At 47.8% G+C, this 72,089-nt stretch overlaps 1 protein-coding gene across 1 annotated transcript; it reads left to right on the forward strand.

The window, feature by feature from the left end:
- The first annotated feature begins 12,119 nt into the window (after window positions 1–12,119).
- On the forward strand, window positions 12,120–40,474 carry GARS1 (glycyl-tRNA synthetase 1). Its single transcript, XM_040431307.1, has 17 exons — window positions 12,120–12,354; window positions 18,463–18,564; window positions 22,710–22,812; window positions 24,140–24,281; window positions 26,171–26,259; window positions 26,625–26,701; window positions 26,833–26,978; window positions 29,479–29,628; window positions 31,637–31,799; window positions 31,959–32,123; window positions 32,599–32,706; window positions 34,593–34,738; window positions 34,922–35,007; window positions 36,321–36,430; window positions 37,854–37,947; window positions 39,002–39,192; window positions 40,195–40,474. The coding sequence occupies exons 1-17, from the start codon at window positions 12,157–12,159 to the stop codon at window positions 40,318–40,320; spliced, it is 2,196 nt and encodes a 731-aa protein (XP_040287241.1). The 5' UTR covers window positions 12,120–12,156; the 3' UTR covers window positions 40,321–40,474.
- Window positions 40,475–72,089: the final 31,615 nt, after the last annotated feature.

Raw genomic sequence — 72,089 nt, forward strand, 5'->3', positions numbered from 1 at the left:
CATCCCAGGTCGCCAAGAAACGCGGTCTCGGTGCCCGGGAAAGACGAGAACCTCGGAGCAGTCTACAGACTAGAGGGTGCTGCCCCGCCGGGCATCCATCGAAACCACTATGTTGAGACGAGATTGCGGACCTGTAAAGGTTGATAGTACGGTACGCTTTACCTTCTTCAAACAAAAACGACAGAAAAAGCAACACAGCATTTACAGGTGCCTCAACGGGATCCAGATCCCGAGTGAAGCACCAACGAGCCCAGGAATCCCAGGCCGCCCGATAGGCCCGTCTAGTTCCAGGAGCCCATGCACTCTCCAGTAAGAATCTAGCCGTGTCCGAAACGCCCGTGACGTCCCAGGGACCCCCGACACCCTGCATGCGAGGAGTTGAAGAACCCCTACTTGAAGCAATGGGTGCAGCTGACCGGCTGGTCCTTTGAGTAAATGAGGGTGAGCGGGCAAGAGGAGCGGCTCATCGACGAGCAATTCTAACAGGTGGGGGAACCACGATTGGGTTCTCCAAAAAGGCAGAATCAAGACCAGTTCGGCAGATTGGCGCCGAATCTGGAGCAGAACTCTCGGAATGAGCGCGAACGGCGGTAACGCGTACATGAGGGACCCTGACCACTGTTGGAGGAAAGCGTCCACCGCCTCCGCTGCCGGATCTGGCCGCCAGCTGAAAAACCTAGGAAGTTGTGCGTTCAAACGTGATGCAAAGAGGTCGATGGAGAAAGGGCCCCATCGAGATGAAACGGCAGAGAAGACTGTCACGTCTAATTTCCAGTCGCTGGAGTCGGTCATGAAACTCGAACTCCAGTCTGCCTGAGTATTGTGGAGGCCCGGAAGGTACTCCGCGACCACCATGATGTTCCTGGACAAGCAATACTCCCATAAATCTCTCGCTAAGTGTGTCAGTACGGAGGAACTCGTGCCGCCCATGCAATTCACGTATCGGACCGCCGACACATTGTCCATACGGAGCCCGATACAGGCTCTGACTGTCGTTGGCGAAACTCCGGATTGCTAAAGAGTCCGCCAGGAGCTCCAGAGCGTTGATGTGGAGTCGAGACTCGTCCAGAGACCAGAGCCCACGGGTGGAGACGCCGTTGCAATGGGCCCCCCAGCCATGAAGACTGGCATCCGACTCTATAATGAGGTCCGGCTGGGGCCCGATGATCGCCCTGCCATTCCACACTGAGAGATTGTGGATCCACCACATCAATTCCTGTGTGGTTTCCTCGTCTAGAGCGAGGGTGTCGGCATAAGACGCCCCCGCTCGTAGATGCGCAATCTTGAGGCGTTGTAACGCCCTGTAATAAAGAGGAGCCGGAAAAATTGTCTGGATGGACGATGCCAAAAGACCTATTATCCGTGCCAGGTGTCTCAGGGATATTATCCGTGCCAGTGTCTTAACTCCTTGCGAATAGCACCTTCGCCTGGGGGAGACTGAGTGTCAAAGCAATGGAGTCTATGGTGAACCCCAGAAACTCCATGGACGTGGAGGGAATTAGACACGATTTTTTCAGATTGATAATGAAACCCAGGTTGGCGATGAGCGCCACACCTGGTCGTTCCAGAGAAAACGTAGAAGATCTATGGAGCAGGGAGCCACGGGGACCGTAAGGTAAGCATCTTTGAGGTCCAGTTTGGCCATCCAATCTCCAGGGAGCAGCATATCCCTTAGAAGGTGGATTCCCTCCATCTTGAAATGACGGTACTAAACAAACTCGTTTAGAGATCTGAGGTTGATCACCGGCCGCATGGCCTCCCTTCTTCTGCACTAAGAAGATGTTGCTGACAACTCCCATGTGTCCCGTGGGGGCTAGTTCTATCGCCCCTTTGTGAAATAACTCTGTCAGCTCCCTGTGAACGAGTGACTGTGCTGGGCCGGACAACACCATGGGGTGTGGAGGAGACAGGCCTACCGGGTTGGCTACGAGATCTATCTTAAAACCTCTGACCATGGACAGTATTCATGGGTCGGAGATGACACCTGCCCAAGCATGCAAAAAGAAACGGAGTCTGCCCCCGATGCAAGCGACAGAAAAAAGTAGAGGGTTGGGACTTACCATATGGACGTCTGGCACTTGGATTTCCACGGAACCCTCTGGATCGACTTGGTCCGACCCGGGATAGAAGGCGGGCAGGTGGCGTTGATCCTGGAGAGATGCCCGGTATGCGTAGGAGCCTCTACCCGAACCTCGGGTGTGAACAGAGGACCGGCCGGACAGGCGGCCCCGGGAACTGCCGGCCCTGGCGGAGAAACGATTGGGAAACACCCTGCGCATAAATGTCTGCGCTTTGTCGAGAGCCGTAAAGGCACCAACGTATTTGCCCAGCTCCTTAATGAAAGAATCCCCAAATAGGAGACCGTGGGCATCCTTGCCAGCCTCTGATAATTCCAGATTGGCCAACTTAGGCTCAATCTTCATCAAAATCGCTTTCCGCCTCTCTATGGCGAGCGACGTGTTCACGTTTCCGGCTATACAGATAGCCCTCTGTATCTATCCCCTGAGTTCTTCAGGGTCTACTTGCTTGCCGCCAGCCTTAGCGGCCTCGGCCATGTCAAAAATCTTTGCAAGGGGTACAGTTATGTCCAGGAGCTTGTCCTGACATGCCCTCAGAGCGGAATCTAAACCCTTGCGCGCGTTCTGCCTGGCGCGGACAGGCTCTTTTACGCGAACCAAGTGAGTTTTCCATTGATGGAGCAGAGCCATCAGTCATGTGATTTCTGGAGGCAGATGGAGGTGACAACTGAGGCAATTGTAACCGCTGGTGTGCAGCAAGAGGCTGGGCTACCAGGACCTGGGAAATGGAGTGTGTGAGGACGGAGGACATAGAGCCCATCGCCGTCATAATAGCATTAGAAATTGACTGTTGTAAGGCCAATGCCTGAGTCTCTGTAGCAGAAGGCTCTAGCACTCCCCTGGGGGATGGGGGAACCTGGCCTCTGGGAGCAGAGACTGGAAAGGGCAGCGTAGTGGGGGGGATGGGGGAACCTGGCCTCTGGGAGCAGGGACCGGTAAGGGCAGCGTAGTGGGGGGGATGGGGGAACCTGGCTTCTGGTAGCAGGGACTGGTAAGGGCAGCGTAGTGGGGGGGATGGGGGAACCTGGCTTCTGGGAGCAGGGACTGGTAAGGGCAGCGTTGGGGGGGGGGGGTGGGGAACCTGGCCTCTGGGAGCAGGGACTGGTAAGGGCATCGTAGTGGGGGGGATGGGGGAACCTGGCTTCTGGGAGCAGGGACTGGTAAGGGCAGCGTTGGGGGGGGGGGATGGGGAACCTGGCCTCTGGGAGCAGGGACTGGTAAGGGCATCGTAGTGGGAGGGATGGGGGAACCTGGCTTCTGGTAGCAGGGACTGGTAAGGGCAGCGTAGTGGGGGGGATGGGGGAACCTGGCTTCTGGGAGCAGGGACTGGTAAGGGCAGCGTTGGGGGGGGGATGGGGAACCTGGCCTCTGGGAGCAGGGACTGGTAAGGGCAGCGTAGTGGGGGAGATGGGGGAACCTGGCCTCTGGGAGCAGGGACTGATAAGGGCAGCGTTGGGGGGGGGGGGATGGGGGAACCTGGCCTCTGGAAGCAGGGACTGGTAAGGGCATCGTAGTGGGAGGGATGGGGGAACCTGGCCTCTGGGAGCAGGGACTGGTAAGGGCAGCGTAGTGGGGGGGATGGGGGAACCTGGCCTCTGGGAGCAGGGACTGGTAAGGGCATCGTAGTGGGAGGGATGGGGGAACCTGGCTTCTGGGAGCAGGGACTGGTAAGGGCATCGTAGTGGGGGGGATGGGGGAACCTGGCTTCTGGTAGCAGGGACTGGTAAGGGCAGCGTAGTGGGGGGGATGGGGGAACCTGGCTTCTGGGAGCAGGGACTGGTAAGGGCAGCGTTGGGGGGGGGGATGGGGAACCTGGCCTCTGGGAGCAGGGACTGGTAAGGGCATCGTAGTGGGGGGGATGGGGGAACCTGGCTTCTGGTAGCAGGGACTGGTAAGGGCAGCGTAGTGGGGGGGATGGGGGAACCTGGCTTCTGGGAGCAGGGACTGGTAAGGGCAGCGTTGGGGGGGGGGATGGGGAACCTGGCCTCTGGGAGCAGGGACTGGTAAGGGCATCGTAGTGGGGGGGATGGGGGAACCTGGCTTCTGGTAGCAGGGACTGGTAAGGGCAGCGTAGTGGGGGGGATGGGGGAACCTGGCTTCTGGGAGCAGGGACTGGTAAGGGCAGCGTAGTGGGGGGGATGGGGGAACCTGGCTTCTGGTAGCAGGGACTGGTAAGGGCAGCGTAGTGGGGGGGATGGGGGAACCTGGCTTCTGGGAGCAGGGACTGGTAAGGGCAGCGTAGTGGGGGGGATGGGGGAACCTGGCCTCTGGGAGCAGGGACTGGTAAGGGCATCGTAGTGGGAGGGATGGGGGAACCTGGCTTCTGGGAGCAGGGACTGGTAAGGGCATCGTAGTGGGGGGATGGGGGAACCTGGCCTCTGGGAGCAGGGACTGGTAAGGGCAGCGTAGTGGGGGAGATGGGGGAACCTGGCCTCTGGGAGCAGGGACTGGTAAGGGCAGCGTTGGGGGGGGGGATGGGGGAACCTGGCCTCTGGGAGCAGGGACTGGTAAGGGCATCGTAGTGGGAGGGATGGGGGAACCTGGCCTCTGGGAGCAGGGACTGGTAAGGGCAGCGTAGTGGGGGGGATGGGGGAACCTGGCCTCTGGGAGCAGGGACTGGTAAGGGCATCGTAGTGGGAGGGATGGGGGAACCTGGCTTCTGGGAGCAGGGACTGGTAAGGGCATCGTAGTGGGGGGGATGGGGGAACCTGGCCTCTGGGAGCAGGGACTGGTAAGGGCAGCGTAGTGGGGGAGATGTGGGAACCTGGCCTCTGGGAGCAGGGACTGGTAAGGGCAGCGTAGTGGGGGGGATGGGGGAACCTGGCTTCTAGGAGCAGGGACTGGTAAGGGCAGCATAGTGGGGGGGGATGGGGGAACCTGGCTTCTGGGAGCAGGGACTGGTAAGGGCATCGTAGTGGGGGGGATGGGGGAACCTGGCTTCTGGGAGCAGGGGCTGGTAAGGGCATCGTAGTGGGGGGGATGGCTGAGACATGATGGCAACAAGAAGCTGGAGGTAAGTCACCTCTCAGACAAAAGGACACTGATACAGAGGAGAAAAAAGAAGACCGGAGCCAACCTGGGCAACAGAGCAGGAGCAATATGGAAGAGGTTGTGGGTGGTAGACGAGGCTAGACGCGGGAAGACCGGGGGCGCGTACACAATGCGACAGATGCAGGAGAGAAGCCGGCAAATTGAACGAAACCTTCCCCCGCGAGATCTCGGGCGCAAGAGGACAGCGGTGAGGAAAGAAGCCGGGGACCAAGATGGCGCCTGAGGAAAGAACCCTGAGGTAAGATGGCGCCCCAGACCGAGCGGCCAGTGAGCTATAAGTCCGGCGGTAAGCGCAGGGGGCTATAAGTCCGGCGCAAAGGGGAGACAGAAACAAATGAGTGCCACTAAAGATGGCGCTGATAAACTCGCCAAGCCGGCAGAAGGAAAAGGGGGGAAAAAACAACTTAATACCGATAAATGTATAAAAGAATCTAAACCTACAACCTGAGTACATACGATGCCCCAGCCAGCTTCAGCTTCCCCCAAAAAAGGGGGGGGGGGGGGGCGCTGAAGGGCAACAATATCACCACAGAAACAAGCTGAAAAGGGAAAAGCATAGAACATGAACTTTCTCTGTACTTATCTGGTAGCAGCAAAGAAAGCGGAGGATCCCAGTGGGAACAGACCTTATATACACTGGGACTGAGGGGCGGGGCTGTTACCATGGTTTCTGTACCCTCCATGTTGTTTTTCTTTGCTGCTATGGTAGAAGTAAGGAGAGAGTTCATGCAACATGAGCCTCCGTGTCCTGATATAAAATCAGGCTCTCCTGTTATACAACTCTTAAAGGGATTGTTGAATTTCTTTCACACCTTTTAATTAAAGGGACTTTTTGCGCTGCTATACTAATGTTATAAACGTTTGGTCACTGGTACCCCCACAATCAGCACTCCACACAGCAGGGCTGTCAGCCAAGTGGCTACATGAGGCATTACAGGGACTGCAGTACCAGACACAGTCCAATGTGCAGGGATGGCGCTGTGACAGTTACTCCAGCACAGGGGAGCAGTCTGCAGAGCTGGGCCCATTGTGTTCTGCTGATCACTGTGTGGGTGAGACCCCTGCCCACCACACAGCGCAACCTCTGATAAGTAACTGGTATGAGCTTCCGCTGCAGTCTGAGGACGCAAGTATAAAGAAGAAGGCACCGCTGTGCAGTGGGTGCTTCCAGATCTCAGGTCAGGGGCACCCTCTAGTGTCATATTCTTAAATTGCACTTAAAGGGATTTTTCCACCATATTATCAAAAGTTTAAGACCACTTGAAAAATGGCAGAAAATCCTATTTAGCATGGCTGGATCTTAACAAGGTTCCAAGTAGAGCTTCAACATGCAACAAGAAGAAATGGGAGGGAGACAAAAAAAATTTGAACATTCAATTAATTGAAAATAACGATTAAACTGAAACAGGCTGTTTTTCAGCTGATCCAAATTTTAGGACCACATGCCTTTAAAAGGCCAAATCTGTGCAAAGATGTGGATTCATTGTCATCTTCTGTCAGGTCGTCACACGTTGTGATGGCAAAGGCAAAAAAACTCTCCCTTTTTGAAGGTGGTCGGGTTGTTGAACTGCATAAGCAGGGTCTCTCACAGCGCGCCATCGCTGCTGAGGTGGGACGCAGTAAGAATTTCTTAAATGATCCTGAGGGTTATGGAACAAAAAAGTCAAGTGGAAGACCCAAAAAAATGTCCTCAGCACTGAGCCGGAGGATCCAATTGGCTGTCCGTCAAGACACTGGACGATCCTCGACCCAAATTAAGGCCCTTACTGGTGCTGACTGCAGCCCCATAACCATCAGGCGGCATCTGAGACTGAAGGGCTTCAAAAACAAAAAACGTCTTCAAAGACCTCGTCTCCTTGAACGCCACAGAACTGCTCGTTTGGACTTTGCAAGAGAGCACCAGACATGGGACATTCAAAGGTGGAAGAAAAATGTAACCTTGATGGTCCTGATGGTTTCCAACGTTACTGGCATGACAAGCAGATCCCACCTGAGATGTTTTCTACGCGCCACAGTGGAGGGGGCGCCATAATGGTCTGGGGGGCTTCTTCCTTCAGTGGAACAATGGAGCTTCAGGAAGTGCAGGGGCGTCAAACAGCCGCTGGCTATGTCCAGATGTTGCAGAGAGCATTCCTCATGACTGAGGGCCCTCGTCTGTGTGGTAACGACTGGGTTTATCAACAGGACAACGCTACAGTACACAATGCCCGCAGGACAAGGGACTTCTTCCAGGAGAATAACATCACTCTTTTGGCCCATCCTGCGTGTTCCCCTGATCTAAATCCAATTGAGAACCTTTGGGGATGGATGGCAAGGGAAGTTTACAAAAATGGACAACAGTTCCAGACAGTAGATGGCCTTCGTGCTGCCGTCTTCACCACTTGGAGAAATGTTCCCACTCACCTCATGGAAACGCTTGCATCAAGCATGCCGAAACAATAACGGTGGAGCTACTCATTACTGAGTTCATGTTTGGAAGTTGGATTTCTGTGTTGGGGGGGTTTAGTTTTTTTTGGAGGTGTGGTCCTAAACTTTTGATCAGCTGAAAAACAGCCTGTTTTAGTTTATTCGTTGTTTTTATTAAATTGAATGCTCAAAAAATGTTTTGTCTCACTCCCATTTCTTCTTGTTGCATGTTGAAGCTCCACTTGGAACCTTGTTAAGATCCAGCCATGCTACATAGGATTGTTTGCCATTTTTCAAGTGGTCTTAAACTTTTGATCAGGACTGTATTAAGGCCCCTTTCACATGGGCGAGTATTCCGCGCGGATGCGCTGCGTGAAGTGAACGCATTGCACCCGCACTGAATCCGGACCCATTCATTTCTATGGGGCTGTTCACACGAGCGGTGATTTTGAGGCATCACTTGTGCGTTGCGTGAAAATCGCAGCATGTTCTATATTGTGCGTTTTTCACGCAACGCAGGCCCCATAGAAGTGAATGCGGCTGCGTGAAAATCTCAAGCATCCGCAAGCAAATGCAGATGTGGTGCGATTTTCACGCACGGTTGCTAGGTGACGATCGGGATGGGGACCCGATCTTTATTATTTTCCCTTATAACATGGTTATAAGGGAAAATAATAGCATTTTTAATACAGAATGCATAGTACAATAGCGCTGGAGGGGTTAAAAAAATAAATAAAATTAAACTCACCTCCTCCACTTGTGCGCGCAGCTCGGCTCGTCTTTTTTCTTCTTCTTTGAGGACCTGGGAGGAAAAGGACCTTTGGTGACGTCACTGAGCTCATCACATGATCCATCCCAATGGTGATGGTTTATGTTATGGACCATGTGATGAGCGCAGTGACGTCACCAAAGGTCCTTTTCCTCCCAGGTCCTCAAAGGCCTCATGCACACGACCGTTTTTCGCGTCCGCATCCGAGCTGCAGTTTTTGCGGATCGGGTGCGGACCCATTCACTTCAATGGGGCCGCAAAAGATGCGGACAGCGCTCCGTGTGCTGTCCGCATCCTTTGCTCCGTTCCGTGGCCCCACAATAAAAAGATAGCATGTGCTATTCTAGTCCGTTTTGCGCACGGGCGGCTTCCAGTTTTTGCGGATCTGCGGTTTGCGGACTGCAAAAAACGGCACGGTCATGTGCATGTAGCCAAAGAAGAAGAAAGAAGACAAACCGAGCTGCGCGAACAAGTGGTTGAGGAGAGTTAATTTATTATTATTTTTTTTAACCCCTCCAGCCCTATTGTACTAACCATTATTTCCACGTATAACCCTGTTATAAGGGAAAATAATAAAATCTACAGAACACTGAACCCAAACCTGAACTTCTGTGAAGAAGTCCGGGTTCGGATCTGGGTACCAAACATGCCGATTTTTCTCGCGCGCGTGCAAAACGCATTAAAACGCTTTGCACTCGCGGGGAAAAATCATGCATTTTCCCTCAACGGACCCGCATCTGTTCCCGCACGTCAAACGCAACGCATGTGTGAAAGAGGCCTAAGTGTCTTCTCCATTAGGTAACACATGGCAGACCCTGCGGCTATCTGGTACTGTATATGGGGACACTGTCCATCTGGTAATGTCTTTATGGGGGCACTCTGTATCTGGCACTATTTACAGGGGCACTCTGTATCTGACACTATTTACAGGGGCACTCTGTATCTGACACTATTTATGGGGGCACTCTGTATCTGACACTATTTATGGGGGCACTCTGTATCTGACACTATTTATGCGGGCACTCTGTATCTGACACTATTTATGGGGGCACTCTGTATCTGACACTATTTATGGGGGCACTCTCTATCTGACACTATTTATGGGGGCACTCTCTATCTGACACTATTTATGCGGGCACTCTCTATCTGACACTATTTATGGGGGCACTCTCTATCTGACACTATTTATGCGGGCACTCTGTATCTGACACTATTTATGGGGACACTCTGTATCTGACACTATTTATGGGGACACTCTCTATCTGACACTATTTAGGGGGCACTCTCTATCTGACACTATTTAGGGGGCACTCTGACACTATTTAGGGGGCACTCTCTATCTGACACTATGTACGGGGGCACTCTCTATCTGACACTATGTACGGGGGCACTCTCTACCTGACACTATTTAGGGGGCACTCTCTATCTGACACTATTTAGGGGGCACTCTCTGACACTATTTAGGGGGCACTCTCTGACACTATTTAGGGGGCACTCTCTATCTGACACTATGTACGGGGGCACTCTCTATCTGACACTATGTACGGGGGCACTCTCTATCTGACACTATTTAGGGGGCACTCTCTGACACTATTTAGGGGGCACTCTCTGACACTATTTAGGGGGCACTCTCTATCTGACACTATGTACGGGGGCACTCTCTACCTGACACTATTTAGGGGGCACTCTCTATCTGAAACTATTTAGGGGGCACTCTCTATCTGACACTATGTACGGGGGCACTCTCTATCTGACACTATTTACGGGGGCACTCTCTGACACTATTTAGGGGGCACTCTCTATTTGACACTATTTAGGGGGCACTCTCTATCTGACACTATGTACGGGGCACTCTCTATCTGACACTATTTAGGGGGCACTCTATCTGACACTATTTAGGGGACACTCTCTGACACTATTTAGGGGGCACTCTCTGACACTATTTAGGGGGCACTCTCTGACACTATTTAGGGGGCACTCTCTATCTGACACTATTTAGGGGGCACTCTCTATCTGACACTATTTAGGGGGCACTCTCTATCTGACACTATTTAGTAGGCACTCTCTATCTGACACTATTTAGGGAGCACTCTCTATCTGACACTATTTAGGGGGCACTCTCTATCTGACACTATTTAGGGGGCACTCTCTATCTGACACTATTTAGGGGGCACTCTCTATCTGACACTATTTAGGGGGCACTCTCTATCTGACACTATTTAGGGGGCACTCTCTGACACTATTTAGGGGCACTCTCTATCTGACAGTATTTAGGGGGCACTCTCTATCTGACACTATTTAGGGGGCACTCTCTATCTGACAGTATTTATGGGGCACTCTCTATCTGACACTATTTAGGGGGCACTCTCTATCTGACACTATTTAGGGGGCACTCTCTATCTGACACTATTTAGGGGGCACTCTCTATCTGACACTATTTAGGGGGCACTCTCTGACACTATTTAGGGGGCACTCTCTGACACTATTTAGGGGGCACTCTCTATCTGACACTATTTAGGGGGCACTCTCTATCTGACACTATTTAGGGGGCACTCTGACACTATTTAGGGGGCACTCTCTATCTGACACTATTTAGGGGGCACTCTCTGACACTATTTAGGGGGCACTCTGACACTATTTAGGGGGCACTCTCTATCTGACAGTATTTAGGGGGCACTCTCTATCTGACACTATTTAGGGGGCACTCTCTATCTGACACTATTTAGGGGGCACTCTCTGACACTATTTAGGGGGCACTCTCTGACACTATTTAGGGGGCACTCTCTATCTGACACTATTTAGGGGGCACTCTCTATCTGACACTATTTAGGGGGCACTCTCTGACACTATTTAGGGGGCACTCTCTGACACTATTTAGGGGGCACTCTCTGACACTATTTAGGGGGCACTCTCTATCTGACACTATTTAGGGGGCACTCTCTATCTGACACTATTTAGGGGGCACTCTCTATCTGACACTATTTAGGGGGCACTCTCTATCTGACACTATTTAGGGGGCACTCTCTATCTGACACTATTTAGGGGGCACTCTCTATCTGACACTATTTAGGGGGCACTCTCTATCTGACACTATTTAGGGGGCACTCTCTATCTGACACTATTTAGGGGGCACTCTCTGACACTATTTAGGGGGCACTCTCTATCTGACACTATTTAGGGGGCACTCTCTATCTGACACTATTTAGGGGGCACTCTCTATCTGACACTATTTAGGGGGCACTCTCTGACACTATTTAGGGGGCACTCTCTGACACTATTTAGGGGGCACTCTCTATCTGACACTATTTAGGGGGCACTCTCTATCTGACAGTATTTAGGGGGCACTCTCTATCTGACAGTATTTAGGGGGCACTCTCTACCTGACACTATTTAGGGGGCACTCTCTATCGGACACTATTTAGGGGGCACTCTCTACCTGACACTATTTAGGGGGCACTCTCTATCGGACACTATTTAGGGGGCACTCTCTATCTGACACTATTTAGGGGGCACTCTCTACCTGACACTATTTAGGGGGCACTCTCTACCTGACACTATTTAGGGGGCACTCTGACACTTTTTGTGAGCACTCTATTATAGGGGTGCAGTCAGAATCTGAGTGACTATAGCGACCCTGAACGCTATAATTCGACTTAGTCCATATTCCCTCGCGGACTCCTTCAGGCTGCTATGTACTACAACCCCCAAAATACTTACTTCAACATACAAAGGGCTCACTGCCCAGAACCAAGATGGCGTTCCCGGGGCTTCCGGGATGCAGAGCAGCCGGCCGGCGGGTGTCGCTTTACGGCTGTCGTTGAGCAGAGATTTCATCATGCAGTGAGGTGTGTGATGCTCGTGCTGAGGTCCCTCCCCGCCCTGCTGCTGCGACATCTGCCCGGCTCCTTGTGTCAGCACACCCGGCACGCCCGAGCTTCAGCCCGGACAACCAAAGTCTTCAAACACCCGGCGCCCCCCAGAGCCCCCCCAGTCATGGAGGTGAATGTGGAGGAGCAGCTGGCTCCCCTCAGGCTGGCGGTCAAAGAACAGGTGAGGAGGGGGCAGGGGAATCTGGGGTGCTGGGTAATATAGGGGTGCAGGTCACATTGGGGCAGGGGAATCTGGGGTGCTGGGTAATATAGGGGTGCAGGTCACATGAGGGCAGGAGCTATGGGGTGCACTCTATAATGGGAGACAGTCCCGTGTAATCTGGGGGTGCACTCTATAATGGGAGACAGTCCCGTGTAATCTGGGGGTGCACTCTATAATGGGAGACAGTCCTGTGTAATCTGGGGGTGCACTATAATGGGAGACAGTCCCGTGTAATCTGGGGGTGCACTCTATAATGGGAGACAGTCCCGTGGAATCTGGGGGTGCGCTCTATAATGGGAGACAGTCCTGTGTAATCTGGGGGTGCACTCTATAATAGGAGACAGTCCCGTGTAATCTGGGGGTGCACTCTATAATGGGACACAGTCCCGTGTAATCTGGGGGTGCACTCTATAATGGGAGACAGTCCTGTGTAATCTGGGGGTGCACTCTATAATGGGAGACAGTCCTGTGTAATCTGGGGGTGCACTATAATGTGAGACAGTCCCGTGTAATCTGGGGGTGCACTCTATAATGGGAGACAGTCCCGTGTAATCTGGGGGTGCACTCTATAATGGGAGACAGTCCCGTGGAATCTGGGGGTGCGCTCTATAATGGGAGACAGTCCTGTGTAATCTGGGGGTGCACTCTATAATGGGAGACAGTCCCGTGTAATCTGGGGGTGCACTCTATAATGGGACACAGTCCCGTGTAATCTGGGGGTGCTCTCTATAATGGGAGACAGTCCTGTAGAATCTGGGGGTGCACTCTATAATGGGAGACAGTCCTGTGTAATCTGGGGGTGCGCTCTATAATGGGAGACAGTGCCGTGTATTCTGGGGGTGCGCTCTATAATGGGAGACAGTCCTGTGGAATCTGGGGGTGCGCTCTATAATGGGAGACAGTCCTGTAGAATCTGGGGGTGCGCTCTATAATGGGAGACAGTCCTGTGGAATCTGGGGGTGCGCTCTATAATGGGAGACAGTCCTGTAGAATCTGGGGGTGCGCTCTATAATGGGAGACAGTCCTGTGTAATCTGGGGGTGCACTCTATAATGGGAGACAGTCCTGTAGAATCTGGGGGTGCACTCTATAATGGGAGACAGTCCCGTGTAATCTGGGGGTGCACTCTATAATGGGAGACAGTCCCGTGTAATCTGGGGGTGCGCTCTATAATGGGAGACAGTCCTGTAGAATCTGGGGGTACGCTCTATAATGGGAGACAGTCCCGTGTAATCTGGGGGTGCGCTCTATAATGGGAGACAGTCCTGTAGAATCTGGGGGTGCGCTCTATAATGGGAGACAGTCCCGTGTAATCTGGGGGTGCGCTCTATAATGGGAGACAGTCCCGTGTAATCTGGGGGTGCGCTCTATAATGGGAGACAGTCCTGTAGAATCTGGGGGTGCACTCTATAATGGGAGACAGTCCCGTGTAATCTGGGGGTGCGCTCTATAATGGGAGACAGTCCCGTGTAATCTGGGGGCGCACTCTATAATGGGAGCCAGTCCCGTGTAATCTGGGGGTGCACTCTATAATGGGAGACAGTCCCGTGTAATCTGGGGGTGCGCTCTATAATGGGAGACAGTCCTGTGTAATCTGGGGGCGCACTCTATAATGGGAGCTAGTCCCGTGTAATCTGGGGGTGCACTCTATAATGGGAGACAGTCCCGTGTAATCTGGGGGTGCGCTCTATAATGGGAGCCAGTCCCGTGTAATCTGGGGGTGCACTCTATAATGGGAGACAGTCCCGTGTATTCTGGGGGTGCGCTCTATAATGGGAGACAGTCCCGTGTATTCTGGGGGTGCACTCTATAATGGGAGACAGTCCCGTGTATTCTGGGGGTGCGCTCTATAATGGGAGACAGTCCTGTGTAATCTGGGGGTGCGCTCTATAATGGGAGACAGTCCTGTGTACACTGGGGGTGCGCTCTATAATGGGAGACAGTCCTGTGTAATCTGGGGGTGCACTCTGAGATCCAGTCCTGTATAATCTGGGGTGAGGATCTTCCTGGTGACCCTCTCAAGTGGTTCTCCTCACGTGGCCCCTGGATTATTAGATGACCGGACACGAGCATAACCCCGTATCAATCTGTATGTATACAACCTTAGTTATATATACTTCTGGGAAAGCTGGGTGACTGCCAATATGGCCGCCATTCTGTCTTCTCTTGCTGTGGTCACCCAGCTTTCCCATTCTCCTACATCGCACATTTACTTGGATATGTAAGAACACCAGATGTCGGGGATATGTCTCACCGTACCTGGCAGATCTGCCTTTCAGGATCCCAGAAAAGCTGTAGGGGAGCAACCCTGAAAGTTCAACACTAGTTCCTGAAAATCTGGAGTTCCCCTTTAAAAGGGATGTCCAGGATTAGAAGAACATGGCTGCCTCCTGCGCCAAGCCTGTTGTGTGGTATTGCAGCACAGCCTCATTCACTTCAAGGGACTGCAGTACCTGACACAGCCTAAAGACAGGGTCCCTTTTATCTTGGATTGTTGGGGATGACTCAAAATTCCCTGCAGGTGCTGTACCCGGTGAGATATGAACCCAGGAGCCCTGTGCTGCAGGTGCTGTCCCCGGTGAGATTTGAACCCAGGACCCCTGTGCTGCAGGTGCTGTACCCAGTGAGATTTGAACCCAGGACCCCTGTGCTGCAGGTGCTGTCCCCGGTGAGATTTGAACCCAGGACCCCTGTGCTGCAGGTGCTGTACCCAGTGAGATTTGAACCCAGGAGCCCTGTGCTGCAGGTGCCGTCCCCAGTGAGATTTGAACCCAGGAGCCCTGTGCTGCAGGTGCCGTCCCCGGTGAGATTTGAGCCCAGGACCCCTGTGCTGCAGGTGCTGTACCCAGTGAGATTTGAACCCAGGACCCCTGTGCTGCAGGTGCTGTCCCCAGTGAGATTTGAACCCAGGACCCCTGTGCTGCAGGTGCTGTACCTGGTGAGATTTGAGCCCAGGACCCCTGTGCTGCAGGTGCTGTACCCGGTGAGATTTGACCCCAGGACCCCTGTGCTGCAGGTGCTGTACCCGGTGAGATTTGAGCCCAGGACCCCTGTGCTGCAGGTGCTGTACCCGGTGAGATTTGGACCCAGGACCTCTGTGCTGCAGGTGCTGTACCTGGTGAGATTTGAACCCAGGACCCCTGTGCTGCAGGTGCTGTACCCGGTGAGATTTGAACCCAGGACCCTTGCACCACCACTACTTCTGCTGTGTGAGCGGCAGAAAGAACTGTTGCCATGAGGCATTGTGTGGCCCGCGCCTCCTGCTGCCCTCATAACACAGCCTGGTGACCTCTGAGGTCAGGACAGACGGCATTCATCCATTGTTCACAGAGGGGTCATTGCTCAGGGATCAGCGGCTAAATAGAATCATCCTGGGGTCCTGCGCACGAGGGGGCGGCACGAGGACAGAGCGGCGCAGGTTACGTCATCTTCACTGTCACACAGGTGTATAGGTGGAATATACCAGAGCACAAGGATAAGAGGGGTCCAATAACTGGGATGAACCATCACTTACTTATTGTCAGGGGCTAATTGCTGGGATGTACCATCACTTACTGATCTTCAGGGGCTGTTCGCTAGAATGTACCATCACTTACTGATTGCTAGGGTCCGATCACTGGGATGTACCATAACTTACTGATTGTCAAGGGCTGAATGCTGGGATGTACCATAACTTACTTATTGTCAGGGGCTGTTTGCCGGGATGTACCATAAGTTACTGATCTTCAAGGGCTGTTCCCTAGAATGTACCATCACTGATCGCCGGGGTCCGATCACTGGCATGTACCATAACTTACTGTACTTATTGTCAGTGGCCGATTGCTGGGATATACCATAAGGCCCCATTCACACAACCGTAATTTTGCTCTGCATCTGATCTGCAAAAAACCCCCCCAAAAAAATTAAAATAAAAAATGGATGCATCTTGGAAATCACAGGGACATCATCTGTATTTTTTGTAAATCTGCATTTTGTGGACCGCAAAATACCTACTGTCGTGTGAATGCCTCCCAACTTGCTGATCTCCATGGACTGTACCATATCTTACGGATCGCTGGGGTCTGATCGCTGGGATGTACCTTAATTTGCTGATTGTCGGGGTCTTAACACTGGAATATTCCATCACTGATTGTCAGGATCTGATCGCTGGAATGTACCATCACTTAGGCCCCTTGCGGACGAGCGTGAGCGGAATAGATCCGGATGCGTTCAGTGAGAAATGCGTGATTTCGCACGCAAGTCCATTCAGTTTTGTCTGCGACCGCATTCGATTTTTATTGCGCGGGTGCAATGGGATTTAATGCGTTCTGCACGCGCGTGATAAGAAACTGAAGGTATACAAACAACATCTCTTAGCAACCATCCGTGGAAATCACCGCTCATGTGCACAGCCCTATTGAAATGAATGGGCCTGGATTCCGTGCGGGCGCAATGCGTTTGCATCGCGCATTGCACCCGCGCGGAATACTCGCCCCCGTGTGAAAGGGGTCTTATCGCTGGTATACACCATCGTACTCTTGTCAGGGGCTGATCGCTGGAATGTACCATATCTCACTGATTGTTGGGGTCCGTTCGCTGGGATATACCATCACTTACAGCTCTTCAGGGTCCGATCTCTGGGATGTACCATCGCTTACTGATCCGTTGTGGGGGATTGTATCGTAGGCTGAGTACGTGTCCGGTTCTAGGCTTTCTCCTCCACCGCCCCCCTCCCAGACTGAAGGATGATGAGGTTTCCCCTCCAGGCGCCTCCTCCTGCCACGTTCTCTGTAGTCTTCCCTGCAGACAGAGAGAAACTCGAGCATCCAGCGTCTGATGCAAGAACCCGTCAGCCGCTGTGGGGGGGAGCGGATGTTTTATGGGACGTTTCCCCTTTAAATGAAGAATTAAAAAACTATCCCCATTGGTTAAATTATTTTTGTCTGTTTCAAGGAAAGCTGGGTGACGGTCAGTATGGCCGTATTAAAGGGGTCACACGGCTTTCCCAACACTGCTGCCATGTGGGTGATTAGAAAAACAGCGCCGCTCCTGAGCACAGGTCGCCCCGTCCACCCGACACGACCCACGGCGCCGCGCGGCGACATATTGCAGAATTGTCTATGGACATCCAGTAATCCAGAATATCTGATAAGCCGGCTCCTGCCGATGCAGAATTCCAGGAATTTTTAATTTGCAGTGCAGCGGTCTGTTTTTCCAAGCAATAACTCTGCTTGCTGTCAAGAGGTGGAAGCATTCTGGTTCACGACCTGAACACACCTAGTCCTGCTCACACAGTGGAGAGTTTGTTACAGTGTATCAGCGCAGACAGTCCTCTGTGAGCTGGACTCCGGGCTGGCAGCTCTTGGCTGCGGCGGGGCTGCGTGCGCGCTTCAGTCCGGGCTCTTGGTCGTGTAATAACATCGGATTAGGGCGTAAAATCTCCGGATTTAGCTCATTAGCTGCAGTACAAACAGATCCCCCACGCCTGCCCGGGGCAAGTCGCCCAGCGGGTCATCACCGGTTGACTAGGAGATTTCTCTGGGGGGGGGGGGGTACTTTACAGAAATTGTTTAGCCAATTTATTTCCTATTTTGTATAATTCTCCTGTTGTGCCTGCAGTGTAAAGAATGGAGGTTATTTATTTTTATTTATTTTTTTAGTTTTTTTTTGTCATTGTTGTCTGTGTCTTTGCCTATGAAACATCTCAGCACTTTGCTATATTTTGCTATATCATATAAACATATATTTATTATGTTTCAATGATGTTTATTAAAGTTTTTCACAATAATAAAGTACACAGTACATTGTGCATAAAATAAAGGACGTAGCGTCCAGTCAAGTAGGCATAAACAAATAATACAAAGAACAAAAAGACAGAATAAATTAATCAAAAATAAGGAAAATATCAAGTAGTCAGGGGCAAACATATATTTATTATAGTGCAAAAGCTAACCTCCATGCTTTACACTGCAGGCTCTATGCCACATAACGTACAATATGAAAGCAGACGCCCCTGACCTGTGGGTTCTGTAATGAGGAAGAAACAAAAAACCTGGATCAGACCTTCTCTTCTCGCCCCACTTTGCAGGGTGACCTCGTGCGGAAGCTGAAGGAGGAGAAGGTTCCTCAGGTGGATGTGGACCGGGCAGTAGCGGAACTAAAGGCCAGAAAAAGAACCTTGGAAGCCAAGGTAAGCGTTACTGAAGCCAGGGGATGCTCTGCTGCTTTGGACATGGCCCTGATCAGAGTCAGTGGTAGCCTAAAAAGCATCCCACATGCTTTACACTGCAGCTGTGCTTGCTTGAATTAGCTACTGAATATTAACAGCGGCTCAATGAGAAGTCTGAGCACAGAGAGGAGATTTCCATTACAGCAAGGACTGAATGATGATTAAATACATGAAATATTGGTACTGAAGGGGGAGGAGCGGAGTCTTCACATGAGACTGTCCCTGGTGTCTGCACTATTAGTCCTGGCGCGGGCTGCACCGATACAGCGTGCCGGAAAACTGCGGAAACGCAGAACTGACAGGAGCCGGGCTCCCACTGTAACGCCCTAGGTGGTAGTGAACTTGACAATTTTTATAATGATAGTCTATGGTGTTGCACTGCGGCATGTGACATCTTGGATGGATTTTTTGCAACCGTCGTGTCGCAGTCGCAGCATGTCACATGTCGCAGTGCAACACCATAGACTATCATTATAAAAATTGTTGAGACAAAATGTCGCGCGACACATGTCATCGTGTAGCCCTAGCATTAAAGGGGCAGGGCGCTGTGGAGGAGACTGTTAAAGGGGCAAATACTGTGGAGGTCACTGTTAAGGGGGCAGGGTACTGTGAGGTCACTGTTAAAGGGTTTCTATCACTTCATATGACATAATTAGCTGTCAGACACCAGCGATCTGCTAGTGTCTGCTCTGGCCAACCATCCTACTATAATCACTTGTGGGGCAGCGGTTCTGCTAAAAAACTAACTTTTATAAATATGCTAATGAGCCTCTAGGTGCTATGTGGGCGTCATTAGCACCTAGAGGCTCCGTCTACCTTCATACACAGCCGCCGCCCAGCGCGTCCCTCCAGCCCGCCCATGTCCTCCTCCGTGTGACGCAGCGGACGAGTTCTCGCGCATGCGCCGTGCGCGGCTGTATTCGGCGCATTTGAGATCTTAGCTCGGAGCGGTCAGACATTCAATGCGCATGCGCGGCTGTATTCGGCGCATGCGCATTGAATGTCTGACCGCTCCGAGCTGAGATCTCAAATGCGCCGAATACAGCCGCGCACGGCGCATGCGCGAGAACTCGTCCGCTGCGTCACACGGAGGAGGACATGGGCGGGCTGGAGGGACGCGCTGGGCGGCGGCTGTGTATGAAGGTAGACGGAGCCTCTAGGTGCTAATGACGCCCACATAGCACCTAGAGGCTCATTAGCATATTTATAAAAGTTAGTTTTTTAGCAAAACCGCTGCCCCACAAGTGATTATAGTAGGATGGTTGGCCAGAGCAGACACTAGCAGATCGCTAGTGTCTGACAGCTAATTATGTCATATGAAGTGATAGAAACCCTTTAAGGGGGCAGGGTACTGTGAGGAGGTCACTGTTAAGGGGGCAGGGTACTGTGAGGAGGTCACTGTTAAGGGGGCAGGGTACTGTGAGGAGGTCACTGTTAAGGGGGCAGGGTACTGTGAGGAGGTCCCATTTTAAAGTGGCGGGGCACTGTGGGGGGTTCAGTGTTATGGGGGATACTGTCTATCTTAACGACACACACAAACATTAAATGAAATAGATGAAATATACCCGTGCGAAGCCGGCTCCTTCTGCTAGCCTTATATAATAATAGGGAGGATTTCTTCCAGCAAACGGACCGGTTCTCCTCGTAAACACTGCGTCTGTTTTATGGCCTTATGCATATAGAGTCCTCAACCTCTAATTAAATCTTATCAAAACTTGTAATACTAGTCCTCTGTGCCGTAATATTACTAACTCCACCTGTTCACTGATACATCATGTATTATACTCCAGAGCTGCACTCCCTATTCTGCTGGTGCAGTCACTGTGTACATACATTACATTACTTATCCTGAGTTACATTCTGTATTATACTCCAGAGCTACACTCACTATTCTGCTGGTGCAGTCACTATGTACATATATTACATTACTGATCCTGAGTTACATCCTGTATTATACTCCAGAGCTGCACTCACTATTCTGCTGGTGCAGTCACTGTGTATTAGGGTTGCATCGGGTATCGAATTATCGATACCCAATTGATACTTTTGTACCGGTATTGATTTGATACCGGGATTTGCCTCTTACCGATACTATGCTGCTCTACTGCACAGCCTAGTATCAGAGAACATGGCGCACGCTGCTCTCGGCACGCACCATGTTCTGCTCAGCCACACAGGGGAGAAGTGTCTCTGTCTCTCTGTGTCTCTCTCTCCCTCCCCCCTGTGCCACTGCTGCCAATAAGAAGAGAGACGGGAGGGGGAGGGTCTGTGGCCACTGCGCCACCAATCAAAATAACTAAACCATTAATACAGGAGCCGGGTGCTGGCGGCAGAATCACATAGCCGACCTCTGACAGGGAGCTGCGATTCTCGGCAGTTAACCCCTCAGGTGTGGTTGTATTTGTATTAAAAGGATACTTATCTTCATTGGTAGCACAGTGCGCCCCCCCAACCCCCTCAGTATTATAATCATTGGTGGCAGTACACCCTCATAGAGCTCTATCCGGGTGAATAGGACAAGGGATGAAAAGATCCCAGGTTCTAGCCCCTAAGGGGGTAAATGGTTATTAAATTAATAACACGTAAAAAAATAAAGTTAATTTTTTATTTATTTTTTTAAGTTTAAATCACCCCCTTTCCCAATTTTACATATAAAATATATAAACAATAAATAAACGTATTACATATTGCCATGCCCCGAAAAAAATGCTAACTATTAAAATATTAAAAAAATCTCCTATGCAGTGAACGCCATAACAGAAAAAAAGTAATAAAAACTGTGCGATTTCGCTCATTTTAGTCACCTTGTCCCCCCAAAAAATAGGATAGGACTGTTCAATTATGGGCCGGATGTTCCATAAAATCCAGAATGTATGTAGCTTTTTTGATTTATTCTTTCTGCGTGTTATCAAATGGTATTGAGCATCGCAGTACTTTTTTATGGTATCAAATAAAATTTTTGGTATTGTGACAACCCTAACATACATTACATTACTTATCCTGTACTGATCCTGAGTTACATCCTGTATTATACTCCAGAGCTGCACTCACTATTCTGCTGGTGGAGTCACTGTGTACATACATTACTTATCCTGTACTGATCCTGAGTTACATCCTGTATTATACTCCAGAGCAGCACTCACTATTCTGCTGGTGCAGTCACTGTGTACATACATGACATTACTTATCCTGTACTGATCCTGAGTTACATCCTGTATTATACTCCAGAGCTGCACTCACTATTCTGCTGGTGCAGTCACTGTGTACATACATGACATTACTTATCCTGTACTGATCCTGAGTTACATCCTGTATTATACTTCAGAGCTGCACTCGCTATTCTGCTGGTGGAGTCACTGTGTACATACATTACTTATCCTGTACTGATCTGAGTTACATCCTGTATTATACTCCAGAGCTGCACTCACTATTCTGCTGGTGCAGTCACTGTGTACATACATTACTTATCATGTACTGATCCTGAGTTACATCCTGTATTATACTCCAGAGCTGCACTCACTATTCTGCTGGTGCAGTCACTATTTACATACATTACATTACTTATCCTGTACTGATCCTGAGTTACATCCTGTATTATACTCCAGAGCTGCACTCACTATTCTGCTGGTGCAGTCACTGTGTACATACATTACTTATCCTGTACTGATCCTGAGTTACATCCTGTATTATACCCCAGAGCTGCACTCACTATTCTGCTGGTGCAGTCACTGTGTACATACATTACTTATCCTGTACTGATCCTGAGTTACATCCTGTATTATACTCCAGAGCTGCACTCACTATTCTGCTGGTGCAGTCACTGTGTTACATACATTACATTACTGATCCTGAGTTATATTCTGTATTATACTCCAGAGCTGCGTTCTGTATTCAGCAGTCTTCAGAGGTGGTATCTCCCAACATTCCCTGCTTGTTCAGTATCTGTATTATGGTGTAAAGACTACATCTCCCAGGTTTCTGACTTGGAAATTCTGATCTGATGGCAAACTTGCTGACTTTCCATCAATGACAGGCAGAATTTTAAATGCAGCTCTTGAGGTTGTAAATGCCGGCTGTAAACTTGCATTCTATGTTTTTAAATACAGGAATTGTCTCTGCAACCCAAGGATGACATCGTGGACCGAACCAAGATGGAGGACACTCTGAAGAGACGCTTCTTCTACGACCAGGCCTTTGCTATATATGGAGGTACGAGGCTCACCCATAATAGAGCAGGGACGGTGCAGAGAGATTAGGTACTGCGCTTGCTGTCAGTGACTGGGAACAACATTGTTCACATCCAGACCTGTCCTGGCCTGTTACTTCTCCCAGCTGAGGGTTTGTTACAGCAGCAACACAAATCTCTTTCCTGTCCTGATAGTTTGTTACAATGTATCAGTGCAAGTAACGTGTATCAATCTAGAGAGCAAACTGTTGAGCATTGTCGTGACAGGTTGCTACTGTAACAAACCCCTTGCTGTGAGAAGTCTTACAAAGGTCACACAGGGTTAGGCCTCATACACATGACCCTAGTTTTAGTCCGCATCTGATCTGCTTTTTTTTGTTTTTGGATTGCCGCAGATCCATTTATTTCTATGGAATACGCAAAAAAAAAAAAAATCATACGGCACACGCATGTCATCCATGGGATCATTCCACAAATCATAGATAATGTCCTGTTTTTCGGAGCTGCAGTACCACACACAACCTGGGCGAATGGGTGGCGTTAAGCAGCCATGTTTTCATTCTAACGCTGGGAGAACGCCCTAATCAAGGAGGACATTATTAGATGATGTGCGGCTCATGTCGCCCTCTAGTGTCCATGATCCGGTACTGCAGCTTATTTTCCGTCTGCGGAGATGCAGAGCTCCCTGGGGGGTGACCCCTCTCTAATTACATTGTGGGCACCGCGTGTCCCTTCATTTACAAGAAATCCTTCCTTGCTCTAAGCTTCTAGTCGTGAACTAATTAAAAACTGCCGTAGTAGACCCTAGCCAGAGAAGCCTGCACCCTGGCACTTCAAATATTTCTCACATGCTGGGAGTTGTAGTTTCACTGGGGTAGCGGCAGGGCCGTAACCACTGAATCCTGGCCAGTAGTGCACCTTTCTAATAGACCTCATTCTTATAGGGTTTTTCTGACCTAGGATAGGTCATCAATATTAATATCCTGGAAAACCCCTTTAAGATCTCTGCTTGCTGGGATCTTTCAGGTTTACGCCGACAGGCTGAAATTCTATATAGATCTATAACTTCTCACAGCTGAGGGTTTGTTACAGCTGTGTGAGGTGAAGACATCCGCGGCACAAATCTCTCTCCTGTCCTGATAGTTTGCTACAATGCGTCAGTCCGGTGTCCACACTGGATACCACTGTAACAAACCCTCTGCTGTGAAAACTACTAGATCTGTACCAGTTTCATCTTCTGGGCCATAATCAACCCCTTAAAGGGGGTGTCCGGCCTAGGAGCCAGCAAGTTCAGTCTCCTATAACCGCCATGTATCCCGTCTCTGTACATTACTCTGGTTCTGATTGCAGGGGTGAGCGGCCTCTACGACTTCGGACCCGTTGGGTGCGCTCTGAAGAACAACATCATCCAGGCGTGGAGGCAGCACTTTATACAAGAGGAGCAGATCCTGGAGATCGACTGCACCATGCTCACCCCCGAGTCCGTCCTCCGGTAATGATCCGCAGATGGGGGGGATCAGCCTCTGTGGGGGGCGCACCAACTCTAATCCTGGAGGCTGTTTCTATTCAATGAAAGCAATCGGGCCTTATTAAAATATTGGTCTTTGACGCCCACCGGCAGCATATAAAATAATGAAGCAACTTTACAAACAGTCTGTTGTGTGTATGCAGCTCTCCTGCAGACCTATGTGTCTCCATGGTTACAGGCTGCATAAAACCCTGTGTAATGTGTTCCTGCAGTCACCTGTTAAAGGGGTTTATTTTAACACCTACCCCTGTGTGCATTTTAGGGCTTTTTTTTTTTCCCCCATGCTTTTTATTGTCTCTTTTGAAGAGCTATTACTTTTCGGTTTTTGCTGTTGATGTTCTCACACGAGGGCTCGTTTTCTGCAGGACAAGTTGTCGTTTTTTTAAGGGGTTATCCAATCCTATAAGAAGCCTGCCGATATGCCGGCCCCCCCACACTGAATATACTTACCTGGGTCCCCGCAACCTGTGCCGCTCCTGGTCCCTGCACCGCTGCCGCTTCTCCCAGTGCGCGGATGAAAACATCCCCCATCGGGGCAGGGGGGGATCGTCCCCTTTCCCACGCCTGCCATTGGCAGCCCCCCACATCGGATGTTTTCATCCAAACACGGGGAGAAGCAGCGACGCGGGGGGCCTGGTAAGTAGAATCAGTGTGAGGGGCCCAGGATATGGGGGGACATTTTATAGGATTGGATAACCCCTTTAATGGCACCATTTTGGGGTACACATAACTTACTGATTAACTTGTTAAGTCTTTATTAGGGGGAATGGGAAAAAAACAGCAATACCGTTTTTTGGTTAGAAATTTGGCGGCATTAATTTTTCAGAAAAAAGAACTTTATAACCTTATTCTCTGGTTATAATTATTTTTTTTAAAACATTTTACTACTAAAAAAAAATAAAAAATAAAAATTAAAAAAAATTAATATATATATATATATATATATATATATATATATATATATATATATATATATATATATATATATATATATATATATATATATATATATATATATATATATATATATAATTTTAATTTTTTTTGCATCCCAAGACCCATAACTTTTTTTTTTTTTTTGGTTCCATGGAGCTGTGTGAGAGCTTTATTTTTTTTTGTAGGATGACTTTTAATTTTTATCATCATCATTTTGGGCTAAATAACACTTAATTTTTGTGGGGAATCGTGGCATTGATTTTTTTAAATTTTTTTATGGCGTTTATTGTGCATGATAAATTGCATGATTGCGTAGTGTAGGACCTTACGTATGCGCCAAAACCAAATATGTGGAGAGGATTTTATTTTTGCATTTATTTTTTTTCATTGAATAGCTCTTTTTTAATGGCAAAAAGGTGCAATTTTTTAACTTGGACTTTAACAGGCAATCGTCTGATTGCTCCTATAATACACCGTACTGCTTATGCAGTGCAGTGTATTATACGGTCACTGCTATACATTTACCAGCTGGACGTGCCAGAGAGGCTCAGCCTGATGGGCATACATAGGAGGTAGGCCCCAGGCTGCCATATGAAGACATTGGCACCTCGCAATCTCATTTGCGGGGTGATGATGGGAGATAGAGGGAGCTCCCTCCCTCTAAGCCACTTAGATGCTGTGGTCGCTATTGACCGTGGCATCTAAGGGGTTAAATGCCCTGTAAATTAGGTGGTCATTAAGGGGTTAACCAATCTTACTATAATAGGTGCCGCCCCCTTGGACTGTAGTGGTCTCTGATGGAGAATCACATGACCAGCCCTATTCATCAGAAAACTCATGCTGCGCATGCGCAGATTTCCCCTGCGCAGTGTATGTATGTGTGTGTGTGTGTCCTCACCTGCTTATCTTGCTGGCAGGACGTCCGGACACGTTGACAAGTTTGCAGATTTCATGGTTAAAGACGTCAAGAATGGAGAGTGCTTCCGAGCCGACCATCTTCTAAAAGGCAAGTAAAGCACGGCTGCGTCCCAGTAACCGTCTCCAACTTTGCAGCCATTTTTTAAACGAGCATCAAAAAAATAAATGAAACAACTTTCCAAGTACAGCTCCAATACTATGTGTCTCCGTGGTAACAGACTACAAACCAGCTCTAGGTAGTCTGATTCTGCTTTTAAACTCCCTTTTATCCCCTGTTAACTAGAAATGATAAGCTCCTGGCTGCCTGCATGTACACATCTCCCATTGAATGCAGTAATACATCTGTATGCAGTTAGCGCCACCTAGTGCCAGGATCTGTTTGTGTGTTGTTTTTAAATGAGACATCTCTTTGAGATCTTTCATACTTATCCGCTCTTCCTCCTTTTGCTGCAGCTCACCTTCAGAAGCTGATGTCTGACAAGAAGTGTCCGCCGGAAAAGAAGGCAGAGATGGAGAACGTCCTGACGCAGGTGACGTTGTTAACCCCTTCTTTGCCCACTGGCCCTTTTAAGCATGGTTTACTTTGGTTGCTGGGGCTTTATCCAGCAGACTTGTTTTCTGTATAGTCGGAAGTCTCACCGTCTCTCCTCTCGTTGCATAGATGGACAACTACGGTCAGCAGGACCTGGCGGATCTATTCGTCAAATACAATGTGAAATCTCCCATCACTCAGAATGACCTCTCTCCTCCGGTGTCCTTCAATCTGATGTTCCAAACATCCATCGGTCCTGGGGGCAACATGACAGGGTGTGTAACCAGTCCTCGCTCCTCGGTTCACCAGCCTCTTGAGTTCTCCTTACCTTCTGGAAGTAGTCGTCTGGCCGCTGTCTGCCATATTGGCTCTTGCAGGGCTAATTTGACTCCTTCCCCTCCCTCTTTCTGCTCTCCCTGGCAGCTGGACCTCATGAGGGTTCACTAGATGAATACACTATTAAATGTTTGTAATAAATCCGAAAAATCAACAGACAACCCTGGCACACCAACCTGACCAAAAAACTGAGACAAGCTGCCAGGGCTGCAAAGCGGCGATGGCAGAAATCCCATTCTAAGGATCACTTCATCCTCACTCGCTGATGCAGAACAGGCGACTTCTCATCTCTCATATCTTCCCTGTCCCACAGCCCTAAACTACTTTTTAACTCCCTTCTCCGTCCCCCAGCGCCCCCACCCTCTCCTCTCCTCTCAGCTGAGGACTTTGCCACATACTTCAAACAAAAGATCATCAACATCAGAGAAAGCTTCAGTGCACAGTCCCCACAGACCCTCTACACAACGGCTCGGTCCTCTTCTCCCAAAACCTGCTTCTCCACCATTACAGAAGAAAAACTCTCCACTCTACTCTCCAGATCACATCTCACCACCTGTGCACTTGACCCAATCCCATCCCACCTCATCCCTAACCTCAGCACAGTGTTTATCCCAGCCCTAACTCCTCTCTTCAACCTATCACTAACCTCTGGTTTTAAACATCTACCATTACACCCATCCTCAAAAAGCCTTCACTTGCCCTATCTTCTTTGTCCAGTTATCGCCCCATATCATTTCTTCCATGAGCCTCAAAGCTACTTAAACAACATGTCCATTCTGAACTGTCCTCTCACCTCTCCTCCTTCTCCCTCTTTGACCGGCTACAATCTGGCTTCTGACCCCACCACTCGACTGAGACTGCCCTTACCAAAGTCACCAATGACCTACTGACAGCCAAAACCAGAAAACAATACTCTGTCCTCCTTCTCCTTGACCTGTCCTCTGCCTTTGACACTGTTGATCACTCCCTTCTGTTACAAACTCTCTCATCTCTTGGCATCACTGACCTGGCCCTCTCCTGGATCACATCATACCTCACAGACCGGACGTTTAGCGTCTCCCACTCCCGCACCACCTCCTCGTCTCATTCCCTCTCTGTTGGTGTCCCTCAAGGCTCTGTCCAAGGAACCCTGCTCTTCTCTATCTACACCTTCAGCCTGGGACACCTCATAGTCCCATGGCTTTCAGTATCACTTTTATGCTGAAGAGACACAAATCTACCTCTCTGGTCCAGACGTCACCACCTTACTATGCAGAATCCCACAATGTCTATCTTCCATATCCTCCTCCTTCTCCTCTCATTTTCTAAAACCTAACATGGATAAAACAGAATTCATCACCTTTCCCCCATCTTGTTCAACCCCCCCAACAGACCTATTTATCACGATCAATGGCTGCACACTCTCCCTGGTCACCCAAGTCCGCTGCCTTGGAGTGACCTTGGAGTCTGCCCTCTCCTTCTGACCGCACATCCAAGCACTTTCCACCACCTGCGGCCTTCAACTCAAAAACATCTCCCGAATCCGCACTTTCCTCAACTTTGAGTCTGCAAAAACGCTTGTACATGCCCTCATTATCTCCCGCCTAGACTACTGCAACATCCTCCTCTGTGGCCTTCCATCGAGCACTCTCGCACCCCTCCAATCTATCCTCAACTCTGCTGCCCGACTAATCCACCTCTCCCCCTGTTACTCCTCTGCCTCTCCCCTCTGCCAATCCCTTCACTGGCTCCCATTGCCCAGCGAATTCACTTCAAAGTACTAACAAATACATACAAGGCCGTCCATAACCTGTCCCCTCCCTACATCTCTGAGCTACTTTCCCGATACATTCCCACACGCACTCTCCGATCCTCACAAGACCTCCTTCTCTCCTCTCCTCTCCTCTTATTGCCTCTTCCCACAATCGCCTCCAAGATTTCTCCCGTGCATCCCCCACACTCTGGAACTCGCTACCCCAACATATCAGACTCTCACCTACAGTGGAATCCTTCAAAAGAAACCTGAAAACCCACCTCTTCAGACAAGCCTACAACCAGTGACCCTGCTGCCTCTATACCGCCACGACCAGCTTCACCCGCACCTACTGTGTCCTTCTCCTATACCATGTAGATTGTAAGCTCTCACAGGCAGGGCCCTCTCTCCTTCTGTACCAGTTTGTAACTCGTCTTGTATATGATTAGTGTACTTGTCTGTATTATGTATGTGCACCGCTTATCATATGTACAGAGACAGGGAATGAATGGAGCTTTAATAATAATAATAATAATAATAATAATAATTTGTATGTAGAGGTTATACAAGATTTGGCCAGATATGAGACGGGAAGTAGCTAACTTCTTTTCCTGCCATAGAAATCAATATGGCTGCAGCTGAGACATTACACGGAGCTCTGGAAATATTGAAAGTAACAAGGTCACTTTTATTTTATCCAAAAACAGGTATCTGAGGCCAGAAACGGCGCAGGGAATCTTCCTCAACTTCAAGCGTCTCTTAGAATTTAATCAGGGAAAACTGCCATTTGCTGCTGCTCAGATAGGGAACGCCTTCAGAAATGAGATCTCCCCCCGATCTGGACTCATCAGAGTAAGGTACGTCTGTGTGTGAGCGCTGCGTGGCTCAGAACAAGGTTCCTGCAGTGATGCTTCTTAAAGGGGTTGTCTAGGATTTAAATATTCCTGACCTATCCTCAGGGGTAGGTCGTCGGTGTCTGATTGGTGGAGGTCTGACACCCACTCAGCTGCTTGAAGGGGTCATGGTGTTTGGCTGAGTGCTAGTATACCATGCACGGCGCCGAACAGTGTGTAGTGGCTGGGCCTGGACTGCAATACCAAACACATTCACTTAAATGAGGCTGAGCTGCACAAAGGCCATGTGGCTGATGGACGAGGCTGCCCGAACAACTAGTGAGATGGTTCTGGGGGTCAAACCCCCCCATCAGATATTGACGACCTGTCCACATGTCCTTGACAATCCCTTTAATGACGTTCCTCTCTCAAGTATAATATGCCTGTATGAGGGGGCTCCCGCCTAGCAGAGATTGATGCAGTAGGCTGTTGTCGGCCTCCTGCCAGCAGAGGGCGCACATGTTGGGTGATTGTGGAAAGACCTTGCATTGACTACTGGGGGAGTCCTCTTCTGACACCTTGGTTGGGGGATGTAGCCCTGCTGCTGCGACTATGAGGGGGCTACACGGACTATTGAATAAGTGAAGGGGGGCTTCTGTGCCTGCTATGGGGTTGCTAGAAATTAGGTAAGGTGGGGTCTGCTCAGATAACTTGGGGGCACACCATAGTTTTTATAGCTTAAGGTTCTGGTGACAACCTTAACCCCTTATGCACCGCATCATTACTGCATCAATATGGCTGGGCTTGTGGCACACAGTAGATGCTGATGATTGCAACCCAGGCCTGCAGTCAGTACAACGGTGACATCTGAGTGGCTAGGGAGGCACAGGGGGCACGTTGCAGGAGTCACCTGTGGTAAATTCAGTTGATTGGACATGACTTGGAAAGACACAGCCCTGTCTATGAGATCTCACAGCTAACAATGCATCAGAGAAAAATCCAAGCCATGAGGAGGATGGAACTGCCTGTAGAGCTCAGAGACGGGACTGTGTGGAGCTGTTGCCCCAACAAACTATAAGTAATCGGGGGAGAAGGGCCTTAGTAAGAGATGTGACCAAGAATCTAATGGTCACTATGGCTGACCTCCTGTGTGCAGAAGGTCAACCTCCTCCATGGCAGAGTGGCCAGAAAGAAACCTCTCCTCAGTAAAGGAGAAGAAAGCCGCCCTAAAAAAAAAAGGCACCTAAACAACTCTGTCCTTTTTAGAAACAAGATTTTCTTGTCTGATGAAACCAAGATGGAACTTTTTGGCCTGTATTCTAAGTGTCATGTCTGGAGGAACCCAGGCCCTGCTCATCACCTGCCCCGTACCATCCCTACAGTGAAGCATGGTGGTGGCAGGATCATGCTGGTTGGGGGCAGGGAGACCGGTCAGGGTGGAGGTAAAGCTGAATGGAGTAGAGTACAGAGATATTCTTAATGAGAACGTGATCCAGAGCTCTGGACCTCAGACTGGGGCGAAGGTTCACCGTCCAACAAGACGATGACCCTAAGCACATAGCCAGGACCACACAGGAGCGGCTGAAGGACAACTCTATGAATGTCCTTCAGGGGCCCCGCCAGAGCCCTGAACTTAGTGGAACATCTCTGGAGAGACCTGAAAATGGCCGTCCACTGAAAGCCCCCATCCAACCTGACAGAACATGATAGGCTCTGCAGAGAAGAACTGCAGAAAATCCCCAAATCCAGGTGTAAACCTTGTGGCATCATCTCCAAGAAGACCAGAGGCTGAAATCGCTGCCAAAGGGGCTTCAGCTAAGTCCTGATTAGAGGGTCTGAAGACTTGGGGTTTGTCCATTAAAGGTTTTAGTTTTTCCTTTCTCGCTATGGGGGATTGAGTGCAGAATGATGGGGGAACTTGTAGCACCGCAATGAATTGTGGGTAATGTTAATATTTTTTTTGTTTGACCGCCCCATCCTTGAGCAGAGTTTTAGAAATCTTGTGATAAAACCCCAATTCTGCTCGTTACAGGGAATTCACCATGGCAGAAATAGAGCACTTTGTGGACCCCAACGAGAAGGATCACCCCAAATTTGAGAATGTGGCCGACTTGAGCATCCTCTTGTACTCCTCCAAAGCTCAGCTCAGCGGGGAGTCTGCCAAAAAAATGAGGCTCGGCGATGCTGTGGAACTGGTGAGTTATTGCGAGGTGGCAGGCTGACCCCTTTATTGCCTCTGTGATAGGACGTTTGTATAGGGGCTTCACCCAGTTAACCCTTTTATAGACCTTCTGTACTCGTCTTAATAAAGAACGCGGGCTGTATTGATATCTGACTCTTCCGCTTTGGCGCAGGGCGTCATCAATAACTCTGTCCTGGGATACTTCATCGGAAGGATCTACCTATACCTCACTAAAGTCGGGATCTCTCCAGACAAGCTGAGATTCCGGCAGCACATGGAGAACGAGATGGCGCACTATGCCTGCGACTGCTGGGACGCCGAGTCTAAAACCTCCTATGTGAGTATCCAAAATCTTCACCCGATGAGCCGCTCACGGAGAGGGGTGTCCCATCGGGAATGTGGGTTCTGAGGGCTCAGTTCTGCAGAATTTGGTTAACAGTCCCATTAAAATTGAAAGGGCGGCCATATAGACCACCAGAAAAAGGGGAGACATTTTATTCACTATCTCGGTGCTTAAAATAGACAATCCCTTTAATGCCTATTCAAAAGTTCAGTGCCCTACCTGACCAGCTCATCCCGTGGGGTCTCTCTTGTGCTGTTGCTGTCTGATAGCCTTCGCTTTGGCTGTGCTGACCACATACTTGGCTTTCACACCCAGACCTGCCGTTGTGTCCCCCATTTGTAGTAAATCCATTTTATAGTCGGAGCCCTGTAGTGTCGCTTAGAATTTTACCGCCTTTGCCCTGACCTATATTATAGGATGATAATTTGTGTGCCTTCTTACTGACGGTCTCCTTTTGTTTCTTTCTTAGGGATGGATAGAAATCGTTGGCTGTGCCGACCGTTCCTGTTATGATCTTTCTTGCCACGCCAGAGCTACAAAAGTGCCACTCGTGGCCGAGAAACCTCTTAAAGAACCCATATCCTTACTGATATTTATACTTTCTTATAATAACTGGTGCGCTCGCCATATTGCCACCTGTGAGCGTCACATCCTGTATTCTTCTTCCTTCAGAGCTGCAATCTCCCAGAATTTCCTGCTTGCTCTGATTTGCATTCTGGGAGGTATCCTCTTTACACCAGGTACTGTACAGTCATCTCAGATGGGCATGTTTAAAGGGGGTTGTCTCATCACAGACAATGGGGGCATATCTCTAGGATATGCCCCCATTATCTTTTATATAGGCGGTGGGACCCGCACCTATATCGGGAACGGAGCCCCGCATGGTGATGGCTGGAGGACTCCGGTTCCGGCCACCACCAAGCACGCTCCCCATAGAAGTGAATGGGAGTGCACTGCACATGACGACCACTGCTGCCATTCACGTCTATGGGCCCAACGGACATAGCCAGCGCTTGGCTATTTTTGGCGGCCCCGTAGAAAATGAATGGAGAGTGGCTGCACATGCGCAGTGCGCCGTCCAACACTTTCGGTGCGGGTCCCCCCCCCCCCCATTGTCTGTGATGAGACAACCCCTTTAAGGCATTTGAGGAGCCCAGAAAAGCTATCGGTGAAATGTCTAAGGATAAACTTGCTGATTGTTTCCATTGAGTTGTTGTTTCAGTAGATGGAAGGAGGAATCTTTTCCTATCACCGTTATGGCAAAAAATAATATAATACAGAGGGGAATTTATTCCCTGATCTACAGAAAAGCATTATAATAGATATTCTAATGTCATGCCACATTTTGCCTGCAGGTGGCGATACAACACCATATAGTCATTGCTCGCTTTAAAGGGTTTCTGTCACCCCACAAAACTCATTTTATTTTTTTTTTTGGATAGTTACATTCCTTATAGCACGATATAGGAGAATATAATAGTCTTACTTACTTTCATGCGGCCGATTCTTTATAAAACGAAGTTTTATAATATGTAAATCCGGTCTCTACCAGCAAGTAGGGCGTCTACTTGCTGGTAGTCGCAGCAGAAAACCGCCCCCTCACCGTGTTGATTGACAGGGCCAGCCGTGATCTCCTCCTCCGGCCGGCCCTGTCAGTAATTCAAAAATCGCGCGCCTCTGGTCATTTGGCGCAGGCGCTCTGAGATGAGGAGGCTCGTCTCCTCAGCACTCCCTCAGTGCGCCTGCGCCGATGACGTCTTCTCTTTCGATGATGTCATCGGCGCAGGCGCACTGAGGCAGTTCTGAGGAGACGAGCCTCCTCATCTCAGAGCGCCTGCGCCGAATGACCAGAGGCGCGCGATTTTTGAATTACTGACAGGGCCGGCCGGAGGAGGAGATCACGGCTGGCCCTGTCAATCAACACGGCGAGGGGGCGGATTTCTGCAGCAGCTACCAGCAAGTAGCCGCCCTACTTGCTGGTAGAGCCCTCATTTACATATTATAAAAGTTCGTTTTATAAAGAATCGGCCGCATGAAAGTAAGTAAGACTATTATATTCTCCTATATCGCGCTATGAAGAATCTAACTATCCAAAAAAAAAAAAAAGAGTTTTGTGGGGTGACAGAAACCCTTTAAAGGCTCATTCAGCCGACCGTATCAGTTTTACGATCTGCAAAACGCGGACACAGGCCATGAGCGTTTCACATTTTACAAAACGGCCAGCCCTATGGTAGAAATGCCTATTGTCCGCATCTTCTGCAGCCCCATTGAAATGAATGGGTCCGCGTCTTATCCGCAAAATTGTGGTCGTCTGAATGAGCCCTTGGTCCCTTTTTCTGCCACGTGGGACTTGTTTTATGGTGCGTTGCTGTGCTGTATGGAAGTGAACCTCAGTCAGCGACTACTTACACATCCTTACCTACCAATTTGCTTTCTGTCCTTTCTTCCTTAACTCCACTGAACAAAACCATAAATGTCGTCCAGTTTGAGGCTAATAAGGGAGCGATCGGCAAGGCGTACAAAAAAGACGCCAAGCTGGTGATGGAATATCTCGCCATTTGTGACGCCTGTTACGTCTCTGAGATGGAGAAGATTCTGGAAGAAAAAGGGTGAGTGCTTCCCAGGCCAAGATGGGGGAGGGGGGCACAGGTGATGTTAAAGGGGTCGTCTCCTCCCTGTCCATCTGCACCTTTGGGACCTATAGACATCACTTCCAGACCATCGGGTGTCAGATTATAGGACTGTTAGCCTGTGTATATCCTAGTTATCGGTGTACTCTTTCTCTTTTTCAGGGAATTCACTATTGAAACAGAAGGGAAAACGTTTCAGCTGACGAAGGACATGGTCGGCGTGAAGAAATTTCAGAAAACGATACATGGTAAAGTAATGGGCTGTTCTTTCTGTCCACACTGGTGTGATGTGGGTGTTGGGATAGACCAGGCCCCCTCCCTGTGTACCGACCGATCAGCGCACTCCTCTACTGAAATACTCTGTGCTGCTGTGGACCTCTTGCATGAAACGGTCTCGGTCACACACAGCCTTGTCCTCACTGTTGTCACCACTGCTGACTTCTCTGCTGAAATACTTTGTGCTTCCTTCCTCCCACTTGCCCTCATTCTCTTCCTCATATTGTCACAGCCCTGTCCTCACTTACGTCACATGAATAAACATGCCACCTCCCATAGATCACTCCTCTCCTGAAATGCTCTGTGCTGCTCCCTCCTACCATGCATTTTTCTTGTATAGTCCTCAAAAGGTTGCATGCATTGCTGGTTTTTTGTCCTAAAAAGTCCCCTCTAGTTGCTGCAGCTGTCTCTGTGCCGCCCAGCCCCTCGGTCGTGCCGCCCAGCCCCTCGGTCGTGCCGCCCAGCCCCTCGGTCGTGCCGCCCAGCCCCTCGGTCGTGCCGCCCAGCCCCCCGGTCAGATCCTCCCCCTCAAGCCTCTTTAGCTGCATTGAGACAGATAATCAAGTTCCTTGAATAACCTTGAAAGGTTCACTTTCTTCTTACCCACAATCCCCCGCTGCGTGCACGAATCTCATTATTCCTTCCGCCTTGCGTCTCCCATTAAACACCCGTCGCGCCCTCTCTCTCTCTTTCTCCCCCTATTCAGAAGCTAGATACAAATAAACCACTCGGTGTCCCTGTGCCCGGGCCTCAAGGCTTGTGCCATTCAGATCATGAGACAACAGAGGCGGTGACCCCGCGTCCCACGCTCACCGCGCTCTGCTGAAAACCTTCTCCGCTCTGGAACATTCCAAATCGGCTTTTAAACAGTCGCCATGGTAACCGCCAGGAACGGAATCCGGGGTCGTCCAAAACATGAAAAATAAATTTACAAACTCTGACAATTATTTGATTTCTGAATTTCAAGCTTAGGAAGTTTTCTCTGCATTTACCTCATTCTCACCAGCAGCGGCGCACTGCCAGGATTTGGAGCGGTTGTTTCAAAGCCTGAGGCTGCACTACTGAGAGAGACAGTCAGGTGCCATTCAGATCAATATCTACATTCTGCCTAACTTCTATGTGTCTGAACACTGGTTTGCTGCCACACGAGGTCTGCATGCCAACACTGCACCTGACATGTTTGTCAGACTGTCAGTAGTGCAGCCTCAGGCCTCTTGGGATGATAGATCGACGCCGTCCAGTTGCATTGTGTGGTTGCTGAACTCTTCTGTCTTGTGCTTTTCAGTGGAGGAAATTGTTCCAAATGTAATTGAGCCCTCATTTGGTCTCGGAAGAATCATGTACACCGTTTTCGAGCACACATTCCAGGTCCGACAAGGGGACGAGCAGAGGACGGTAAGGAGAGCGCCGCTGATCCCTGAAATTCAGCCTTGCTGGGTGACAACTTGGGGGGGGGGGGGGGGAAGCTTTTGCGGACATCCAGCTGGTGTCAGGAGTCTTGCATTCAATGCTCCTTGGGGAAAAAAATATGTGAAAGAAGAAAAACTGCTACAAGAGGACATAGTTTTAAATTAGAGGGGCAAAGGTTTAAAAGTAATATAAGGAAGTATTACTTTACTGAGAGAGTAGTGGATGCATGGAATAGCCTTCCTGCAGAAGTGGCAGCTGCAAATACAGTGGAGGAGTTTAAGCATGCATGGGATAGGCATAAGGCCATCCTTCATATAAGATAGGGCCAGGGGCTATCTATAGTACTCAGTATATTGGGCAGACTAGATAGAATGTGTCGGCAGATAAGGACCATTTGGCCTATGTTTCTATGTGAATGAGCCCTCCTCCAGATGACTTACATGGTTGCTCCCTATAGGGGACCCAAGAGATTGCTGGAGGAGAGGTAATGTGTAACCTATTGGCTGTAACCCAGCTTTCCCAGCATCAGATACAACCGAAAGCAAAGGCCACCAAACAGAAGGGTTAACCACTTTCAGAAGTGGAGCTTAGACATCACATGGGTTTGCACTCCTGCCAAATTATAAGGATGTTATGGAAGTGGAGGGGGTGGGAGCCTGACACCCATTTGCCGGTGTGGGAGGATAGTTGTCAGTGATGCTACAACATAGGCACTTTTATAGTGAGCAGAAGAGCCGTATGATATTTAAATGGCCAGCGACACCTTTTAATGGCTTCTGATTCCACCGCACTGCATTCTTTGTTAATATACTTCCAAAATTAAGCAAGTTTCGAATTAAAAATTTCCCACCGTTTTGCTCCTGCGGAGTGTGTGTGTGTAAGTCCTCCACCTGTAAAAATAAATCGGTCACCGCTCTGTGCTCTCCCCCTCCCTTCTCTCAGTTTTGGAGAGGGGGACAAGGTTGTACATGGCAGATTAGCGTGTGGAGTGTGGAGGGGGGGGGGGGGGGGGGGGGGTTGAGAATCCAAGGAGGAGAACGGATACATGTCATACAAATCGTATAGGATCTCTACAAGTGTGCTGCCATGGCAGACTCTGCAGGAGGAGGGAGGGGGATCACATACATTCTTCACCTGTTATGAGCCGCAGATGTAGAAATCGGTCCAATGCGGATACATAGAGCTAGTGAAGTCAGCAGCATCCAGGACACACAGATCACATCCAGCTTCTGATACTGTGAGGGACACATCCACATAAGAAGTCTGGTACTAGAGGCAGGCCGTGCTCTGAATATCACTTTGGGTGATCGGCTCCTCGGATTAGCTTTTGTTTGGTCATTATAACATTGTACTGGTGACTTTTGAACTCTACAGTCAGTAACGAGCTTTTTTATTTTCTTCTTCCTAGTATTTTACTTTTCCAGCTACTGTAGCGCCATACAAGTGTTCGGTGCTCCCGCTAAGCCAAAATCAAGAGTTCATGCCATTTGTCAAGGAGCTGTGTAAGTGTCTGCATCGAATCTGTCTGAACATCCAGCGTTGTCCTAGCTCTCGTCCTACGGCACTGATGCCTCATTTCTTGAGTGAAGTTATGAGAGTTAGAAATCTCAGCCACCACCAGGGGGCGCTCGGCGTGTCTGCAAGTCCTTAGGAGCTTTGCACGGCTGTCAGCGATCTACAGATTGTGGTCGCCCTCTAGTGGCAGCAACAAGTGTATGTGAGGGAGTGTGGGGAATGTCCTTCTCGGGCCTAAAGAAACAAGGCATCAAAGCCTGATCAAATATATTAGAAAACCGCCCAAAATCGTATGAACTGTGGATTTCTTAGAAGAAGAACTTGTAGTGTTATTGCCCTTTTAAGCAATATGTATGGCTTTTATGCATTAGTGGTGGTCTCCAACATGTAGCTCTCCGTCTGACGCAGAACTACAACTCTCAGCAGGGCATGGATAGATCATGAAAGGGGTTATCTCACCTCCAACATTGGTGGCATATAGGGATGAGCGAATCAACGTCAGATTAAACATCCAAAGTCGATTTGCATAACACTTCGTTTGAATACTGTATGGGGCGAGCGCTCCGTACAGTATTAGAATGTATTGGCTCCTATGAGCCAAAGCTATTACTTCTCGAACTTCATAAATTAATTTGTACTGTAAAAAAACATTTCCCGAACTCTGGTTCGGTTCCAAGGTACCACTTTTTTTTTTTTTTTTACAGTAGAAGTGAAGTTATTATGAACAGTCTCGCGAAGTATTAACTTCGGCTCATAGGAGCCAATACATTCTAATACTGTACGGAGCGCTCCTTCTCCGTACAGTATTCAGACGAAATATTATGCGAATCGACTTCATCCAAAGTCGATTTGCTCATCCCTATTGCTGGGATGCAACCCCCAAACCTCCTGCAGAGCTCCACAGTGGACAGCCACCTGCTCTGCTTAGATCTTAGACCCTGTAGCCTGAGAGCTAATGGAAACCAGCAGAATTGTGAATGCAGCTCTGGATGTGACTGGAATGGATGATCCGCCATACTAATACTTTGCCTTTCTCTGCAGCCGAAGCTTTAACCAGGAACGGGGTCTCGCACAAAGTAGACGACTCGTCTGGATCCATCGGGAGGCGCTATGCCCGGACAGATGAAATCGGCGTGGCCTTTGGTATCACAATAGACTTCGACACAGTGAATCGGACTCCACACACGGCCACGCTCCGAGACCGCGACACAATGAGACAGATCAGGGCCGAGGTAAGGAGCCTCTTTGTGCAGCAATGTCCTTGACTGTCATGTGACCCTAGAAGTAGTCACTTGTCACTCAAGAACAGTGTGTACTCCACCCACTCCATTCTTAAAGGAACAGTAAACTCAGAGATGAAGATCAACACAAACATTTGCCCGTGGTGGTACGCTGAATGGGTCCAATATTACAGACCGATCAGTGGTGGAAGGTTTCTTCTGCTGCAAGCTGCTTCCCAGCCTGATCCAAATGGCAGCAACTCGAAAGCACATACCCTTTAACCCTTAGGATACCGGAGGCTTTTTTCATTTTTGCGTTTTCATTTTTCTTCCCCATAACTTTTTTTTTTTTTTTTATATTTCCAGTCACATGGCTGTATGAGGGCTTATTTTTTGCGGGACAAGTTGTAATTTCTAATGCCACCATTAATTATGGCATAAAATGTAGTGGGAAGTGGGGGTGATTTAAACTTTTTTTTTTTTATTAATTTTTTTTACATTTTTTTAATTTTATTTTTTATCATTTTTAAGTCTCATAAATGATCCTTTTTAAAGGATGTCTTTTAGCGATTTAAAAAATGACAATTTCTTAGCATTTTGCTCATTTCTTATGTTGGCCTGCCATCTGGTGACCAAAATACGAATTGCACCATTAATGCTCTGAATTTCTTCAGAGCATTCAGCGCATGTACTGAAGTCCCTATTGGCAGCATTCAGGTGCCGTGATCTCACTTGATCAAGGCATCTAAAGCATTTGATTACCGCGATCGGCATTATTGCCGATTGGGGTAATTAGCCGCAGGTCTCTGCTGTTTGAAACAGCAGAGACTTGCCGGCCATGACGCCCGCTGCACGTGCAAGGAGGCGTCATGTTTACACATCGCACCAGTGCCGTACATGTACGGCGTGGGTAGTGAAAGGGTTAAGGAGTAAACTGGAGACGTTATTTTATAGGCCTGTCATGAAATTCACTTTACATTGGGTTATTTGTAATCCCGCCCGCTCTGCTTGCAGATTTCTGAGCTCCCGGGGATCGTCAGAGATTTGGCCAATGGTTTCCTCACTTGGACCGAGGTGGAAAAGAAATATCCAGTGTTTGAAGGACAGGAGACTGGAAAGAAGGAAACGACAGAAGAGTGACGGGAGGAGGAGACACTTTGTACCTTTTATTGTTAATATTAAGCCTTTTATCTAACTGACAATTAAGGGAAGAGGCTTTAAACGATGCTGCAGGGAGAGCGTCCCTCGATGGTCACGTCATTCCCAGTCTGTCATTAAACGTGTATGATGCTCAGTGTCTCGTGTGAGGTCAGTTGTCACTGTTGGGAAACAAAGGCAGGTGTCTAACAGGGGAAAATTGGAAAACACTCAAATGACAGAGAATGAGGGAGGCCGCGGGCAGAGAGAGAGAGGGAAGGAAGGAGGCGGCCAGAGAGGGAAGGAAGGAAGGAAGGAGGCGGCCAGAGAGGGAAGGAAGGAAGGAAGGAGGCGGCCAGAGAGGGAAGGAAGGAAGGAAGGAGGCGGCCAGAGAGGGAAGGAAGGAAGGAGGCGGGCAGAGAGAGGGAAGGGGTGGGCAGGCGGAGTGAGCGATAGATGGAGAGTGAGGAGGACAAGAGAAGACTTCAGGAGAGGGACAGAGAACTGATGCGGAGAGATACAGCTTGAGGCGGGGAGATACCAAGTACTCACAATTAGGGCTCATGTATTATTTTTTTTGTCCGTTCCGTTTATTTCAATTTTTTTTGCGGCCCATATGAGGAACCATTAATTTCAATGGGGCCATGAAAAAAACGGAAATGACTCTGTGTGCATTATGTTTCCGTATGTCTGCAAGTCCGTTCTGGCAAAAAATAGAATGTCGTATTCTTGTCCATTTGGGGACAAGGATAGGCATTGTTGAAATGGATCTGCAAAAAAAAACTGATGCAATACTGATGTAACACGGACGTCATCCGTATTTTTTTGCAGACTGCAAAATACATAGTCGTGTGCATGAGCCCTTACAAGCACCAGTCCTAGCTTCTGTATGGGGGGGGATGATTATTCGGTGCTGGCGACGACTGAGGGTTTTAGGTTAGAGTTGCATCGGGTATCAAAGTAGCGATACCCAATCGATACTTTTTAGACCTGGATCGATACGATACCGTGTCTTACTATTTACCGGTCAATGGGGAGATAGCAGGGAGGAGGAGGGGAGGCATTGTGGCCACTGCGCCACCAATGAATGTAAAACACATTAATTCAAGTATAGGCAGCGGGTGCCAGCGGCGGTATCACATACCCGGCCTCAATAACTGTGCATGCGATCCGCGGCAATTAACCTCTCAGGTGCGGCACCTGAGGGGTTAATTGCCGCGGATCACATGCACTGCTATTGAGGCCGGGTACCTATACTTGAATTGGTGGCAGTTCTGATCGGAGTCCCAGCAGTGTAATCCTGGGGCGCCGATCGGTTACCATGGCAGCCAGGACGCTGCTGAAGCTGTCCATGGTAACCTCCCTGCTGATGCGTGCACTATGCACAGAACAGCAGGGAGAGTGTGAGCTCCTAGTCATCCTCATAGAGCTTTATCAGGGTGAATGGGACAAGAGTTCTAGCCCCTAAGGGGGGCTAATGGTTAGTAAATAAAATGTAAAAAAAAAACTAAATACTGAAAGTTTAAATCGCCCCGTTTCCCAATTTTACATATAAAATTTACAAACAATAAAAAATAAACAATTACATATCGCCACGCCTGAAAAAGTGCGAACTATTCAAATATTAAAAAATATTTCCTATGCGGTAACAGAAAAAAAATCTAAACCGTGCGATTCGCCATTTTTAGTCACCTTGTCCCACCCAAGAATAGGATTGGACTATTATGGGCCGGACGTTCTATAAACTTTTTACCACGGACCATAACGCAATTCTATGACGTAATGCATAAGACATTCCGTTATTCGTTCCGTCATAATAGAAGTCTGTGGGCTGCAAAACGGATCCGTCCTGTTTCCGTTATGCAGGGAGACTCTTCCGTATGTTCTCGCCGCCCGGAGAGACTCCATGTGCGTATGTTGGACGTTGTTAATGGTAACAACCTCACGGATAAAATCACCTGACAGCTGAGGGTTTGTTACAGTACAATTCTCTGTGAGGTAAACACGGCTGCAGCACTTAAAGCTCTCCCGATTGTTTGTTACAATGTATCAGTACAGATTTTACGGCTCATGCACACAAACGTATTTTCTTTCCGCTTCCGTTTTTTTGGCACACCGTATGCGTAACCATTCGCTTCAATGGGGCTGTAGAAAATACAGAAGTTACTCCGTGTGCATTCCTTTTTCCGCAAGAAAGTAGTGCATCTCCTATTATTGTCCGCAAATCACGGTCCGAGGCCACATTCAAGTCAGTGTCCGTAAAAAATATGGAACACGTCCGTATTTCGCGGATCCGTACTGTAGAAATGCTATGCCCAGCCCGTATTGCTCATGTGTTTGGTGATTAATAAGTTACTGTTTCTGTATACGATCCGCAAAAAACGGATCAAATACAGAAACCATACGAATGTTTTGTGCAATAACGGAACGGAAGAAGGCTTAAATCAGAGGAAAAAAAAAAATCCTCAGATACGAAACAACGGATCCGTGAAAAACGGACCGCAAAACAACAACGGTCGTGTGCCTGAGCCCTTAGGCTGTTTTACCTCCTAGAGGATTTACAACCGTAACAAACCCCCAGCTGCGAGAAGTATTAGGTTAGGTTGTGGCCATTTGCAGCCCCACTCCTATACACACAACCGTGGTCAGCCCGGGACACGTGGTCCATGTGTAGACGATATCTCTCAGGCCAACTGCAGCCCCCCAGACCCGAACTGAGTGCACCATAGTGTTTTATGGTACAGTATGTTCGGTCGTGTGAATTGGCCTTAAAGGGGTGCTCTGGGCTTTTACTATTGATGACCTATATTCAAGATCAGATCAGCGGGTGTCCGAAGCCCGGCACGCCCGCTGATCAGCTGTATGAACGGGAGGCGCATGCTGTGTCCACGTACCGTCTCCCTGCTCGTTGCTGCTGAGACGAGGACGTGCGCCTTCCCTTCATACAAGTGATCAGCGAGGGTGCTGTCTGATATTGATGACCGGTCATCCATATTAAAAGCCCGGAGGACCACTCTAAGGCATGCTAGGAATATCTCTGTATCTCAGCTTCTTTGACCCTGTGGGACATTGGGATAAATTCTAGTTAAATCTGAATGTTCAGACTTTGGATGGAGTTGTCCTTTAAGCAGGATGCTATGCTACACTTCACCACAAGGTGGAGCTCTAGTTCCTTGAGCTCGGTGCAGATGCCGTAAGTCATCACTGCTTATAAATGGTTTTCTTTCCATTTGCGTTTGAGATGATAAAAATAATAATGCTTCATTTCATAATCCTTACAGGAAAGGGCGCCGATTCAGGGGGGGGGGGGATCTTGATTGGCGTCTCTGCTCCCCTGGGCCTTCCTCTGACTAATGGGATTCAGTGCATATTGATGTAGGGCCGAGTACGTATCGGGGCCTTGTTAGCGCATTAATCATATGTTATAGGAACGGGTTCGGTGCAGAAGTGGAAAACATTTAGAAATTTCCATATAAATCCGTGTGGTTATTAATAAAGATGAACATTTACAGGGCGAATCCTACAAGTTACGGTCGGTCAATGTCACATGGCTGCAACACGGCCACGTTAGAGCGACGGTGTTATGGTGACATCACCTGCGCCCTCCATACAGGAGCAGATCAATAATATGGAATATCAGCAAACGGGAAATGTATTTCAGTAATTAAATTCAAAAAGTGAATCTTTAGATATTATATAGAATCATTATACACAGAGTGATCTCTCATATATTCTATAGATTCATTATACACAGTGATCTCTCATATATTCTATAGATTCATTATACACAGAGTGATCTCTCATATATTCTATAGATTCATTATACACAGTGATCTCTCATATATTCTATAGATTCATTATACAGATTGATCTCTCATATATTCTATAGATTTATTACACACAGTGATCTCTCATATATTCTATAGATACATTATACAGAGTGATCTCTCATATATTCTATAGATTCATTACACACAGTGATCCCTCATATATTCTATAGATACATTATACACAGTGATCTCTCATATATTCTATAGATTCGTTATACACACAGTGATCTCTCATATATTCTATAGATTCATTATACAGAGTGATCTCTCATATATTCTATAGATTCATTATACACAGAGGGATCTCTCATATATTCTATAGATACATTATACAGAGTGATCTCTCATATATTCTATAGATTCATTATACACAGTGATCTCTCATATATTCTATAGATTCATTATACACAGAGGAATCTCTCATATATTCTACAGATTCATTATACACAGAGTGATCTCTCATATATTCTATAGATTCATTATACACAGAGTGATCTCTCATATATTCTATAGATTCATTATACACAGTGATCTCTCATATATTCTATATATTCATTATACACAGTGATATCTCATATATTCTATAGATTCATTATACACAGAGTGATCTCTCATATATTCTATAGATTCATTATACACAGAGTGATCTCTCATATATTCTATAGATTCATTATACACAGTGATCTCAGTGTATAATGAATCTATAGAATATGAGAGATCACTCTGCGTGTAATTAATCTATAGCAGGGGTCTCCAAACTTTTCAACAGGAGGGCCACATTGAAGATTTTACAAGTATTCGGGGGCCGGAAAAAAAAATCAGTTATGTATTAAATTAAATGTATATATTTTACATGGATCGTTTTTGTAATCAGCATGATATGACTGAGAACAAAAGAGAAAAAACTTTAGCAAAACAACGCAAAGACACCCGTGTCCCTATCAGCGGTGTCCCCATCAGCACAGCAATGTCCCCATCAGCACAGCAATGTCCCCATCAGCACAGCAATGTCCCCATCAGCACAGCAATGTCCCCATCAGCACAGCAATGTCCCCATCAGCACAGCAATGTCCCCATCAGCACAACAATGTCAGCATCAGCACAACAATGTCAGCATCAGCACAGCAATGTCAGCATCAGCACAGCAATGTCCCCATTAATGATGTCCCCATCAGAACAGCAATGTCCCCATCAGCGGAGTCCCCATTAGCAGCTGATGGGGACACCACTGATGGGGACACTGCCTTTGGGGACGCGGTTGATGGGGACACCCGTGTCCCTATCAGTGGTGTCCCCATCAGAACAGCAATGTCCCCATCAGCACAGCAATGTCAGCATCAGCACAGCAATGTCCCCATCAGCACAGCAATGTCCCCATCAGCACAGCAATGTCCCCATCAGCACAGCAATGTCAGCATCAGCACAGCAATGTCCCCATCAGCACAGCAATGTCCCCATCAGCACAGCAATGTCCCCATCAGCACAGCAATGTCAGCATCAGCACAGCAATGTCAGCATCAGCACAGCAATGTCAGCATCAGCACAGCAATGTCCCCATCAGCCGTGTCACCCTTAAGCACAGCAATGTCCCCATCAACGATGTCCCCATCAGAACAGCAATGTCCCCATCAGCGGAGTCCCCATTAGCAGCTGATAGGGGCCACCACTGATGGGGACACTGCTGTTGGGGACGCGGCTGATGGGGACACCATTGATGGGGACACCCGTGTCCCTATCAGCGGTGTCCCCATCAGAACAGCAATGGCCAAATCAGAACAGCAATGTCCCCATCAGAAAAGCAATATTCCCATTAAAAAAAAAATATTCCCATCAAAAAAACAATATTCCCATCAGAAAAACAATATTCCCATCATGGGGACACCCACTGATGGGGACGCTGCTGTTGGGGACATTGCTGTGCTGATGGGGACACCACTGATGGGGACACCATTGATGGGGACACCCGTGTCCCTATCAGCGTTGTCCCCATCAGCACAGCAATGTCCCCATCAGCGGTGTCCCCATCAGCACAGCAATGTCCCCATCAGCGGTGTCCCCATCAGCACAGCAATGTCCCCATCAGAACAGCAATGTCAGCATCAGCACAGCAATGTCCCCATTAATGATGTCCCCATCAGAACAGCAATGTCCCCATCAGCGGAGTCCCCATTAGCAGCTGATGGGGACACCACTGATGGGGACACTGCCTTTGGGGACGCGGTTGATGGGGACACCCGTGTCCCTATCAGTGGTGTCCCCATCAGAACAGCAATGTCCCCATCAGAATGGGGACGCTGATGGGGACATTGCTGTACTGATGGGGACACCATTGATGGGGACACCTTTGTCCCCATCAGCAGTGTGCCAATCAGCGGTGTCCTCAGCAATGTCCCCATCAGCACAGCAATGTTCACATCAGCAGTTTCCACATTAGCAGCGTCCCCATCATTGCTGATGGGGACGCCGCTGTGCTGATGTGGAAACCGATGATGGGTCACCGCTGATGGGGATACCCATGTCCCCATCAGCGGTGTCCCCAGCAATGTCCCATCAGAACAGCAATGTCCCCATCAGCAGTGTCCACCGCAACATCCCCATCAGCACAGCAATGTCCCTGTCAGCGGTGTCCCCAGCAGCATATGTCCCCATCACCGCTGATGGGGACACCTCTGATGGGGACATTGCTGTGCTGATGGGGACATCGATTATGGGGTTACCGCTGATGGGGACATTGCTATCCTGATGGGGACACCATTGATGTGGACACCCATGTCCCCATCAGCAGTGTGCCAAACAGCGGTGTCCCCAGCAATGTCCCCATCAGAACAGAATTGTCCCCATCAGCAGTGTGCCCATCATCGCTGATGGGGACACCTCTGATGGGGACATTGCTGTGCTGATGGGGACACCATTGATGGGGACACCCGTGTCCTCATCAACGGTGTCCCCATCAGAACAGCAATGTCCCCATCAGCACAGCAAAGTCCCCATCAGCAGTGTCCCCAGCAGCACAGCAATATCCCCATCAGTATGTGTCCTCAGCAGCTTGTGTCCCCATCAGCGCAGCACAGCAATGTCAGCGTTCCCCATTGTGTCCCCATCAGCGTTGTGCAACACTTGCCTCCGCTGTAGCCGACTTCTGCTCCTCTTCTTTTTTTTTTCTTCTTGGACTCCTGAGTCCCGACTCCCGCCCGCTGCTACACACGTGGATTTGTTATTTCAAACAGCGGGCGGGAAGAGGGGAGGTGCCGCACCTGTGACGTCACTGGTTGCCGGGACATCGGCGGTCCCAGCAGCCAATCAAAAAGCACAGCGTGACAGCATGGGCGGTTGTGCGGCTTTCGTTCCTGCAACCTGTCAGCTGCGGGCGGGCGCGGAATCGAACACACAACACAAGCGTGACAGCATGGGCGGTTGTGCGGCTTTCGTTCCTGCAACCTGTCAGCTGCGGGCGGGCGCGGAATCGAACACACAACACAAGCGTGACAGCATGGGCGGTTGTGCGGATTTGGTTCCTGCAACCTGCCAGCTGCGGGCGGGCCGGATCGAACGCACAAGCGGGCCGGTTCTGGCCCGCGGGCCGGGGTTTGGAGACCCCTGATCTATAGCATATGAGGGATCACTGTGTAATGAATATAGGAGAGATCGCTCTGTATATAATGGATCTATAGAATATATGAGAGATCACTGTAATCTATAGAATATATGTATTTTACTTTTTGAATCAAATTGCAGAAACAATTTAAGTTTTTGATGATCTAACTAATTGAGATGTTCCGGATCATAGAACCATACGGTCCTAGATATAGTTTAGTAGAACCTGGGGACGGCACTAACTTCATCAGCTTTCAGGCTGCTTGCAATCACAGTCTTGTCATACCTATAGTATTGCAGAACTATCCAAAATCTATGTTGACTTCTAATTTTTTAGCTCTTTACATAGTTTATTCTGAAGGCTGTTGCCCAGCAACCACTTGGCCTCCTGTCGGGGTGACTACCATCTTTCTTACTGCATTTTTTTTATTTATTTTTTTTACCTAGACTGACATTCCCAGTGCCGTATATTATGATGCTTAATGATCACAGTAAAAACTGGAAGATTTCACTTTTTAAAAGAAAAAAATCTTGACATGGGAAAAATAAAAAATAATAATTATAAAAAAAATATAAATGGGTTACTTTGTGACACCTTCCCTGTAAATGCAGTCCTTTTTGCTCAGTAGTACTATGCCTGTTTTAAAGTTACTACCCTGATTTGCACCAAACTGGCTCTGCTGCATCTGTATATGTTCATTTCCAAAGTCTGAGAAACGAGCCGATAACACGAGCTGCCCCGATCACAGGCCTCCTGATTGGATCACTGCTAATTAGTTTGCAGTTCGCAGGATAATCTTTGTCGGTGATCTTTAAATGGCAGAGAAAAGGCGTGGACCGATGACATTAAGACATTTCACCTCCGTCCTTCTCCCAACAGCTAAGAAATGAATTAACCTCAAAATAAAAGTGTTAATGTGCGGGGAAAAGGGCCGTCATCGTCCAGAGCACCGATCTGTCAGCTCCTGTAATCATCACTAATGATGTGACAATTAGGAGAAATGTGTGGGACAAAGTAACGTCAATGTCACATCATTGTAAGCGTGATTAATGGATCATACCCAACTAATGCACATAATACGATGTATGGAAAATGTCTACTGCTGTTACATTATTGAATAGGCATGTCATACACAATATAATATCACCTCAATGTACAGCGCTGCCCATAATTATTTATACCCCTGGCACATTTTGGCTTAAAGTTACTTTTATTCAACCAGCAAGTAATTTTTTGACGGGAAATGACATCGGTGTCTCCCAAAAGATAATAAGACGATGTACAGGAGGCATTATTGTGGGAAAAAAACATTTCTCAGCTTTTATTTACATTTGAGCAAAAAGTGTCCAGTCCAAAATTATTCCTACCCTTCTCAATAATCAATAAAAAAGCCTTTATTGGCTATTACAGCAATCAGACGCTTCCTATAATTGCAGACCAGCTTTTTGCATGTCTCCACAGGTTTTTTTGCCCATTCATCTTTAGCAATGAGCTCCAAATCTTTCAGGTTGGAGGGTCTTCTTGCCATCACCCTGATCTTTAGCTCCTCCACAGATTCTCAATTGGATTGAAGTCTGGACTCTGGCTGGGCCACTCCAAGACGTTAATGTTGTTGTCTGCTGACCATTTCTTCACCACTTTTGCTGTGTTTTTTGGGTCATTGTCATGCTGAAATGTCCACCGGTGCCCAAGGCCAAGTTTCTCTGCAGACTGCCTGATGTTGTCGTTGAGAATCCTCATGTATTGCTCTTTCTTCATGGTGCCGTTTACTGTGATTAGGTTCCCTGGTCCATTGGCTGAAAAACACCACCAAAGCATTAGGTTCCCACCACCATGTTTGACAGTGGGGATGGTGTTCTTTGGGTTGAAGGCTTCTCCTTTTTTATGCCAAATGAAGGAAACATCATTCTGACCAAACAATTCCATTTTTGTTTCATCTGACCATAACACAGAAGACCAGAAGTCTTCTTATTTGTCCAGATGAGCTATTGCAAAGGCCAAGCGAGCTTTTGTGTGCCTTATCTGGAGAAGTGGCGTCCTCCTTGGTCTGCATTGTGCAGTGTCTGTTGGATTTTATTACATGACACGGAGGCTCCTATTGCTATCTCTTTCTTTACTAAAATCATATAGCAGCAAAGAACAAACGTTTCAATCAAAAAGATAACTATGGCAACCAACCCCTCCCCACTGCGCCAGTATAACAGTCCTGGTCTCTGTCAACTCCTCCTCTTTCTTTGCTGCTCTTCTCACAGATAAGTACAGTTTGCTCTTCTCATATCTGTGGGCAGAGGTATACTGTATTATATTATATTATGCTGTATTATATTATCTATTGGCATAGATTTGTTTTTGATGTTGTAGGTTTGCCTGCTGTGTTTGGGGGTGTCCCCCCCCCCCCTTCGTTCTGGGGACTTATTTTATTTCCATAGGTATTTCTTTTCTCCCTGGGATCTTCCCTTTTTCTTAGTACCGCTTCTCGTAGCTCCCTTCTCTTGTTATTATTATCTGTATTCACTGGCTCATAGGGAGATTATTATTATCATTATTTTAGTTACTTCCTGCTGCATTAGGTCACTATGTCTAAGGATAGTGTACGTGTATTATCTGCCTCCAGAACCGTTATGACTGGTGGAGCTATAGCCACCCAGGATGGCGCGCATCGTTCGCGCAAGAGAGCCTACGCCTGCCAGGCAGAAAAGGCGAGGCAATGGAAATGCGCCAGAGCGCAGCATGTAAATGTTTCGGGTTCTGAACTCGATTCAGATGAGGAGGCTCAGTATCGGTCTGTTGACTTTATAGACATGGAGGAGAACGATCCTTTTGGATTCGGACCTTCCGGGTCCATCCTCAGCATCTGTCGCACCACTTACTGCATCCATTGAGGTTCCTTTTGGAATCCTCTGCAATTCTGGATCCTGCGGGTGAACCTCTCTTTGACCCAGATGCACTCCATCATCCCAGGTCTGCAGAGTGGCTCCCGTCCTCACATGTAGCCAAATACCTAGAGGCCCGTGTGCGCCAACCCCTTTCTAAGGTGGCGCGTAACAAGCTTGAGGCTGAGTGCCCCAGACCTATTATCCCCAACAAGGTCTGTGAGACGCCCATTGTTGACCCGAAGATGTGTCAATTTCTGTCAAAATCGGACTGGAACCCTAGGAAGGGCCTTGAGTCGGCCTTAAAGTCCTGTCAGGAAAAATTATTGGACCTTTTGGGCCCACTGACAAAAAATTTTGAACTGGCAGAATCGGCCAGATCCCAGAATACGCTGGTGGATCCGGAGGAGCTCCGGGGATGGGTACAACGTGCCGTGTGTATCACGGGCAATGTCAACACTTCGCTGTCTATTGAGAGATGAAAAGCGATTCTATTTAAGATTGAGCCTAAGCTCTCTAATTTAGCCCTGACTGAGGCAGGCAAAGAGGCCCATGGGTTATTATTCGGAGATTCTTTCATAAAAGATCTGTCCCGGTTTGTAGGAGCCTTCACTGCCCTTGATAAGGCCCAGACGTCAATGAAGCGAGTCTTCCAGGGACGGGTCTCTAACAGGGCCGGCAGCTCTAGTGGCCGCCTGTCCGGCCGTTCTTCCTACCAGACCCGTGGTTCGGGTCGAGGCTCCTTCCCTTATCGACCCTCCAACCAGGTGTTCCGGCAGCCGTCCGCCTTCTTCCCTACCCGCGGATCTTCATGGCGTTCACGTGGAGCCAGAGGTTCATCATCCAGACGCCCTTTCGGTAAGTCATATACCAACGTCTTCTTTGATTCCTTGGGTGGGGGGCAGGCTCCGTCTTTTTTCCCATGTCTGGTCAACCATCACTGCCGACCCATGGGTTCTTTCTACCGTCCAAGGGTTTCACATAGAACTGATTTGCTCCCATGTCCAGATCCCTCCCCCGCATCTTGTAGTTCTCCCGTCCTCATCGTGCCTGTTATTACACCAGGAGTTGACAGCGCTATATCAGAAAGGTGCCATAGAGCGGGCTCCCTCTTCCTCGGAGGGTATCATAAGCAGTATGTTCCTGGTGGCCAAAAAAGGAGGCCAGATGTGACCAGTGATCAACCTCCGGGCACTAAACGCCTTCGTGCAATATCGGCACTTCAAGATGGAGGGCATCCACCTCCTCAGGGATTTCCTCCTCCATGGGGATTGGATGGTCAAACTAGACCTGAAAGATGCCTACCTGACCGTTTCGGTGGCCGAGTCATCCAGGGATCTCCTTCGTTTCCTCTGGGACTCGGAGGTGTAGAGGTTCACATGTCTACCCTTCGGACTCTCTTCGGCCCCTTGGTGCTTCACCAAGCTTCTGCGACCAGTCATTTCCTGTCTCCGCAGTCGGGGGATTCGCCTGATCATTTATCTGGACGATATCCTCATCATGGCCCAGAGCCCTTCAGTCCTTCTTACACATCTACGGTGGTCCATGGATCTGTTGTCTCGGTTGGGTTTCCTCCTCAACCTGGAGAAGTCGTCTCTTACCCCAGCCCAGTCCATAGAATTCTTGGGCTTCACTATCGATTCTTCCACGGAGACTCTCAGCCTCCCACCCTCCAAGGTTCGTGCCATCCGCAAGGAGCTTCTTCACACCCTCTCCCTTCAGCTGGTTTCCCTGCGACACCTGGCCCGCATCATAGGCCTTCTCTCCTCGTCCATCCAGGCAGTGTTCCCAGCTCCCCTGCATTATCGTGGCATGCAGCGCCTCAAGATTGCCCACCTCCAGTTGGGGGCATCCTATACAGATTTGATCACCTTGGACGAGGACACCAGAGACGAGTTGAGGTGGTGGATCCACAACTTGGAGGTGTGGAACAGGAAAGCGATCTTTGGTCCCCGTCCGGATTTCACGATAGAGTCGGATGCCAGCCTTCTGGGCGGGGGAGCTTACTGCAACGGTGTGACTACTGGGGGTTGCTGGTCAGAGGAGGAGTCTGGTCTTCACATCACCGCCTTGGAGCTGCTAGCAGGTTCCTTTGCAGTTCGCAGTTTTGCGAACGGCTTAGCCAGGGCTTGCATCAAACTGCGGATGGACAACATCTCTGCGGTCCGGTATGTCAATGCCATGGGGGGCACGCATTCTACGACTCTATCCCACTTGGCTCGAGATTTCTGGACGTTCTGCCTGGCCAGAGAGATCACTGTGACGGCAGAGTATCTACCGGGTCTCCACAATACCCATGCGGACTGGAGATCGCGTTTTCTGTCTGACTCCAGCGATTGGAGATTAGACAGCTCGGTCTTCTTGTCCATATCTTCCCGTTGGGGTCCTTTCAGTTTGGACCTCTTCGCGTCCCGTTTGAACGCCCATCTTCCATGGTTTTACAGCTGGCGTCCGGATCCAGACGCGGAGGCGGTCGATGCGTTTCTTCAGGATTGGGCCGGCCACCTCTCTTACGCTTTCCCTCCATTTGCGATGATTCCTCGAGTCTTAACTCAGGTCCGCCGTCAGGGCGCAGATCTCGTGCTCATAGTCCCGTTCTGGACCACCCAATCGTGGTTTCCTCAACTTCTGGAGTGTCTGATCCTATGCCCTCTACTTCTTCCGGTCTTCCTGGACCTCTTATTGGATCCATCAGGTCTGAAGCACCCTCTCGTCCTCGAAGACTCTCTTCAGCTCCTGGCGTGCAGAATCTCAGGGAACCTTGGGACGTCGCTGGAATTTCGGAGGCAGCTAGACGCCTATTGGACGAGGCTTGGGCTCCGGGGACCAGACGGTCTTATCGGTTAGCCTGGAGATCTTGGGCAGATTGGTGCCTGGCTATGCACCTGGATCCCGTTTTAGCTCCTGTAACTGAGGTTCTCCAATTTCTTACTTCACTTTTTGAGGAGGGTAAGGCTTACCGTACCATTAACTTATACCGTTCCGCCATTTCCGCTTTTCACCAAGGGTTTGGGGGGTGCCCGGCTGGTCAACACCCTTTAGTTTGCCGGCTTCTCAGAGGTTCTCGCCTTTCTCGTCCTCCCAGACCTCGTTTTTCCTCTACGTGGGATGTCTCCTCTGTGCCATCTTTGTTCTCCTCGTGGCCGTCTAATGCGGACCTTTCTCTTCGCCAGCTTTCGGCTAAGTTGGTTTCTTTATTTTGTTTAATCTCTTGCAAGAGAGTGTCTGATGTCCGCGCTTTAGATCATGACGCTCGCTCATTTACTCCAGAGGGGGTCGTGTTTAACATCACGCGACGCACCAAGACCAATATCCGGTCTGTTTCTTATCCTAGTTTCCCGGATGCTCCTGCTCTGTGCCCGGTGGCCTGCCTCCGAGAATATGAGGTTCGTACGGACCCTCATCGCTCTCTTTCTTGTCCTCAGCTTTTCCTGTCATACCGGCGCCCTTTCCAACCTGTCACCACGATCACTCTGGCCCGCTGGGTAAAGTGGATTATGTCCTTGGCAGGAGTGGATACTGCAGTTTTCACAGCTCATTCCACTAGAGGGGCCTCGGCGACCTCCATGGCTGTAGCAGGGGCGCGTTTGGAGGACATTATGAGATTGGCTGATTGGTCACGTGTATCTACATTTCGAGAGTTTTATTTCCGGCCTACAGTTCATGTTTTTTCCTCTGTGGTAAGTCAGCTTTGAACTCGCAATAGGAGCCTCCGTGTCATGTAATAAAATTGCATGATTTTCCTATCTTGTGACGTAAAGTCATGATTTTATTAAAGACACGGAGGCGAGTATTGCCCCTCCCATTATTTTACCCCCCCTAGAATTTGGGACGTGGATTTCTATCAGTCTCTATTAGTTTTAGTTTTGCATTCACTTGTTATTTTTATATATATGTACTGCAACGGATTACTGAGTATTGTTTTACTTCATTACTAGGACGTTTTCTACCCTTTGTCTTATTCTATTTTTCATAGGATGAATATGCCGTTTTCCAACTGCTGATCGAGTATGAGTTTCCAGCTTCATTCTTCTGTTAAAGAGTCGTATTCGGTTTCGGTTGTATTTCGGTTTCGGAGGCTGGAGTGTTTTTGTTCTCGCACTCAGAGTTCCAGAAGACTATCATCAAAGAAAGAGGAGGAGTTGACAGAGACCAGGACTGTTATACTGGCGCAGTGGGGAGGGGTTGGTTGCCATGGTTATCTTTTTGATTGAAACGTTTGTTCTTTGCTGCTATATGATTTTCGTAAAGAAAGAGATGGCAATACTCGCCTCCGTGTCTTTAATAAAATCATGACTTTACGTCACAAGATAGGAAAATCAAACAGCCATCTTACTCCCTTCTTAGGTAGAGTTCCTGCACCGTCTCTGATGCTGCAGCCGTTAGACCTGTCGGGCTCTATGGTGTACTATGCGGCCCCGTTTCCCTCTTTTTAGGTGAAATAGAGGGCATTCTTCAGTTGCCATTGCACTTACCTAGTTGTGGTGTGCACCTGTCGTTCCTTATGGTACCGTGCGGCTCTATTTTTCTCTTCCCAGGGAAATATAGGTGCCATAGCTAATGTGGCAGCCGTTGCACTTCTCTGGTCTTAGGGTGCTCCATGCGGCCACATCGCTCTAATCTTAGACCTAGTACCTCTGCCATCTCCAGATGCTGTACCCATTGCACCTCTCTGGTCGTATCTCTGCACTACACAGCCGTATTTCTACCTTACAGGTTGAGGACCTGTACCCTCCAAATGCGGTCGCATTCCTGGATGCTGTGGCTTTGTTTCCACCCTCCTTAGTGTGCAACATGCAGCCACTTTACCTTGGTTTTAGGCGTGTATTTTTAGTACCCACGTGCTGGGCCCTATGGTGCAATCTGTGGCCCATACAGTTTCTGTATTACTGGGTGCTTTCTTCCCCGGGCTCTAATCTGTGCTGCGGATGTTGGTTACTTCCCTTTTCGGCCATCCTGGTTCAGCACGAACATGGTAGCCATATCTGGCAGGGGTGGGCCAGCCCAACCCTCACCTCCACCTTGTCGGTCTATTACTACTGGTGTACCCAGTATATGGCTGATCTGTTCTGATCTGGTGGGTGGTCCACATACAACCACGCTCCACCATGGCCAGGTGGTTGTTGGTCTTTGTGCTAGGGTTGCTATTGCCATCCCTATCAAATACTACTTTCGGCTGCACTCCGCGTTCCCCATATTATAAAAGGGTACCCGTCTTGTTTTCTATTACAGGGCGGACCATTCCTGGTGGAGTACAGTGATCTCCACTGGATCTTCTCCTTGTTGGGATACGTAGCTTGGTGAGCACCGGCCGCTGCAGCGGTTTTCGGCCATCACTGGATGTCCTCCGCCACCCGGAATCCTCCTGGGGTCAGCGACATATCCTCGCTGGACATCCTCCCTGATGTGTCAGGGACAGAACCACTGAGCGTCACACACCTGCCTGGTAGGTGAATTTTCTGCTGATTGCTCTGACATAGGACAGGGTTCCGTAGTTCCTTCTGGGTCCGGGTGTTCCCTTATATTCTCTGCTTAGTTGTACTATAGGACAGAGGGCAGTCCTTTGGGACCTTGCTATTGTCCTCGCCCATCTGGTACTCTCTCCCCCTGGGAGCCTTCTGTATGTCGGTCGCAGCTGGTTTCTACATTTCGTGTAGTCACTCCCGTTTCTTTTATAGCGACTTCGCCATTCCTTATGCATATGGGTGTCTGTTGTTTTAGTGGTACAACCCAAGCCGCTGTATTTGCCCTCCCCGGGACAATGTATGCAGATTGCTAGCCACTATTCTTTGAATGGCTAGTTGTCCATGGCCAATTCCTTCCCATATGGTGGTTCTTTTCATTTTTTCTTGGATATTCTGGTTTTTTGTTGTCCTCTGGTGGTTCAGTTCATGGTTCCTTGTGAGCCCATTGCGGGTACTCCTTTCTGGAGTCCCTGTCCCCGTTCATTTGACCACACAGATTCTGTAGGATTATCGTTGTTTGGGAGGGGCCTGGTTTGATTGTTCCCCTTGCGGGTTCCAATAGCCTTGTGGACCTCTTGGGATTCGTGTCTATCTTCCCATCCTCCCACGTTAGGTACCTGGTGTTGAGTGGTTTAGTGCTACGGTTTGCATTTCCACCTTTATGGTCTCCTTCGGGAGGGACTTCCTCCTGTTTGTAGAACCTTCCTCCTTAGACTGTTGGGAGTACTCTCCTCCTCCCATGTCTCTCAGTCCAGTGTGTCCCTGCTGAGATTTCCTGGGCCTGCATTTCCCTGATACTTCATTTGGCCGGAGTTTCTCCAGTCTAGCGCTTCTCAGCGATATTTTGTTTTTCAGGGGCTCGTTCCTTGTCTCCTGGTTTTGGGACGCAGGTCTTCTCTTTTTTTCTTTTTCCTGGCCTTTACTTACAACCCCCTCCCTTTCCAAGGGTTGGCGGTTTCCCTTAGCGCCTTTGGGGTTTTCACTTTTCAATAGGACGCTTAACTTCATCACCTGCTTCGCGGTGGGGGGAGTCCTGCTCCCTTCATATGTGAGCCTTGCTATGGCTTCCCTCACTCCAGTGTGCCCCTGCTGAGATTTCCTGGGCTTGCATCTGGTTCCCTTCTTCCCTGATAATTAGTTTCGCCGGAGTTTCTCCGGTCTTGCACTTCTGAGCGATATTTTGTTTTCAGAGGCTCGTTCCTCGTCTCCTGGTTGGGGATGCAGGTCTTGTCTTTTCTCTTTTCCTGTTTTTTACTTACAACCCCCTCCCCTTCCAGGGGTTGGCGGTTTCCCTTAGCGCCTTTAGGATCTTTTCCTTTCAATAGGGCACTTAACTTTTTCACCTGCTTTGCGGTGAGAGGAGACCCGCTCCACTCACATGTCAGCCTTGCTATGGCTTCACTCTCTCGTTTGGCCTTCAGTGATTCCAATTTCCCTTGCTCCCCTGGCCCTTCAGGGGTTGACCTCAGGGTGTTTGTGCTTTCGCCTGAGACAATTGGGATTTTAGGTAGATCCGATACGCGATGCTGTCCTACTTTCCCTCCAGCCTTCGGCTGAGCTGGGTATTCCTTTGCCTTCTTCTTGCATTTGGGTCCTTCTCCCAGGCATTTGTCCTGGGGTGCTGGCAGTCGTCACTGTGGCCTCCTTGGAGTTTCTCCCTTGTTATGAGGCTTCCTGCCTATTCCGTGCTTTTCTCCTCTCCTGTTGGATCACATGGTTCTCCCGCACCTGTATGTCCACAGGTGGCATGGTTGTTCTTCCTACCCTCGGGGACTGCTTTGGGACGTCCCATGGTGCTGTGTCCCCCAATGCCATGCACGAGAAAATTGGATTTTTTGTACTCACCGTAAAATCCTTTTCTCGTAGTAGGCATTGGGGGACACAGATCCCTCCCTATGTTGTTTTACTTCAGCTTCTCCGGGCTGGTATCTTGGTCTTTCCCGGTACGGGAGTTGTTGGTTCCTTGCCTTTCTTCTCTCTCCTACTGCTTTTGGTACAAACTGAGCTGCCTAGTGTCTGTGGAGAGGGTATAGCCCAACGGGGAGGAGCCAACACTTTTTATGTCTAATGTTGCCTCCTAGTGGTAGTTGGACATATACCCATGGTGCTGTGTCCCCCAATGCCTACTACGAGAAAGGGATTTTACGGTGAGTACAAAAAATCTAATTTTTCACATCGTGATGTTTACCCCCCCCTCTGAAAGCCTCTCAATGGCTCTCAGTAGTCTCACGGATGCCCCCCCCCTGATGGATCCCGGCATGATGTCGTGATGAAAAAGGATCCTCTATGCATCAGGTGTCTTGTGGGACTTCTCATATGTGACCCAGAATGTTTGTTGCCATCTTACATTCACATGTTCTTCCTTTACCCTCCCTTTCAGTTACTGTTCTACCTTGCCTGTCCTGCTTTCCTTCCCTTTTGTCCTTCCTCTCTGCTCTGTTGGAATTTGCCATATGCTCTAGAATTGTGCCTATCCAGAGGATTATGCTCTCTTCATTGTCACATATTTTGTACCCATGACTACCTTTGTTGTATCTTCACTGAATGTCCAGGGTCTGAATGAGCCATGTAAGAGATCTCAAGTACTTTCGCTTTTGCAAAAGGATAAAACTTCTATAGCCTACTTTCAAGAAACGCATTTTAAAACTGATAAGATTCCGAAATTGCCAACTACGAAATTCACCCAATGGTACCATAGTACTCATATGTCTGCCAGAAGAGGGGTCAGTATTGTGGTGCACAAGGGACTTCCTTTTAAGCACCTCGCGACTTCCTCAGACTCCGAGGGGTGCTTCTTGTTTATCAAAGCCTCATTGCTGACACCTCTGTTACGCTTGCGAATATATACGCCCCCAATAGGGGTCAGATCCCTTGGCTCATTCGGACCCTTAGACAATTGAATACCTTTAAAGAAGGAATGCTTATTCTAGGTGGGGATTTTAATGTGGCCCTGGAGCCGTCTGTAGACTCCTCCTCAGGCAGGTCTTCCATCACAGATAGGCTTCTGAGGCGCCTCAAGGTTTCCTTGAAAAAGTTAGATGTATTAGATGTGTGGCACACACTGAACCCCTCGGGAAGGGATTACACATTTTATTCCCATGCCAAAACTTCATATCACAGGATCAACTACCTATTCCTCTCCTCTGCCAGTGCCCCATTAGTCTCTAATGCTAAAATTGGGAGTATTGTCCTTTCCGACCATGCCCCGATTTTTCTAGCTCTCTCGCTCACCGGCCTCCCAAAGAAGGATTAGACATGGAGATTGAATGACACCCTTATCCAGGACCCTGACAATGTCTCTAGGCTGTCAACTTCACTGTCCGAGTTCTTCCACATCAATACCTCAGGGCCTTCACCCCCACCTATCCTCATTATTTGGGAGACGCACAAGGATGGGATTAGGGGCGAACTGATTTCTCTAGCCTCTCACATAAATAAACAACGCTCCCAAGCCCAGAACTTATTAATGTCCCTCATCACGGCTCTTGAGCTCACCCATAAGCAATCCCAAGCCTCCCATGTAGCCGCAGAGTTGTATGAAGCTAGGAATGACCTAAAAAAACTTTTAAACGCTACGTCCGCCAAGCTGCTGTTTCGCTCTAAGTTTAAAGCCTATGCCCATGGTGACCGAGGGAATAAATTAATGACAGCACTTAGTAAACAACAACAGATGGATTCCTTTATCCCCGCCATTAAGGATACCTCGGGCACCAAACATAAGGCCACACCAGACATAGCAAAGGCGTTTTGCGCCTTTTACTCTAACCTATACAATCTGCCGCCCTTAGATCAGTCAACTCCAGAACTGATACCTAATGTGACGAATGAATTCCTCCGTACGCTTGATCTCCCCTCCATAAACCCCTCATAGGCCTCCCAACTTACCGCCCCAGTCACAGACACTGAGATCCTGAAAGTACTTTCTTCAATACCCTCTGGTAAGAGCCCTGGTCCTGATGGCCATCTCATATTACAAGACTTTTAAAACTATATTGATACCACACTTTAAATCCCTCTGTAACCACTTACAAACTGGTGGGTCGCTACCCCCACAATCCCTAAAGGCCCATGTAACCATCCTTCCCAAGGAAAACAAAGATCCCCTCGAATGTGGCAGTTATCGCCCCATTTCTTTATTAAATGTGGATGTCAAGTGGTGGGCGAAGATCTTGGCCCAACGTCTCCAATTGATGCTACCTGACATAATATATGGCGAGCAGGTTAGGTTTGTCCCTGGCAGACGGGGCAGTGAGAACACCATACGCTTACTTCATTTGATGTCTTGGGCACGAAACAATTCAGTGCCAGTGGCATTACTGAGCACTGATGCAGAAAAAGCCTTCGACAGGGTAAGTTGCTCTTTTATGTCAAAAACTTTGTCGAAGTTTGGCCTACCAGATCAATTTATTGCAGCAATTTTCTCACTGTATCTAGCCCCCTCTGCCAGGGTCAAAGTCAATGGGACCTTGTCCCCAGCATTTGACATCACCAATGGCACACGCCAAGGGTGCCCACTCTTTTTGTCCTAGTTATGGAAACCTTATTAAGTAAGATCCGCCAATCCCCTGGGATTGAGGGCATTACCGTGGGATCCCAGAGGCATCTGACGGCTGCCTTTGCAGATGATCTCTTGGTGGTGACTTCGAATCCCAAGTCATCTTTCCCCAAGCTGCTTACCATCTTTGAAGAATTTGGTTTCATTTCCCACTTTAAAATAAATTATACCAAGTCCATGGCCCTCAACGTCTCCTGCCCCTGCAAATATAGTACAGACCCTCAAGCACACCACCCCCTTTAAATGGGCCTCATGAGATATACCATTCCTTGGTATTCGAGTGACGGCTAACGCCAAAGATCTATTTTCCTCCAACTACTTACCACTCCTGCAGACTGTTAAAACCCAACTTCAGGCACTGAAGATGCCATTTATATCCTGGATAGGCAGGAAAAACTACTTAAAAACCTATTTAGTCCCTAAATTCCTGTACCTCCTACAGACATTGCCAATTTGGGTCCCACAGTCGTTCTTCATAGAGGTCCGCCGGATGATGTCCTTCTTTCTTTGGAGAGGCCGGTCCCCTAGAGTGGCATACAACATTTTGACTAGAGAAAAGAGATTTGGGGCATTCGGATTGCCTGATGTACATATATATTACAAGGCCAACCTTATGTATAGGGGCATAAACCTCCTCTCAGATCATCCAGGGAATATTTGTTCCCATCTGGAGCAGACCTTACTTACAAACCGTGAGAAATTGATCATGTGGGGTGTCCGTTCATGCTCCCCCACGGCCACCAAGTTGTCTCTGCTTTGGAGAGGGGTGTTACTCACCTGGTCTAAACTATACCATTCCAAGACATTTTTTTTTCCTAGCCCTGTGCTCCCACTGCATCTATTACAGTCCTTTATCCACACCACAGTTCAGGACCCCACAGGAATTTGGTCTTTGCTTAAGAAGTATACCTTGCAGGATGTGTTAGCGCCAGAAGGGGAGTTGGATTGGGGGAAGGTCCTCCCAACTGCCTAGAGTCAATTCAGCCTCATTCCTACACCTCCATTGTTTTAAGAGGGACATGAGATCCCTACAATTGCAGACTTCTCACTTTGACTCACCTACATGACTGGAGCGGAGACTGAGGTCCGTGCAGCCCTCCAACAGACCTCTCTCTACGATGTACAAGGAACTCATGTCCTCTGCCCACTCTGAACCACATTTTCTGTGTTCTTGGGAGAGAGAACTATCCATAAAATGATCTGATCCGGAAAAAGCCTTCATATTGACCCATTCACATGGCTTTAGCCGCTGTATCAAAATTCAGGAGAACTTGTACTTCACAATCTCTATCCGGAGGTCCCAGAGGTCTGTTGGAGGTGTGGGGCAGACATCGGCTCTCTTTCCCACATCTGGTGGAGTTGCGAGAGAATACTCCCTTTCTGGAACCAAGTTGAAATTATGCTAAACAAGATTTGTTTCTCCTCTATTGTATTGGATCCAAAATTAGTCCTACTCTGGTGCCATAATGTATCACTCACCCCAGCCAAATCAGATCTGCCCACCATACTCATTACAGATGCCCGCTTACTGATTCCTCTATTCTGGAAACAGACCCTCCATTCCTGGTTGGATAGAAAAGGTGGATCAATTGTCTAGGTTTGAAGAGTTGGCCCACTGGGAGTCATACTCCCGCACGAAATACCTTAAGATATGGCTTAAGCAGAGCTTATAATACTGCCTCCTATGTACAAGAATAGAGATGGCCTTGCAGTTCGCCCGGGTGTTGTTTGACAGAGAACTTTGCTCGTTTGCAGTTCGTCGAATGGGCGAATATATGGCGATGTCCGCCGGCGCCGTATTCTTTTACATTATGAAGAACTTTGACCCATGACACATCCATCAGGTGGTACAGGACAGCCAATTGAGACGTTTCAGCACATGGACGCACCCCCTACCTTATAAATAAAACCGATCTGGCCGCCATTTTACATTCAGTCTTTTGCCAGTGTAGGGAGAGGTTGCTGTGTGGAGCAGGGACAGACTGTTAGGGACACCAAACGCTAGCTAATAGGGCCACAAAAGTCCTTTTAAGGACTGGTATAGGTGTGATATAGAGGGGTGTGATATACTTATAATATACTTTCTAACATAGAAAGTATATTATAGTGCATTTGTATTGTGCAGCAGTTGTGTGCGGTTCTGCTGAGATACTGCAGCTACACAGAGGGACAAACGCTATTGGAACAAATAATTTCTACTGGTGTGATATACCAGTTGCGCCCCCCAAAAAACTGATTGAAGCGGGGTGTTATATACCAATAATATACTTTCTATATATAGTGCATTTAGGTAGTGCAGCATTTGTTTGCGGTTTTGCTGCTGTAAAATTGATATCTAATGACCGTGTAATCTACCTCCAGCCACATACTTACTTGTTCTTTTCTGTCCGGTGAATGCCTAATAGTTGGGGCTTCGGAGGAATTCAACACCAGTGACGACCACGTGTTATTGAATTTCAACTATTATCATTAGGGGTTTTTTCAAGAGGCGGTAATTTGTTAGCCATGTTTTTAATCCAATTTTATATTTTTAGTTCTTTTAAACATATGTATTTGACCTGTATTTGTACTGGCCTGCAGTAAAAAATGTTATCCATTGACCACATAATGTACCTCGAGCTACATATCAGAATTTCTATTATGTCCGGTGAATGCCTAATTTTTAAGGCCCGTACTCCCGTGGCATAAAATAAAAAATTTCTAGGCTCCAACAGGGCACATTTCAGAGAATTTCCCTTTAAGACGCATAAAAATGTCCCCTGATTAAGATACATATTTTTTGTTGGAATTTTTGTCATTGATCCCCCTCTAGTATGTCACTGTCCATGTTGTGGGACTATTTGTGCACTTCTACTAAGTATTTGGTGGCTGCAAATATGAGCTGAAGGTTTTTCAGGTTCGCCTGCCATTAATGTAAATGGGACCCGCTGTGAACATTTGATCGCGTTTGCGAACCATCCCGGCCGATGTTCGTCCATCACTATACAAGAATATAACTGCTATAATACTGCTCCTATGTACAAGAATATAACTACTATAATACTGCTCCTATGTACAAGAATATAACTACTATAATACTGCCTCCTATGTACAAGAATATAACTACTATAATACTGCTCCTATGTACAAGAATATAACTACTATAATACTGCTCCTATGTACAAGAATATAACTACTATAATACTGCTTCTATGTACAAGAATATAACTACTATAATACTGCCTCCTATGTACAAGAATATAACTACTATAATACTGCTCCTATGTACAAGAATATAACTACTTTAATACTGCCTCCTGTGTACAGGAATATAACTACTATAATACTGCTCCTATGTACAAGAATATAACTACTATAATACTGCTCCTATGTACAAGAATATAACTACTATAATACTGCTCCTATGTATAAGAATATAACTACTATAATACTGCTCCTATGTACAAGAATATAACTACTATAATACTGCTCCTATGTACAACAATATAACTACTATAATACTGCTCCTATGTACAAGAATATAACTACTATAATACTGCTCCTATGTACAAGAATATAACTACTATAATACTGCTCCTATGTACAACAATATAACTACTATAATACTGCTCCTATGTACAAGAATATAACTACTATAATACTGCCTCCGATGTACAAGAATATAACTACTATAATACTGCTCCTATATACAAGAATATAACTACTATAATACTGCCTCGTATGTACAAGAATATAACTACTATAATACTGCTCCTATGTACAAGAATATAACTACTATAATACTGCTCCTATGTACAAGAATATAACTACTAGGGGGCGGAGCCTGACAGCCGACCAGGAGAGACGCATGTGAGAGAGCTCCTCTCCATGTGAGTCAGCTAACTAGTAAATTCCGCTAACTAGCCTTACAATAATGGGCAAAGTGGGTAGATTTATCCCCAGTGATAACCCAGATCCCATCAGACCGATCAGAAATCCACAAGAAATGGATAAATTTCTCAACAAGAGACCTCCGGCCGCAAGTGCCGCCAAGATGGCGCCGCCTGAGCAAGAAGAATGGCTGCAGGATGCGGAAGGAGCGGATGGCGTCTCACCAGATACAAACACCCGGTCCAAGATCAATTCTTCGGCACCCATTTCACGCCAGTTTATACAGCAGGCATTGACCTCAGCACTGGCCCCAGTGATACAAGATCTCACGGAGATCAAGAGCGATGTTAAACACATTGGGCACCGGGTGGAAAAGTTAGAACAAAATCAGGCGGCCATACTAACTTTTGCCCATACTATGGGAGAAAATAATGCAGCACTGGCCTCTTCGCTGGATAATGCCTATGCACTTATAGAGGACCAGGAAAACCGTAGCCGCCGGAAAAACATCAGGCTACGAGGTCTCCCTGAGCTGGTACCTCATGAAGCACTACCTGAGGCAGCTGCCGCCATTTTCTCTGGCCTACTAGGAGCAGAGCGAGCTGAGGAGATCTGTGTGGAGCGTATTCATAGGGCACTGAGGCCAAGACCAAAGGATACTGACCCACCGAGGGACGTGGTGTGCGGGCTGCTGCGATATGTTGACACAGCGGCTGTTCTTAAAGCGGCCAGAGACCAGAAAGAACCGATCTATGAAGGAGCCAAGATCATGTTATTTCAAGACCTGGCACCCTCGACGCTGAGCAAGCGGAGAATCCTGAGACCGCTTACGGATCATCTAAGGGCAATCAAAATGCCCTACAAGTGGCTCTTTCCATTCGGTTTAACCTTTTCCTCTGAGGGCAAGAGGTGTACAATCCGCACTCCAGCGGACTTACCAGCAGCATGGTCCCTTCTCCAGACAACCCCCCTGGACATACCATCATGGCTTCCGTCAGCCGACACAGGGGTTCCACTGCCAGTATTGCCTGTTGAGCAGAGGTGGATCAGAGCAGCAACTAAAAGAAAATCCAACATCAGGCCCTGAAGAGGCGAGCATTGCTCAAAGGCACCCTCTATGTGCTTGGATGGTGGCCGATAGAAGCGGGAAAACCGGACTAGGCCGCATTATGGACGCCCTAGTGTACTGTTCTGCAAGTATTATTCAGAACTGTAAATGATTGCTTTGTTCACAGCTTATTATGAGCCGCTCAGCCGCCGCCTTGCGATGGGGACCCCCAGGGGCCCTGGTCGTGATGCTGCGGATGGGCCGCTCCATGGTGAGTCGATCAGCTCAGACGATTTATGAACGCAGTGGTAGATTACCTCTCTCATGTTTAGAGTCAGAGTACACAACTTCTCTTATACATACTCACTGCATATAACTGAGTTTGGTGTTTAATGATATGTCAATCCGTGTTATAACAAATGCATTGCGGTATAGCATAGTCAGGGTAGGGCATGGTTTAAGGACCGGTTAGGCTAGGTTGTTATGCCGATTATGTTCTTTTAAAATGCTAGTCGTGACTCATGGGATTGGCTGGCTTACTCCCCCCATCTTGCCATGAACCTTCAGTCCCACATGGCACTCACCAGGGATTTAGTGGCGCAATCCTGGTGTAAGCGCCTTAGAACAGGCTGGCTTGGGCCATTCGCGCTTTGCCTTTTTCTGATGGGCTGCGCGTTAGGCACAAGTCACCCGACCAACGTGTTGGAGATTTACTCCACTTATCAAATGTTCTCAATGTTTTGTATGTTATTCCGTTTCCCTGGTCACACATATGGATATGATTCTTTGCTCGCTCTAATGCAACCACTCAGAATATACCATGGCATTGATTAAGTGCACATCATTCAATGTGAGAGGGTTTAACACCCCGCAGAAGAGGTCACAAGTCATAAGGACGATGAAAAAATTGCACACTGACATCTGTTTTCTGCAAGAATTGCACTTAAAGTCAGGGCGTGTGCCCACCCTCCCCAGAACACATTTCCAGCATTGGTTTACTAGTGAATGGAGCAGGGCGGCTAGGGGAGTGGGCATCGCCATATCAAAAAAAGTCCCTTTCCAATTGACTTGTAAACAAGAAGACCCAGAAGGGCGCTATGTATTTGTGAAGGGATCAATTGGTACCCAGGTAGTGACACTTGCCAGTTTATATTCCCCTAACAGAGGACAAGCAAAATGGCTCATCAATACTCTGAAAAAATTTGCCTCCTTCGCAGAAGGAATAAGAATATTAGGTGGGGATCTTAACATGACGCTAAACCCCTTAGTAGATGCATCTGATGGCACCTCACAATTAACTCAGGCGGTCTTAGGCAGGGTAAATAATTACCTCGCAGATGCCAACCTGGTGGATTCATGGAGACTGCTCCACCCTGTAGAGAAGGATTTTTCTTTCTTCTCAGCCCCGCATAACACTTACAAGAGGCTGGACTATGTCCTGATCTCTGGCAGCTGTGCGGACAGGCTGGAGCGGTCCACCATTGAATCCATCACGGTTTCTGACCATGCCCCAGTGACTATTTCACTCCAGTTCCCAACACTGCCAATACATTCTAGACAATGGCGTTTAAACGAGACACTTCTAGACAAACATTCTGATCGAGACAATCTTAGTCAGAAACTGATTTGGTTTTTCAGGGAGAACTGCACGGAAGGAATGCCGCTCACAACTGTATGGGAGACGCACAAACAAGTAATAAGGGGGGAGCTCATTGCGCTAGGCAGCAGAGTCAAAAAGAGCAGACAGGAGCACTTAAATAATCTACTTAAACAAATTGCGGATATTGAATCGCTTCATAAGCGGTCTAGAGCCATAGATGCCAGAGATAAACTAAGTACCCTACGTAAACAGCTGACAGATCACCTAAACATAAGCTATGCGAAGACATACCAGTACTCGCAGTTCCGCTTTTACTCCCATGGAGATAAAGGTACTAAACTTATGTCCTCATTGCTTAAACAAAAGAAGGATTCCATGTTTATAGCAGGTATTGATACCAGAGATGGCACTACCCTACACAAAACGTCAGATATAGCCACTGAGTTCCAAAAATTTTATAAGGATCTATATGGTCTTCCAGAAGAAATAGCAGGATCCACCGCAGGAAGAGACACTCTGATAGATAACTTTTTAAGCCATCTGCAACTACCCATCTTAACAGAGGTGGAAGGCCAGGCTTTATTGTCGCCTGTTACAGAGGAAGAGGTCACCAAAATATTAGGCTCCATGCCATTGGGGAAAAGCCCGGGCCCAGACGGCTTCCCAGTGGGCTATTATAAAAAATTCTCGAAAGAGCTAGCTCCCCACTTGGCTGCCTGGTGCAATGAGCTTCTGAAAGGCTCCCAGTTACATAAGCAATCCCTCGAGGCCACAGTTACTATACTCCCCAAACCAGGGAAAGATCCTAAGTTATGTGGCAGCTATAGGCCAATTTCGTTGTTAAACGTCGACGTTAAAGTCTGGGCGAAACTTTTAGCAACCAGAATTAGTGCTCTTCTCCCTAAACTCATAAACCCTGAACAAACAGGCTTTGTACCTGGCAGGGAAGGCAGTCACAACTCGTGTAGAATCCTGTCCATCATGCAGTTAGCTATTAAAAAGAAAATTCCCCTGGTCCTGCTGGGTATAGACGCGGAGAAGGCCTTCGACCGGGTGAATTGGACCTATATGATGAGGACTTTACAAAAGTTTGGTTTTCCTCAACAGTTTAGGAATGCTATCATGTCACTGTATGGCGACCCTAGCGCCCGGATCAGAGTTAATGGCACCCTGTCGCCTCCCTTCCCCATAAGGAACGGGACGAGGCAGGGCTGCCCCTTATCACCTGCTTTGTACATTCTAGTAATGGAAACATTACTACAAGCTATTAGGGAACACCCAGATATCAAGGGTATTAAATTGGAGAATAGCTCCATTGAGCATCTTAATGCAGCATATGCAGATGACCTTTTGGTCATGGTGTCTAACCCGGTCGAGGCCTTCCCGCGTCTGTTATCCCTGTTCGAGCAGTATGGACAGGTGTCCAACTTTAAAGTGAATCACACAAAGTCAGAGGCAATGAATGTGTCCGCACCAGCCAATCAGATCAGTCTACTTAAATCTAACACTCCCTTTATATGGCAAACGTCTCACCTGTCCTACCTGGGTATCAAAATTCCCTATAAATTGGATAAAATATTCCAACTAAATTATGCTGCATTACTGAAAGATATCCAACAGCAGTTACACACCCTACGGATCCCGTATGTATCGTGGATGGGTCGGAAGAACATGTTGAAAGCATTTATCATGCCTAGACTGTTATATGCCATGCAGATGCTGCCTGTCTTTCTTCCCTCTTCCTTCTTTACGCAAATCAGACGACTCTTTAGCATGTTCCTTTGGGGGGGGAGGGGAGCGAGACTGGCACATCGCACGCTGATTTTAAGGAAAGCTCAAGGAGGTATGACTTTACCTGATGCGCAGCTATATTATAAAGCCATACACCTGAAGAGGTGGTTACATATTCATGCCCCTTGGTCTAATATCTTAGGCAAAGAACTAGAGACCGCTCAACTTGATAGGAAACAGAGAGCTGGTTTATGGGGCCTGAACTCCTCTTCACTACACCCACATGTGCTGCTTAAAGGCACAGTAGCTGTTGTTAGATATCTGAATAAGGATAAAAGCCTGCTCCCTGCTCCGTCATCACTGATGCCAGCCGACCTTGCTCCATTCCTAGTTAGACCCAAAGCAGACAATGTACCGCCAATATGGAACAAAATACACCCTTACACTATAGATGAATTTCTGGATGGGGCATCAAGTGCTCTTCATGTCCAACATCCTATAAACAACGTTCTATCATCTTGTAACTTTCTAGATACCATTGAACTTAATTCTGTGAGTAAACCATTACTAAAAGACAGACAGAGCAAAACAGAAACCACTTGGTTTGAGAAGCTGATGCTTTTAGAGTCGCCCCCTAACAAACTAATATCCAAACTATACTTAGCACTTAATGTCCAGAGCCCGATTGGGATACCACATTATTTAAAAACTTGGGCCACAGAACTAGATACAGACTTCTCAGAAACCGATATTTTGCGTATCCACGCACACTCTCATGGATTCTCCAGATGCGTGAGAGTGCAAGAGCACTCATACAAACTATTAACTCAATGGTATCACACCCCAAAACAATTATTCACTAAGGGGCTAAGTAGTTCTGACCTTTGCTGGAGATGTGGGGAGGAGAGTGGATCACAAACACATATATTTTGGTCATGTTCAAAAATACGAGAGTATTGGGAAGGAGTATCTGAAGTAATAGACAAAGTTATGAATAGACATGTCCAGCTATCGCCAAAATTGGTGCTTCTCTGGCTTCCCACTCCAGGCCTGTCTCCATCCAAATCAAGCTTACCTACACATCTAATACAAGCAGCGAGGCTTCTAATTCCACAGAAATGGCTCAGTAAAGATCCACCCACACTCCCACACTGGGAAATAAAAGTAGACCAGATATGTAGAATGGAGGAGCTAGCTGGTTGGGAGGGCAGACGGCATGAGAAATATCTTAAAACCTGGTCTCCGTGGTTGACATATAGGAACCAGGGAACAGATCCTCAAGTGCGCTAAGATGCTATGGAAGTAATCTATACAGTTGCCTCAATATACTCTCAATCCATGATCACCAATTCAACAAGGGCTGTTAGAGCGTGTTTAGATAAAGCATATATGAAAAGCATTTGAAACATGTGTGTCCAGGAGGGTCTCCTCTGGGGGCCTCATTACCCCAGTTCTCTCCCAGTCCAGGTTAAGGGACTGTTGTTCCTTTTTCCTTCCCCCTGTGTCCCCCTTTTCTGATTGGAACTTTTCCTCCTCCTACGGATGCTGGCGGTAGGAGTAAATAATAGTTCATCTCAGAAATCATGGTTGTCTATTATCTGCTGCCGTATATACTTCTCAATAAAGCTTGCCTACGTAAGATACAATTAGGCTATGGGGCAAGACACTTCACAGGATCTGGGTTAGCTGTAAAATCTGCTGTATGACACTTATAATGTTAAATCTTATGACGACATAATCCAATGCACATTATAATGGAATACATGCTTTACTCCTAGTTAAGTACGCTATAAATGTGATGCCTTTGTCTTGTATGACAAAATGTGAAAATTGGAATGTTCCGATATTGTTTCTACTCTGCTACTTTTTCAATAAAAAGAAATTTGACAAAGAATATAACTACTATAATACTGCCTCCTATGTACAAGAATATAACTACTATAATACTGCTCCTATGTACAAGAATATAACTACTATAATACTGCTCCTATGTACAAGAATATAACTGCTATAATACTGCTCCTATGTACAAGAATATAACTGCTATAATACTGCCTCCTATGTACAAGAATATAACTACTATAATACTGCCTCCTATGTATAAGAATATAACTACTATAATACTGCCTCCTATGTATAAGAATATAACTACTATAATACTGCCTCCTATGTATAAGAATATAACTGCTATAATACTGCTCCTATGTACAAGAATATAACTACTATAATACTGCTCCTATGTACAAGAATATAACTACTATAATACTGCTCCTATGTATAAGAATATAACTACTATAATACTGCTCCTATGTACAAGAATATAACTACTATAATACTGCTCCTATGTACAAGAATATAACTACTATAATACTGCTCCTATGTACAAGAATATAACTACTATAATACTGCTCCTATGTACAAGAATATAACTACTATAATACTGCTCCTATGTACAAGAATATAACTACTATAATACTGCCTCCTATGTACAAGAATATAACTACTATAATACTGCTCCTATGTACAAGAATATAACTGCTATAATACTTCTCCTATGTACAAGAATATAACTACTATAATACTGCTCCTATGTACAAGAATATAACTACTATAATACTCCTCCTACGTACAAGAATATAACTACTATAATTCTGCTCCTACGTACAAAAATATAACTACTATAATACTGCCTCCTATGTACAAGAATATAACTACTATAATACTGTATCCTATGTACAAGAATATAACTACTATAATACTGCCTCCTATGTATAAGAATATAACTACTATAATACTGTATCCTATGTACAAGAATATAACTACTATAATACTGCCTCCTATGTATAAGAATATAACTACTATAATACTGCTCCTATGTACAAGAATATAACTACTATAATACTGTATCCTATGTACAAGAATATAACTACTATAATACTGCTCCTATATACAAGAATATAACTACTATAATACTGCTCCTATGTACAGGAATATAACTACTATAATACTGCCTCCTATGTACAAGAATATAACTACTATAATACTGCCTCCTATGTACAAGAATATAACTACTATAATACTGCCTCCTATGTACAAGAATATAACTACTATAATACTGCCTCCTATGTACAAGAATATAACTACTATAATACTGCCTCCTATGTACAAGAATATAACTACTATAATACTGCTCCTATGTACAAGA

Source organism: Bufo bufo, chromosome 5 (genome assembly GCF_905171765.1).
Source record: "Bufo bufo chromosome 5, aBufBuf1.1, whole genome shotgun sequence".
Lineage (NCBI taxonomy): Eukaryota > Metazoa > Chordata > Amphibia > Anura > Bufonidae > Bufo > Bufo bufo.

Coding starts and splice junctions, on each gene's coding strand:
- GARS1 (XM_040431307.1), top strand. CDS start 12,157: ATGCTCGTGCTGAGGTCCCTCCCCGCCCTGCTGCTGCGACATCTGCCC. Junction 12,355..18,462: donor GGCTGGCGGTCAAAGAACAG/GTGAGGAGGGGG, acceptor CCCACTTTGCAG/GGTGACCTCGTGCGGAAGCT. Junction 37,948..39,001: donor GCCATTTGTCAAGGAGCTGT/GTAAGTGTCTGC, acceptor CTTTCTCTGCAG/CCGAAGCTTTAACCAGGAAC.